General features: G+C 47.8%; 1 protein-coding gene and 1 pseudogene across 1 annotated transcript; both read right to left on the reverse strand.

The window, feature by feature from the left end:
- Positions 1-221: 221 nt before the first annotated feature.
- Positions 222-50,063, reverse strand: CABP7 (calcium binding protein 7). Its single transcript, XM_084819269.1, has 8 exons — positions 50,038-50,063; positions 47,641-47,750; positions 46,975-47,072; positions 46,754-46,868; positions 33,498-33,641; positions 17,480-17,592; positions 12,421-12,574; positions 222-349 (listed from the first exon to the last, which is right to left on the reverse strand). The coding sequence occupies exons 1-8, from the start codon at positions 50,061-50,063 to the stop codon at positions 222-224; spliced, it is 888 nt and encodes a 295-aa protein (XP_084675395.1).
- Positions 37,806-37,914, reverse strand: LOC146336223 (U2 spliceosomal RNA; annotated as a pseudogene).
- Positions 50,064-71,809: the final 21,746 nt, after the last annotated feature.

Here is a 71,809-nt window from a genome sequence, read left to right on the forward strand (position 1 = left end):
CCAGTAAGTGGGGGGTGGGGGAGCCCCCCAGAGACAGGAGGAAAGGAAGGTGAGTTTATGGGTGTGTGCAGGAGTTTTGCTGTGGAGGAATTACAATTTCCCCCCACCCCTGGCCCTCGTGGCTATAGGTATTTATAGATATGGAAAATTTGTTTTCTCCATTTGTTTTTCATGGAAGTCCATCTGTCCGTTCATCCATCCATCCATCCATCCGCATGGGGCTACTTCATCCCACTTCGCAGCACCTGGTTGGCAGCAATCAGCATGACGCTGATGATGAAAGCAATGGCGAAGGCGCAGATGAGACTTTTCCGGACACACGTCTGTCTGATTTGTTGGTTTGAACAGGCTGTGGTGGGAGGTGAGAGGTGCAAAGGTAAGAAAGTGGGAAGGGCGAGTTGAGGAGTATGGAGTGAAGTGGAGATTGAAGACAAAAAGGGAAAGAGAGAGAGAGAGAAGAAGTCAGTGGCATAGGTTTGTAATCATGCCAGGGAAGAGATGCAGCTCTGTCTCCCAGTCCATGGATCCTCTAACCCTTGACAGCCAGAATCTCCTTAAGAAACAGCTCCAACTCACCTGACCCAAAACACATCCCATACATATGTACTGAGCAAAGAAACATGCAAGCTAACAGGTATTGCTATTATTTTGTAAGCATGGATGCTGAATTCTCAAACATTCAGACAATGGGAGCCAATAACACTGCCCTCAATACTCTACTTTGGCTCCTCCCCATGATTAAGAAAACCTGAATATAGGTTATACTTTTCTTTTTTAAAAAAGCATAATACATCATGCAAAATCCAATATGAATCACTGATGTAGGCTGCAGAATCTAGCATTCCTTGGAGCAGAATTTGGAGCACCTTAAGAACATCAGAAGCTGCCTTATACCAGCTCAATAGTGGCTACCTTGACTAGCAATGGCTCTCCAGGGTTTTAGGCAGGGATCTTTCCCTGCCCTACCTGGAGATTGAACCTGGGACCTCCCTCATGCAAAGCACCTGTTCTACCACTGAGGTATGGACCCACCTTTGCACAGGGTACCTCAACTCTGCCTGTGCCACACTGTGCCTGCTTTGACAGGAGCTGCTGTGTGTGGTTCCTGCTTATAGCAATGGAAGCCAACTTGGAATCCCAAGAACACCTGTGCTGAAAAGCTCCCACAGCAGGCCTGGAGTGGTGTCATCCTTGCCTCCAGCTCCTGCCCTCCCTGCGGCACTCAGGGATCTATTGCCAGGGATGGATGCAACTTCTGGGACTTGCTCCCTTCAGTGTGTTGACTGCCAAATGCCTGGCTCAGGGACTTGGCATGCAAAGCGATGCTTCCTCAACCTGGCCCCATGCAGCCGCCACAAGCATTGACATTCAAAGCAGCCTGTAGCCTAAATAGAGCTGCCACTTCCATAATTAAACAGAAGAGAGAGGTGGTGGTGGGGAGGTGTATAGGAACAAACACGCCTTGTGGCCTCGCCAGGACCAGCTTGACATGGAACATGTGGGCCATTTGTCCCAGTCCTTTCTGGAAAATGAACAGCCAACTGCCCGCTTTGCCTCCATCCTTCCCTTGGCTCCTGGGTGCCTGCATTGCAGGTTCCCGGGGACTGCAGGGTGGTGCAGCCCTTTGATGCCTCTGTGGAATGTTTACAGGTCTATTAGATTGTTTGCATACTGTTATGTACACCGCCCTGGGATTGCCTTTGGCGATGAAAGGATGGCGTAGCATATTTTAGGATAAATCAAAATACAGTTGCGATAGACACCCCAAAAAGACCTCTTTCCCCTGCACCTGCATTTAGAGCTAATCCAAAGGGACTGGCGAGAGCAGCGATGGGCAACCTGCAGCTTTAAGGCTGGATGTGGGCCCCAGCCTAATTTCAAAAGCACTCTTCAAGCCGTCAGCTCAGACCTCTGGCAAGAGCAAGGTGTCTCACCACCAGTAGCTCATTGTGTGGGGAGGGAGAGAGACAGGTGTGCCAGAGAGAGGGGACATGGCAGAGAGAGAGATAGAGAGAGGGAAGGGGTGGCAGATAGTGTGAGAGAGAGAGACAGGCATGACACATAGAGAGCGGAAAATGGCAGAGAGAGAGAGAAAGAGGGAGGGAGGGAGGTATGGCAGACAGTGTGTGTGAGAGAGACAGGTGTGCCAGAGAGAGGGGGATATGACAGAGTGAGAGAGAGAGAGAAAGAGAAGGGGTGGCAAATAGTGTGAGAGAGAGACAGGCATGACACATAGAGCGCGGAACATGGCAGAGAGAGAGAAAGAGGGAGGGAGGGAGGTATGGCAGACACTGTGTGTGTGTGTGAGAGAGACAGGTGTGCCAGAGAGAGCGGGATATGACAGAGAGAGAGAGAGAGAGAAGGGGTGGCAGACAGTGTGAGAGAGAGACAGGCATGACACATAGAAAGCGGAACATGGCAGAGAGAGAAAGAGGGAGGGAGGGAGGGCAGACAGTGTGTGTGAGAGAGACAGGTGTGCCAGAGAGAGGGGGATATGACAGAGAGAGAGAGAGAGAGAGAGAGAGAGAGGGAAGGGGTGGCAGATAGTGTGAGAGAGAGACAGGCATGACACATAGAGAGCGGAACATGGCAGAGAGAGAGAAAGAGGGAGGGAGGGAGGTATGGCAGACAGTGTGTGTGAGAGAGACAGGTGTGCCAGAGAGAGGGAGATATGACAGAGTGAGAGAGAGGGAAAGAGAAGGGGTGGCAAATAGTGTGAGAGAGAGACAGGCATGACACATAGAGTGCGGAACATGGCAGAGAGAGAGAAAGAGTGAGGGAGGGAGGTATGGCAGACAGTGTGTGTGAGAGAGACAGGTGTGCCAGAGAGAGCGGGATATGACAGAGAGAGAGAGAGAGAAAGAAAGAGAAGGGGTGGCAAATAGTGTGTGAGAGAGACAGGCATGACACATAGAGCGTGGAACATGGCAGAGAGAGAGAGAGAGAGAGAAAGAGGGAGGGAGGGATGGCAGACAGTGTGTGTGTGAGAGAGACAGGTGTGCCAGAGAGAGGGGGATATGACACACAGAGAGAGAGAGAGAGAGAAGGGGTGGCAGATAGTGTGTGAGAGAGACAGGCATGACACATAGAGAGCGGAACATGGCAGAGAGAGAGAGAGGGAGGGAGGGAGGGAGGGAGGGCAGACAGTGTGTGTGTGAGAGAGAGGTGTGCCAGAGAGAGGGGGATATGACAGAGTGAGAGAGAGAGAGAGAGAAGGGGTGGCAGATAGTGTGAGAGAGAGAGAGACAGGCATGACACATAGAGAGCGGAACATGGCAGAGAGAGAGAGAAAGAGGGAGGGAGGGAGGGATGGCAGACAGTGTGTGTGTGAGAGAGACAGGTGTGCCAGAGAGAGGGGGATATGACACAGAGAGAGAGAGAGAGAGAGAGAGAGAAGGGGTGGCAGATAGTGTGAGAGAGAGACAGGCATGACACATAGAGAGCAGAACATGCCAGAGAGAGAGAGAGAAGGAGGGAGGGAGGGAGGGAGGGAGGGAGGGAGGGCAGACAGTGTGTGTGTGAGAGAGAGGTGTGCCAGAGAGAGGGGGATATGACAGAGTGAGAGAGAGAGAGAGAGAGAGAAGGGTGGCAGATAGTGTGAGAGAGAGAGACAGGTATGACACATAGAGAGCGGAACATGGCAGAGAGAGAGAGAAAGAGGTAGGGAGGGAGGGAGGGAGGTATGGCAGACAGTGTGTGTGTGAGAGAGACAGGTGTGCCAGAGAGAGGGGGATATGACAGAGAGAGAGAGAGAGGGGGAAGGGGTGGCAGATAGTGTGAGAGAGAGACAGGCATGACACATAGAGAGTGGAACATGGCAGAGGGAGAGAGAGAGAGAGAGAAAGAGGGAGGGAGGGAGGGAGGGAGGGAGGGAGGGAGGGAGGGAGGGCAGACAGTGTGTGTGAGAGAGACAGGTGTGCCAGAGAGAGGGGGATATGACAGAGAGAGAGAGAGAAAGAGAAGGGGTGGCAAATAGTGTGAGAGAGAGACAGGCATGACACATAGAGCACGGAACATGGCAGAGAGAGAGAGAGAGAGGGAGGGAGGGAGGGAGGGAGGGAGGGAGGGATGGCAGATAGTGTGAGAGAGAGACAGGCATGACACATAGAGAGCGGAACATGGCAGAGAGTGAGAGTGTGTGTGAGAGAGAGACTCCTATGGCAGAGACAGAGGCATGGCAAAGAGGGAGAAAGAGACGGTATCATGACCAGGAGTCCAGCAGTGACATGGACTCTGAAGCCGAGGAACGAGTTGTGCCAATAGCCTCCAGGTTTGAGCACCGCTGTAGAACTGCCAGAGACCCCTGAGCCTGAGCCTCCAGAGACCAGACCAGCACCCTCATCTACATGAGCCCACATTCCAGGGAGCCAATGCACCAATGCCAGCAGCGTGCCAGGCACAAACTCTTGGAGAGACAGAGGAGTGCTAGGCTACAAGCCAGGGCCTGTCCCTTTAAGGCTTCCATGCTGAAGGAAAGGGTGCTGCCTGGGACTGTAGCATAAAAGGCTTCAGCGTGGCCTCATTGTCGGAGCAAGTTGCTCACGACGAGCTTTCCTGGGTGTTGCGACACTTGCCTGGACTCCTGCCTGGTACTGAACCCCATGGGCTTCTGCTCAGGCCAGAACAGAACACACAGGCATGACAGAGAGTGTGGGGTGGGGGGTATGGCAGAGAGAGAGGGTGAGAGTGTGTGCGAGAGAAAAGCATGGTAGAAAGTGTGTGTGAGAGAGACAGGCATGACACAGAGTGAGGGAGAGGGAGCATGGCAGAAAGTGAGTGAGAGAGAGACAGGCATGGCAGAAAGTGAGAGAGGGGGGCATGGCAGAGAGTGAAGAGAGAGAGACAGGCAGGCAGGTATGGCAGAGAGAGAGAGAGAGTGAGAGAGAGAGAGTGAGAGAGGGGGGCATGGCAGAGAGTGTGTGAGAGAGACAGGCATGGCAATGAGTGAGAGAGAGGGAGAGAAAGGGATGGCAGAGAGGGGGGACATGGCAGAGAGAGAAGGCATGGAAGAGAGAGAGAGTAAAGGTCATGGCAAAAAGAGAGAGAGAGTGTGTGTGTGTGCGTGTGTGTGCGCGTGAGAGAGAGAGATGGGTGGCAGGGAAAGGGGGGGAGGATCGGTGGCCCTGTCCACTTTTGGCTCTGGCTTTGGCACTGCCCACTGCTAGTATATGGTCCCCAACAGATTCCCCTCAAAAGAATGTAGTCCTAGATAGAAAAAAAGTTTCCCGGCCCCTGGACCAGGGGATGGATAATCGTACCACTAAATTGGTGAACAGGAAGGGACGGTCTGGGGGAGAGTGCCGCTCAGGATCGTATAGCCCAACAGCAGAGTCTGGCAGTGGAAGATGGTCTCAGAGTGCGGAACCCCCGATGAGCCCTTGAGGAAGATTGCCTGGCTTGAGGGCACTGATTCCAATGGCAGTTAAGCCCATGCGTCCCTCTCTTCTGTTGAAATCAGTGGCAACCCAAAGCACTGGATTAGGCCCATGGTCTTTCTCACATCATGAGGCACCGAAGAGGCTCCTGGGATCAGGACCGATCCAGGGCATCTGGCTTTTCTGGATGGGGGCTGAGTTCCATGTTTCCCCATGATGGCCTGACATGCTCAGTCCTTGTCCCAGGCCTGTGTCAGGAGCGCCCTAGCTGCCTCTTGCAGTCCCCTCCAATAGCCAACTCAGGACACAGACAACGAGGATTCTTTCCGAGGCTTTATTCCTTATAGGGATGGCGGAGAATTCCGCCATGGATTTCAGTGAGGCTGAATGCACTGGCATTCGGCCCCCCGAAACCCGTGGCGGAACGGCCTCCCACCCCCCGCCACCCCGCGGAATCCCCCCGGGATGAAGCTTACCTGGGGTGGAGGCGGCTCCGGCAGCGGCTCCGGCTGCGGCTGCGGCCGCTGGTCTCTTGGCCGGCTGTTGCGACCGCAAATGGCGGCCGTCATCGCAGCTGCCATTTGCGTCCTTCCATGCTGCCCTACATAAGTATTTATGTAACCTATCGCAGCAAAAAAAAGGGAACGCAAATGGCGGTGGCTATGGCGGCCGCCATTTGCGTTCCCTTTTTTTTGGGCCGTGATAGCCTACGTAAATATTTACGTAGGCTATTACGGCAAAAAAGAGGGGCACAAATGGCGTAGTGGCCACCATTTGCACCCATCTCTTTTGCCGTAATAGGCTACGTAAATATTTATGTAGGCCATCACGGCCCAAAAAAAAGGGAACGCAAATGGCGGCCGCCATAGCCACTGCCATTTGCGTTCCCTTTTTTTTGCTGTGATAGGTTATGTAAATACTTACGTAGGGCAGCACGTAATAGGTGCCGTAATAGGCTACGTAAATATTTACGTAGGCTATCATGGCCAAAAAAAAAGGGAACACAAATGGCGGCCGCCGTAGCCGCTGCCATTTGCGTTCGCTGTTTTTTAATTTCTTTTTGCCATGATAGGGCTACGGAAATATTTACATAGCCTATCACGGCAAAATACAGGGACGCAAATGTCGGCGGCTATGGCCGCCGCCACTTGTGTCCCTGCAGGCTGCCCAGCGGCCAGATGTCCGGCTGCAGGTGGCCCCGGCCGGCGGCTCCGCAGAATCGCCGCCGAGTGGAGCCGGCCAGAGAGAATTTCGGGGGGAGGGAAGTCACTTCGAAAAGGTAAGTGACTTTCGTACATCCCTAATTCCTTTATTACTTTATGACTCTTTCAGATACTAATCACTTGCGACTAAGCAAGGAACAGCACTGGGGAAAGATAGCAGAGTAGCCTAAGCTCCAGGTAAGGCAGTTGGTCCCTGTTTGAAGGGGAACTACGGGAAGACTATGAACTTATGGGCTGTGGAGAAATCCTCCCCCTTTCCCTTGGGTCCTCGGGACGTGACCGTTGTTTGAGCACCAAAGAGCGGTACTCTTCCTTTCGGCGCCCTCCATCTGTCGTTGCTCCCTGCATCTGCACCGAGCGTCCAGCAAGCCCCCCTCCAGCGCTCTCTCCCTGCCAGGGTCACTATCTATCCCAGGAACGCTGGCTGGAGGAATCTCTGCCAGCTGCTGTGCTTGTGAGAGATGAGCGAGCTCCTCTCCCATGGATGGCTGTTCCTCCTCAGAATCAGAACTGCTCTGGGGCTCTATGGGCTGTTTCCACCCTGACAGCCTGGGTGTGCAGCTGTACGTAGGGGCAGAATGCCGCACCACAGTCATCAGGAGCTGCCCAAGGTATTCTGCAGCCTAAAGAAGAGCCTACGGAGCATCCCCTTCCTGCTGTGGCACAACTAGGCAATCTGAGACCCTGGACTTGACAGTCAAATGGGGGCCCCTTTTACACAGCCGTTTCTATTACTTCAGTTGTGATACACACAACTAACAATTCTTCTTCTCCCCTGCCCCCACTGCCATTCCATGCTTTACAATTGCTTCTACAATTCCTGATATCCATAGCAATCAGATTAATCTATCAAAAATCCTGTTAAATCAACTAAAAAGAAAAGACAGCTCCAATTAATTGGGCAGCACAGTGCTAAAAAAGAAGCTCAATATTATTTAATATAAGTGCTTATGAAAACTGCAGATGATAGGTACCATCTCAGAAAAATGGAAAGCAAAAAGAGAACATGTTCTCAAAGATGCCAAGTGGAATGCGTGTCAGCGACAAAAGCTCTGAGTCGTATAATTCAGCGGCAATCTTATCAAATGCAAATTCTGGGAACAAGCTAAGGATGCAATCCTATGCATGTTTAGACAAAAATAAAACCTACATCTCCCAGCATCCCCCAGACAGCTTAGCTGTTTGCATAAACATGCATAAACATGAAGAAACGGGCAACTAAGGGAGCAATCCTATGGCCGCTAGTCAGCAGCTAGATGGCCATAGGATATGTGGTTTTCTGGGAACTGACCTCGGAGCCTGCGCTCTGAGGTCAGTTCCCGGAGAACTGACCTTCCCCCAGATCTGTGCTGTCAAGGCAGCGCAAGTGGCCCCATGCTCCCTGCTCGGAATAGGAGTGAGGAGCGGCCAAAGCAGGGCATTCCGGGGGGGCGTTCTGGGATGGGGAAGGTGGAAATGTGTCCGCCTTCCTGCGGTTAGACAGCCGAAATCGGCTGTCTAGCCGCAAATGCAGGGCAGGAGAAGCACAGAGGGAACGATCCTCTCCTGCTTCTCCTGCCCTGCATTGGACAGGTGGTTGCCTCTGAGTTCGGAGGCGGCCCCCTACCCCCATAGGATTGGGCCCTAAAATGATCAAGGGGCTGGAGCAAGTCCCCCATGAGGGAGGATTACAACAACTGGGATTGTTTGGCTTGGAAAGAACGCGAATAAGGACATGATAGAGGTATTCAAAATCATGCATGTGTGGAGAATGTGGACAGGGAGACATCTTTCTCCCTCTCTCATAATACTAGAACCCAATGGGGTCCTCCCATGAAGCTGATTGGTGGGAGATTCAGGATGGATAAAAGGAAGGGCTTCTTCACACAGCACAGAGCTAAGCTATGGAATTTGCTACCACGCGACGTAGTGATGGCCACCAACTTGGATGGCTTTAAAAGGAATTGGACAAATTGGAGGAGAAGGCTATCAATGGCTACTAGTCCTGAGGGCTGCATGCTACCTCCAGGATCAGAGGCAGTCTGCCTGTGTATACCAGTTGGTGAGGAACATGGGTGGGAGGGTGCTGTTGCACTCATGTCCTGCATGTGGGTGTCCCACAGACAGCTGGTTGGCCACTGTGTCAACAGAATGTTGCATGAGACGGACCCTTGGTCTGATCCAGCAGGGCTCTTCTGATGTTCTTATAGGATTGTGCCCTAAGCCATCCAGATGATGTATGAAGGGCAGCCAGCACTTTAGTAAGCTGGCTGAGTTTGCAGCATTTGCATTTTGTAAGATTGCCCCTGATGAAGGAGCTTTTGTCTCTGAAACGCGCTGGGCTCAAATAATTCGGCTCGTGGGCTGCACATGGCTGACCACTGGTGACCTGCCCCCCAATTAGGGATGTAGTGGGAGTCTGAGAGGGAGTGGAGTCTGGTGGACTCCCCCACGCTTGGCCGTCCGGCCCCCGTTCGCCAAGCTGCTACGCTTACTTGACCCTGCTCGCTGAGCTGTTGCTTACTGGACCCCAGCAGCCACCCGACCCCTCACCGAGCTGCCATTTTGTGATAAAATGGAGGCTCGGGTTTTCCCGTAAATGTAATGTTACATAAATGGCAGCTGTAAAGGGGCCATTTATGCAGCATTACATTTACGGAAAAACCTGAGCTACCATTTTTTCGCAAAATGGTGGTTCGCTGAGGGGCTGGGCACCCGCAGGCCACGTAGTGGCTCGTCCAAGGAGCCGAACAGAGCCAGCTGGCTGGCAGCAGCTCAGTGAGCGCCTGGCAGCATGGATGGAGGTGAGTCCGTCCATCCCTAGCCCCATTCCCCGCTGTGCTGCTACGGCTGCTGCTGCTGCCCCGTCAGAACTGGTCCTGCTGGGAAACTGGGCATGTGAAGAGAGTCATCCCTGGGTGCTGTTTCAAGCAGGATCAGGTTCTCTCCACTCTGCCAAAGCTGCTTGGTGGGCTGGGGGGAGCCCAATTCTGCAGGGAAACAAAACAGGCACGCATGGGTCACTCTCCTTGTAAGGCCTGTTTCCCAGAAGAAGCAATTCTGTTGTGAAAGAGTGCGTGCAAGGAGAGGCACCCTGCACGCCTTCTTTCCCAGGCCCGATGCCCCTCTCCCTCCGCCCAGCACTCTCGATCAGGGTGGTGATGGGAAGCATTCTGTGTGTGTCTGAGTGAGTGCGTACGCAAGTGGGGCCCGGGACGTACAAGTTGCTTGCCCGTCCATCAAGGGGAGAGAAGGCCCATGTCACTGGGAGAGCGTAGATGGTAATGTCCCATATTAGTCCTACATAGAGTAGACCCATTGAAATGACTGGGACTCAAGTTCGTTGCATTCATTAGTTGCATCTTAAGTCCCATTCTTTCCAACGGGTCTGCTCTACGTAGAACTAACACTGGATACTACCCATAGTTCGCATGCAGAAAGTCACAGCTTCAGTCCCCGGCACCTCCAGGTCAGGCTGGAAAAGAAACCCTGGAGAGCCTGTGCAAGTCGGTATACAACAGGGCTGGAGAATCTCCTTGAGCCTGAGGGCCAAATTCAAGTTTGGAGACGCTCTTGGAGAGGGGTGGGAATTCCAGGGGTGGGTAGGGCCAAAGGCAAAAGGGAGGGCCCCCCAAAGACCAGCTGATTGTAGCTTAAAGCTCTCGCTTCCAGTAACTTAAGGCTCAGGAACGGCATTTCAGTCTTACAGAACGGCGTGGTCCCAGGGCATGGTCTGAAGGCACAAGAGGCAGCCACTTTGCTGAAGCTAAGCAGGTCCGGGTCTGGTCAGTGCTTGGAGGGGAGACCACCTGGGAACCCACATAACCTACCTGGGGTTCCACAATGGAAGAAAGGTGGGATGTAAATGTAATAAATAAATACAAATTAGAATGGGGGGAAATGGCAAAAAAGCCGGGAAACCACCAATCGGTGGTTGGGGGAAATGTGGTAGTGTCAGGGGAAGGAGACATGGCGGTCCGGATTTGGCCTGAAGGTCTGAGGTTCCCCATCTCTGGTGTAGACAGTGCTCAGCCTCATGGACTCCTAAGGCATCTTCTTACAATTGCTGAGATAATTTACTCCACCCCACCAGTCTGACAGTGGTAAATGGGAAAAGGATGAAGAACCCCAGTGAAGTCTTGAGTTCCCATCAGAGGGTCACTGGTGTTTAATTTGCCCTCTGGGCAGTCTTGTCTTCACAAGCAGTATGTGCACAGTCCCAGAATCAGTTCCTCTTGTGTGGCAGGGCCAGGAAAGATACCAGCGAGAGACCCTTGTTAGCGACTTCCCCTCAGAGTATACCTGTTATATATACTGCTTTATATTGCTATTCTGTATATACTGCTTTATACTGCTATACCGTATATACTACATTATACTGCCATACCGTATATACTGCATTATACTGCTATACTGTATATACTGCTTTATACTGCTAACTGCTTTATACTGCTATAGTGCTGCTACACTGCTATTCTGTATATACTGCTTTATACTGCTCTAGCATATATACTGCTTTATACTGCTATACCGTATATACTACATTATACTGCCATACCGTATATACTGCATTATACTGCTATACTGTATATACTGCTTTATACTGCTAACTGCTTTATACTGCTATACTGCTGCTACACTGCTATTCTGTATATACTGCTTTATACTGCTATAGCGTATATACTGCTTTATACTGCTATAGCGTATATACTGCTTTATACTGCTATTCTGTATATACTGCTATAGCGTATATACTGCTTTATACTGCTAACTGCTTTATACTGCTATACTGCTGCTATACTGTATATACTGCTATACTGTATATACTGCTTTATACTGCTATAGCGTATATACTGCTTTATACTGCTATACTGCTGCTATACTGCTATACTGTATATACTGCTATAGCATATATACTGCTTTATACTGCTATAGTGCTGCTATACTGCTACTGTATACCGTATATACTGCATTATACTGCTGTACCGTATATACTGCGTTATACTGCTGTACCGTATGTACTGCGTTATACTGCTATACCGTATATACTGTGTTATACTGCTAACTACTTTATACTGCTATACTGCTGCTATACTGCTTTATAGCTACTGTACTGCTTTCCCCTCGGAGTATAGCTGCTATACTGCTTTATAGGATAGCTGCTGCTTTCTCCTCAGAGTATAGCTGCAGCTCAGAGTATAGCTGCTAACTCTTCCCTTCAGAGTTAGCTGCTTCCCCTCATAGTCCCAGAATCAGTTCCTCTTGTGTGGCAGGGCTAGGAAAGATACCAGCGAGAGACCCTGGTTAGCTGGTTAGCTGCTTCCCCTCAGAGTATCCAGTTCTAGACCGCATGGATAGGTGGATGGGGACAGCCAGAAAGCACTGAGTCACAAGCAAGGGGTTTCTCAGAATAACTTCTAGCGGTGCAATGGTTAGAGTGTTGGACTGGGACTCTGGTTCTAGTCCCCACTTGGTCATGAAGCTCATTCAGTGGCTTTTGGCCAGTCACTGATTCTCGGCCCAACCTGCCTCACAGGGTTCTTGCAAGGATAAAATGTGTGGAGGGAGAAGACCATGTAAGCCACCTTGGGTTCCTTGCAAGAAGGAAAAGGGTGGGATATACATGTAATAATCAATCAATCCTTGGGATTTATATAGGAGGAAACAGGAGGAGATTGGCTGCTTCCTGTCACCTGATTCCTTGAAGGGTCTGCAGTTCCCTTTTCTGGCCAGCTGATGGCATGGTGAGTAGGGAGCTGACCAACACCCGATTCCCATGGCTCCCAGCTTGAAGTCCCATGGCACCCGCCCAATGATCCGAGTCCTGACAAAGGTTCACTTACTTTCCACGTCAACTGGACACTCCTCGGCATTCCCCATGTGGCTCTCCTCCTCGGTCATGATGATATTTTCAATGTCCTTCATAGAGAGGTGTTCGCAGAAGGTGTCATACAGCAGCCGCTTCAGCTCGTCCACCGTCAGCTTTTGCATGTCGCACTGCGGAGGAGGGAGAGTCATTGCAGGATGGCCACAGCTTCCGGTGCCCTTATATAGGGCTTTGGTTGAGCCAGGTGCATACACGAAGGCACAGACATGCACACAGGAAACCCTTGACAAAGAACCAGTTGGCAGAGCTAGGACCCAATTTCAGACCTAGGGGTTGTACAGACACTGGCTTCCCCCTGGGAACGTCATATGCTCTTTTCTGCTTGTCTCTCCTGAGTTTCAGATTTTTCCCTCCTCTCCCCAAGAAACATACCACCCACTAATTTGATTGAGTTTGTTTCATCCCTGCAAGTTGTTATTTTCCTGGAGCAAAGAGCAATTGCCCAAAGGGGATCAATGCTCAAGCCCAGACATCCCTCCTGGTGCCACCTATCTGGTCCCATCATCCCCAGTAGCCACCCTAGTGCTGCACCAAGTTTCCCTAGCTGGGGATACATAGCACAGTGCTTTGGCTGCTGGTTACACCTCCCCCCTTTCTTTTCTTTCCCTTCTGCCAGGGAGATAGAAAGATAGGTGGAACGCTGTGTTATTTTCCTCCCCTGTGGAACCCTGAGACAGCTTGGTGGGACTTTCTCCCTTACTTACTTGAGCTATTCCTTCCTCCTTGTGCTTTCACCAGGCCACAATGCTTCCACAAGGAGGAAGGAATAACGTAGGCGAGTTCACTCTTTATGCTATGGGGAAAGAAGCCAGCGATGTTTATAAACCCTCTACCTTGACTGAAGAGGGCCACAAGGACAACTGTGACAGTGTTCTGGCCATGTGTGATGCCTATTTCATCCCCAAGAGGAACGTGGTTTATGAAAGGGCTTCTGTAAAAGCCTGGAGAAAGTGCAGAGTCGTTTGTTAGGGCCTTGTATGGACGGGCCGAATGCTGTGAGTTTCCTGAGGAGGAACGCCTCGGAGATAGATTGGTGTGTGGAATTCTAGGCAGCTTTTTTGAGCTCATTTGGTGATTTGAGAAACTGTTCTGGTCACCTCCACAAAATGGCTGCCAGCCACAAAGGACAAGTTATGTGTCCAAAAGGCTGAAAACAAGGCAGAGGCAGGGTCTGAGCTCCAACACACTAAATAACTCCTTTGAACCCACAGTTTTCAGTGCCAACAGTAACCTATTTCACAGAAGGCAAGCTCTTTTTCTCTCCTCGCCCTTCTGCCAGCCAACTCATTCCTCCCTATCGTTTTCTCTCTCTCGCTCTCGCTCTCACAGGAGCCCCTTTCTCTTTTCGCTAACCCCTTCTACACTAGCCACTTGTGAATTGCCACCCCCCCAACCCCCTCCCCCGGACATGAATAATCAAAAAAAGGGGGCAAAAGAGGACACCTTTTGCATAAAATGTGCATATGTTAATTTATAGGAATGATGACTATAATTTAAATAGAAATACAGCACATCTCACCATAGTAGGAAACGATTGTGGCCCGGTGACTTGTGTGCCTTGCTCAGGCTGCTGTTCAGGCGCTAACTGTGGCTGGGCAGCTTCATGGCCCTTTAGCTCTTCCTTCGGATGGTTCTTTATCTTTAAACCGAAATTGGACAGGACAGCCCTTCAAAGAGAGGACTCCTTCAGAGAGGGGACTGCCCTCCAACAGTGTGAAGCACCTTGGAGAGCTCCTTCAGAGTTCTTACTGGTTCTGACTGAAACCTGGAGCAGGTTCACCGCTTCCACTGACCTCTGTAAACAAGGACGCAGCACCACCCCTTCCTGCTGGTTTCCCCGCTTTCCTTACTTCCTGCCAGCTGGCATACCACCGCCCTTCCTAGCATCCCCAGCTCATCACACAGTAGTGTTCCTTTTTCTTTCCCTCTTCCTTTTCTTGGTGGCTGGGCATGTAGCAGCTTAATTCCCAAAGGATCTAACTGTGTCCCGTGTGCGGTCCAGAAGCATTCATAGGAAATGAATGGTGGAGGCCTTCATTTTGCTTTGAAGCAATCCCAGCTGCCAGTAAGAAAATGTGTGTGTGTGTGGTGTCTGTTTAAACAGTGGAGGCTGGTGATGCCAATGCCATCTGGGTTTCAGTTAGCACCAATCAGAACTCTAAAGGAGCTTCCCAAGGCACTGAACCGTAGCCCCCAAACCTTGGATAGCTCCTTTAGAGTTCTGACTGGTTCTGACCGAAACCCAGAGCAGATTCACTGCCCCACTGACATCGGAGCCACCAGCCTCCACTGATACACACACACACACACACACACACACACACCCCTTAGAATTATGCACTCCTGAGCCCAGGAATTGGAATTTGTCTTGAGTACTACAGTGATCAGAGCTCACAGTCCTTCCACACAAAAGCCCACTCCTGGCTACCTGCGCTCCCCTAGCTTTCTTCATTTCAACAGTATCTTTTTTTTAATTTTAATTTTTAAAAAAATATATAATGAACAAACAAAAAAGGAAAAGATGGGGCAGGGGACAAAGCAAACAGTCAAAAGCAACAAAAAAAGAACAACAATGCAACAGAGTAAAAAAAAAATCCATTCACAGTAACCGTTCACTAGTTCTTTTTTAAATTAATGGTGGTGTGAATGGTTCATTTCGCCAGTATAATATTTGGGGATGGGAAGGAGCCATTTTGTTGTTGCTGCTGTTGTTAAACAATTGTGAATCAGAAACCCTTGCCAATCAGCCAGAGATATACCAGGAGATCCACGATCTATCGTCCGCCCACCCTGTACGTCTCTGCCACAAAACACCCGGAACAGCACAAGTGGCCATTTTGAAAAGGACCAGGTTGATCCTCCTGTGTCCTTGTCCTTTTCAACAGCAGAAAAGAAAGCCCAGAGAAAGCAGCCCAGCCATTTGGAAAGCACCCTGGGGCAACAACAAAGAAAAAGGCTCACTCTTTCAGATGGAATACACAAGATGGGGAAAGGATCACAACAGTGAGAGAAGGGGGGGTGTTGCCTAGCTAGCAAAGCACAGAGCAAGAAATGTTTGGAACGTGGGTGTTTTGCTACCATGTCTTGTACACAGATAGAGCAAGGCAACAGCGGACGGCCATTTTGTCTGAAGCTCCAGGTTTTGCGAAAACATTGACCCTTCCTGTTTGTGGGACAACAGCAGTGGTGTAGTGGAGTCAGGGCTCACAGAGGGAGAGGGAGAGGTGGGGCAGTGGGGCCACTCCGTCGGCTCGGCTGGGTGAGAAGCAGCCGCTGGGCTGCTCCTCTCCCTCATTTGTCAGCATCTGTTCCGTCAAGCTGCAGCAGAGGAAGCGATGAGGCAGCAGGGCTCGCTCCCCTCAGCTCTGCTGAGGAACCATCTCCATTGTGCTCCTCCATTGGCGTAGCAGAGGCCGGGCTCACAGGGACGCAGCACCGGCACGTCTTGCCTAGCAGGGACGCTGACGTCACCTGCCATCCCCCTCGGGATTCCCCATTGCCTCTGAGCTTAGCTGCAACCCTCACAATAACAGGTGGGGAAACGGATTCTCCCAGCAACAATATATTGTTGTGAGCGGTTGCCAGTGCAAAGTATCTTGGCAGTTGGTCTGGTCTTGAATGGGCAGTTAAGACCTATTCGCTTTACAAAAGACCTGCAGAAGACATATACAAGTCTGCATTTTTGGACTCTCCTTGGGGGTGTAGCTACGGGGAGTGTCACGATGAGCGCCTGCACTTCGGAAGTGACCACTACACCACTGGGCAACGGTTCATTTCCAAACCGATTCAGGAGCTGATGTCAGAGCTATTTCAGAGGACACCAACAAAGGATTCGAGAACTCCCCCGAATGCCACACGGCAGAGATGTATAGAGCCGAGGGAGTAACCTACATTGCCTTGGATGCTTTACCACACAAACGAGTGACAAACAAAACCAGTTTGTGTTCACCACGGAGGTTGAGGTCATAACCTGGACAATCTCCTCAGGTGTGGTGGAGCAGCCAAAGCGGGACGATTGAAAACGGTGGGAAAAATACACGGGGTGTTTGGAGACTAGGGTGGCCACGTATGCATTGCCCAAAAGGAGGAAATACACCACCGAAGAAGAAAACGCGGAGTTGCATCAAACGTGCATATGCTAATTCATAGATCTAGATGCAAATTTAGAAATACTTGCTATAATTTAAATAGAAGAGAGGTGAGGACCCTCTGGCCCACAGGCCAAATGGTTCGGTGGTTTCCTGTTTTTTTGCACAGTTTTTCTTCTGTTCTAAAAGGTTGAAATGCCTCTCCTAAGGCTTAGTTACTGGGCAGTAAGAGCTTTAAGGTAAAATATGCTGGCATTTATGGTGTTTTGACCCCACCCCTTTTGACTTTGGCCCTGCCCCCTTTTGACTTTGGTCCCGCCCACCCCTGGAATGTGGCTCCCGGGAGCTTGTCTGAAATGGAATGTGGGCCTCAGTCTGAAAGAGGTTCCCCACCCCTGAAATAGAATTGCAATCCACCTGATCACAGTGGAGAAGGCAGAGACCAGGTGATCTGTGAGCCTGTTTGCCATCAGTTTGCCATCCAGGTGCTGCTAACTGTTGCTTGGCAACTTCAAGGCCCCTGGTCCGCTCTTCCTTCTTAGGGTTCTTTCTCTTGAAACCCAAATTGTGCTGGACGTCCTATCAAATAGAGGACTGTCCTGTGGCCACCCTAGTGGGGATGCTGGCCTGCTAACGATGTCCTACGGACATTGTTTTAAGGCCGAATGCTGCACCAAACAGCGTACAAACACCTCACAGAAGAATTCCCGTTCCCTTACTCCACAAGGTGGAATATGGAGTCGGAAAGGATGAAGGAACATGGCGTAATGAAGGAAATCACTGAGCCTACCTCCTGGAGTCCACCAACGGTCCCAGTCATCAAGAAAAACGGGAAAATACGCATCTTCAGTACAAATATCTGCAGTGAAATCAAGAAGAGGGCCAGGCCATCAGGTCTGAGGGAGAGGGGAACGGATTTCTCCTTACCTTCCAGAAGACGGTGTCGAAGTCAGTGCCGTGGAACTTCTCTGGAATGCCAGAAGTGGAAAGTTTGGGGCCAAGTAACGTTACAAACTCCTCGAAGTCTACTTGTCCATCACCTGGAAATGAGAGACACCACCACAGGTGAAAGCGAAGCAGGTGTGGGCTATAGGAAGGGTAAGGCATCCTACACAAGTAATCTAACAAACCTGGGGTGAAATCTTGTGTGTGTTTAGACAAAAGAAGTTCTACCATTCCGAGCATCCCCCTGCATGGGGGGGGGGCTTTAACCTTTAGTCCCCACTGACAGGCCCTGCACCTGCCAATTGCATGGGAGAAAACAGCGCTTGCAGACATGCCATCACCTTGCCCCATTCACTGAATGTTACGGTTGTCTTCCACTCATAACTCTCCCATGTTTTCCCACCACTTTTTCTGTCACTTTTCTTTGGGGAAAATCCATTAAGTAAAAAAAGATGGAATAGCTGGACGACGCCTTCTGACTGTTAGCTCCAGGACTCCTCTGTCTGGAATCGCCCTAAAGCTCTCATTGGAGTGAATGGGATCTCCCAACCCCTCAATGCAAATAGCAGGCCTGGGTGGGGGGCAATCCAGATTGAAACCTCAGTGGGGGGCAGTGTGTTAAAGCCACCTACCCCCTGCACCAGGGTCCTGATTTGGAATGGGCATCTTATTCCTGCTAATTGTGGGAATGGTGTTGGGTCTAGATTAGCCCTAAATGTCTCTGAATTCGTTTTGCTACTCTATTTAGTTGTCTATTCAACCATTTTGTGAACATTTCTTGGGCCAGTTTGGATGGACGTATAAGGTGAGCAGGATCAGGTCACCCAGCAGGTGTGTCTGACCTGCCTCTGGGCCCTTGGGCTGTCCATGTGTGGATGTCACATTTGCATAGGACATACGATCAATACACATAGGTGCAAACTGCACAGATTCCCCCTTGAATTAAATGTAGCTTAACAACCATGTGATTTGGTCCAACATACAAAATAAAAAATCCCACGGGTTGGACCCAGACTTAGTCATGCTTAGAGCAGACCCATTGAAAGGCATGGGATGTGTTAATCATGACTAACATAAGTCCCATTGATTTCAATGGGTCTGCTCTAAGCATGATTAAAGCTGGATCCAACACAATGGGTTGGATCCAATCCTCATGTGAGTGGAAGTCCGCTTATGGAATGTGATTTCCAACTGCATGATGGGCTTTCCCCATCCTTTCCCCTGAAGCCCCCCCCCCATCTGTTCTGGAGGGTGTGCAGGCAGATTTGGGGTGTGTAAAGGTTTGAGGCCTACAGAGGCAAGGAAAAGAAGAGGGTCAGGCCTAGGGTTGGGGGGGGGGCAGAAGGTAGTTTCATTTCCCCGGTTAAGTTTCAATTTCATTTCCCCAGTTAAGTTTCACTTCTTCAGATTTGAAGCAGTACTTTCGGTTTGCGAGGAGGAGGGTATTAAAAGAGAGAGTCAGAAAGACCAGAGCAGTAAGAGCAGAGTTGGGGAGACTAAAGCCTGAAGAGGGAGCAGGAATTTTATGTATGTATGTATGTATGTATGTATGTATTTAAAATATTTCTTGGCCGCCTTTCAGGGCAGAAGCCCTCCCAAGGCAGTTTACAGCAATAAACTACATAAAAACAGTTAAAATATTAAAAGTGATAAAAACATAAAAACCAATAATAAAAGCCAACAATAAAACCAGCAACAATGTTAACAGCAGTACCAGCAGCAATAGCAGTCATATCAAGAGAAGGCCAAGGTAAAATAATATGTTTTCAAGGCCTTCTTAAAAGTCTGCAATGATGGAGCGTGGCGGACCTCCGATGGCAGCTTGTTCCAAAGGTGTGGGGCCACTGCAGAGAAGGCCCTCTCATGTGTGAACACCTGACTGCTCTCACAGGTGGGCAAATGAAAAGGGCCTCTCTTTCTGATCTTAAAGAACGGGCAGGCTGATATGGGTGAAAGCGGTCCTTCAAATACCTTGGTCCCAAACTGTTTAAGGCTTTAAAGGTCAAAACCAGCACTTTGAATTGGGCTTGGAAATGCACCGGTAACCAGTGCAGCTGGTGCAGTCTAGGCGTTATGTGACCGAATCGGCTTGCCCCCACCAATACTTGGGCGGCTGCATTCTGCACAAGGTAGAGTTTCTGAGTTAGAGTTTCAAGGCAGTGATCCCCTTCATGGATCACTGCCTTGTTGTGGCGAAGGGGCTTGCGTAACTCAATGAAGCCATAAGCTATGCCGTGCAGGGCCACGCAAGACGGACAGGTCATGGCAGAGAGTTCTGACAAAATGTGGTCCACTGGAGAAGGAAATGGCAACCCACTCCAGTATTCTTGCCAAGAAAACCCCATGGAACGTATCACAAGGCTAAAAGATATGACGCCGGAAGATGAGCCCCTCAGGTCGGAAGGTGTCCAATATGCTACTGGGGAAGAGCAGAGGGTATTTCCAAGTAGCGCCAGAAAGAGTGAAGCGGCTGGGCCAAAGCCGAAAGGACACTCAGCTGTGGATGTGTCTGGTGGTGAAAAGAAAATCCGATGCTGTAAAGAACAATATTGTTTAGGAACCTGGAATGTCAGATCAATGAATCAAGGTAAGCTGGAGGTGGTCAAACATGAGATGGCAAGATTGAACATCGACATCTTGGGAATCAGCGAACTCAAATGGACAGGCATGGGCGAATTTAATTCAGGTGACTATCATATCTACTATTGTGGGCAAGAATCCCTTAGAAGAAATGGAGTACCACTCATAGTCAACAAAAGGGTGGGAAAAGCAGTACTGGGGTACAATCTTAAAAATGATAGAATGATCTCAGTACGAATCCAAGGCAAACCATTCAACATCACAGTAATTCAAGTCTATGCCCCAACCACTGAGGCCGAAGAAGCTGAGGTTGATGGGTTCTATGAAGACCTACAACACCTTCTAGAACTAACACCAAAAAAAGATGTCCTCTTCATCATAGGGGATTGGAATGCTAAAGTAGGAAGTCAAGAAATCACCGGGATAACAGGCAGGCATGGCCTTGGTGTACAAAATGAAGCAGGACAAAAGCTAATAGAGTTTTGCCAAGAGAACATGCTGATCATAGCAAACACTCTTTTCCAACAGCACAAGAGGCGACTCTACACATGGACATCACCAGATGGTCAATATCGAAATCAGATTGATTATGTCCTTTGCAGCCAAAGATGGAGAAGCTCCATACAGTCCGTAAAAACAAGACCTGGAGCTGACTGTGGCTCAGATCATGAGCTGCTTCTTGCAAAATTTCGGCTTAAATTGAAGAACGTCGGGAAAACCACTAAACCGTTCAGGTATGACCTAAATCATATCCCTGATGAATATACAGTGGAGGTGAGGAATAGATTTCAGGGATTAGACCTGATAGACAGAGTGCCTGAGGAACTATGGACGTGCTATGGTCCATGGGGTCACGAAGAGTCGGACACGACTGAACGACTGAACAACAACAACAACAACAATTCAAAGGCAGCCCCATGTATAGCGCATTACAGTAGTCCAGCCTGGATGTTACTAGTGTGTGTGGATAACTGAGGCAAGGTCCGTCCTCTCCAGATAGGGCCACAGCTGGTGTACCAGCCTAAGCTGGTAAAAAGCACTTCTGGACGCCACAGCCATCTGGGCTTCCCCAGTTAGCTCAGAGTCCAGGAGGACTCCCAGACTGTGCACTTGGTCTTTCAGGGGAAGAAGCAGTCTGGAGAAGTCTAAGGACAGCTAGGGTAAAGGAACTTGTGTTTTGCAACTTTTATTTTCTCTTAATGCCTTTTGTATCACTCAGCTCCATTGTGTAAATACCTTTAGTTGTGATTTGCTTGCTTTAACATACCAGTAAACTGTTGTGGTTAAACCCTGTGCCTAGAGCTTCCATCACCCCATGCCCACAGCCTAAACCCCACATTACTGGGAAGGGGAAGGTAAAACAAGGAAGGTAGGACTCGTAAGGAGGAAAGAGATCCTTAAGGAGTTACTCAGGGGTTCCAGGTCCTGACAGGGGTATGCAGTCAGTGGGGAAGTAGTAAATTCTGAAGTGCAGACGTTCATCACGACAGTCCCCATAGCCATGCCCCCAAGAGTCGAAAAATTCAAGCTGCTGTTTTGATTCATCTCAACACACCAGTTCTAGCCGTTTTCATCTTCACCAGAAGGAGCAGGTCTTTTGTAAAACTATCAGGTCTGAACTGCCCATTCGAGACCAAGCCAACCCAAAAGGCTTTGCATTACAACAGGGAACAAGACAGTACTGCTGAGAAAATACCATCCCCTCCAGCTACGATGAGAATTGCAGCTCAGCTCAGAGGAAACAGGGAATTCTGAGGAGGGGGTGGCAGAGGACGTCCCTACGAGCCCTGGCTCCAATACAGCACTGATGGCAAGTGGGAAGGAGAAATCTGTTTGGCTAGTCATTCCCTTCCACTGGCAGCATGACACCATTGGACACGGCCCACTGAATTTGTGAGTAGGTACAGTGGAGGCTGGTGGTTCCGATCTCAGTGGGGCAGTGAAGCTGCTCCAGGTTTTAGTCAGAACTCTAAAGGAGCTATCCAAGGTGCTTGGATAGCTCCTTGAGAGTTCTGACTAGTTCTGACTAAAACCTGGGGCGGATTCACTACCCCACTGACATTGGAGACACCAGCCTCCACTGGAACAGGCCACTAAGGCAAGAGACTCCTGTGAAAGCAAAGAACACGAGAGCATCAACTGAGAGACAAATGCACAGTCTTGCGCTATGGCTGCCCCGACAAACGGCAAGCACATGCAAGTCGACCCGCTTCCCTCACCCCTCCTCAGAGGAGCGGGCGAAAAGGTTAAAGAGCCCATTAGGGGAAGCAGCTCACAGATTAAAAAACTGGCAAGGAAGTCAATAAGCTGGGCAACTGAGACAGGGCTGTGGGCCTCCCCCAGGGAAGTGTCTCTCTATCCCGGTGATCTGGTGAGTAGGTCAGATGAGCCGGGACGGCCTCCAGGCTAGCGATTAGGGAATGCCAGAGTTAATTATCGTGGTTGCATGGACAGCTTTGTTCACCTGTCACTGCGAGGCAGGCCTGGCCAGACGCAGCAGCAGAAAATCAAGGCATGCAAAACACACCGCCACTGTCATAGTTCGAGGCCGAATCCTGCTCCTACGTGCTTCTGCTGGGGTCCACCAGCACACCCCCCCCCAGTTCTAGGGGAAAATGTACAATTTCAAGGCTCCTTCTTACTGTAAACTCTAAGCAAAATTGGGAGTTTCACCTTCATTCAGCTTTCTTTTACAGCAGTCTTCCACAACCTGGTGCCCTCCAGATGCGCTGGACTTCAATTCCCATTGGCTGTGATTTCTGGGGATGATGGGAGTTGCAGTCCAACACTTCTGGAGGCCACCAGGTTGGGAAAAGCTGCCTTAATGTAAGTTGAAGGAATAAAAGAAAATATGCTCCCTTGTCTCCAAATCTTCAGAGAATGTATCTGAAGGTCGCGCTATACCAGGGGTGAGAACTCCATTCAGCCAAGGGCCAAATTCAATTTCAGAGAAGCTCTCAGGGGCTGAATTCTAGTGGTGGGCATGGCCAAAGGTGAAAGGGGTGGGGCCAAACCCCCCAATATACCAGCCTATTGTAGCTTAAAGCTCTCACCTCCAGGAGCTGAGCCTTAGGAGAGGCATTTCAACGTTTTAGAGTGGGGGAAAAGGTGTACTAAAGTGGGGGAAACCACCAAATGATTGGTGGTTGGGAGAAAGGGGTGTGGCCAAGGGAGGGGCATGGCCATATGGGGAACTGATTGGGATTCCTGCAGGGTTGGCTCAAACAAAACTGGAGAACATCCAAAATGACCAATGGAATAATGAGACAAAGTCTGCAGATTTTGAAAAATATGTAGTTTGATCCCAAGAAGGAGCCGTACATATTTCGGCCCTGCATAATGTACAACTCCCACAGGGCATCACCTTTGTGGGCACCATGTATAGATGGTTGAAATCGAATTTCTGATCGACCTAAAAATATATATCCCCTGAAACAATTGTAGTACAAGTGGTGTGATTTATGCCGTCTGATGCCCCTGTAACAAACTCTATGTGTGCAAAACGTCCAGAGCCCTTAAATTATGGATAGATGAACATCTGTGCAATATTAGAAACAAGAAATGGGGCACTCCTTTGATAGGTAATTTTTTAGGGCTGAAAAAAAAGATAATAGGTTTTGGGCTCTGCCAAAACTTTCTACAACTGAGGATAAGATCCTTAAAACAAACAAAAGAAGAACTTGAACGGATTCTAAGTAGGGATGGCACAGGCACCCGATTCAGTCCGGGAATTTGGCGGAACCCCCCCTGCCTGCATCCCCGAGCCCTGCTCCCTGAGCCCCTGCCCCTGCTCGTCCTCTGCCCGTGCTCGGTGAATTGCCTACACTCACCATGCCAGCATCATCGAGCTTTGCGGTCACCATTTTTTGAGAAATAAAATGGCGATAGCAAAAATGTGCATATTTGTAAAAATGTTCATTTCGCGCATACACAAATCTGCGCATTCGCAAAAATACGCACTTTTGCACATGTGAATATGCACATTCACAAAATGCGCATTTTCACATATACAAAAAAGTGTATTTTTGCACTTGCCATTCTATTTCTCAAAAAAATTGCGACCCTGGAGCTTGACGAGGCCACTGGGGTGAGTGCAGGCTGCTCACTGAACGTGGGATGGGCTCGAGTACAATCCGGAGACTGGTGAACAGAGGCAGGGGCTGGGCGGACGTCCGGAGAACCCAGATGGGGATGAGTTTGCACATCCCTAATTCTAAGGTAGGGATGTCCATCACTGGGAAATCCAGCCCTTTTTCGCTCGCTGGACTTCTGCAACATGCCTCTCTTCGCTTGCTTTTGCAAGCCTAGCCATGCAGTTTCCCCGGGTTCAGGGGACTTTTAACACATTTTTTTGTCTTGGTTGCAATTTGCATGAATAGAGATTTGCACAAATAGAGATCTGTACAAATCACCCCTGCAAATTGCGCAAATTTGTTAATTTGCACAAATTTCAGCTGTAAATGGTGCAAATCGTGGCTGTAATTTGCACAAATTGCAAAAATGTGCACAATTCACAGCTGAAACTTGTGCAGAATTTTTTTAGGCAAAACAAATCTGCGGAAATTCTGCCAGCTGGCCGAACTTGTTGTGCACTGAGTCGGGCCAGCTGGCAGAAGATGGAACAGATGGGGGGGGGGAGCTGGTGAAAGCTCATCAAACTCCACCGCCCCACACTGGATTCCTCTGACATCCCTATTCTAAGGTTGAAAACACTGGCCCCTGTGGGTCTTCATGAAGAGCTGGAGTTTCAGCCTATTTTGTAAAGTTCAGTACTTTTGAGATCCTCCCTAAGAATATGCTGCACGTCTACAAGTGGGAGACCTTGAGCCTAATCAGAAACTACATGGATACAGCTAACATACTTCGGTCTATATATAAAGTACTGCATATCTGAGATGTCACTAGTTGGAGGATTCATCTTGGAGGTACTGGGCAATACGCCTTCTGCCTGACAATTCCCTTCCACAAGCAGTGGCTCCTGCTGATACCGTTGCGCAAGCGGAACCCATTGCTTACACAATGGGGATTTAGCGCTTCCTAGAGGAAGCCCCAAATGAGTGGAAATGCTCACTTCAGGATCAGGACAGGTAGGCAGAGCTCCCATATGCGAGCTCTGCGGACCTGCCCTGTTCCAGGAATGAGTGTTTCTGCTCATTTTAGGTCACCCCCAGAAGCGCTATATCCCCTTTCTGTAAATGGTGGGTGCCGCTCGTGCAAGGGAATCGGCATGGCGCAAAAGAATCGGTGGGCGCGTAAGCTCCCCGTTGGATACTGCCCTATCGTTTCCAGAGATCTCTGCAGGTGCTTCCAGAAATACTGAGTAAGTTGTCACAGGCATTTCTGCAGTCTGCCACTTACTATTATTACCATTTTTTTTTAAATGAATGTTTTATTTTCTAAGATGTATATTTATGTGTTCTTGTCCTTTTCTTCCTTCTTTGCTCTAGGCCCTGAGGAAGGCCTATATATATTCTTCGTGGCCGAAATGCATAGGGCTACTCCTTGGAATAAATCTTCATTTTTTCCCCAGCATCCTGAGAGTTTGTCTCGTTATTCCATGGGATTTATGGAGGAGCAGATTTAGCACTCGTGTTGGTGAGCAGGCACTGGGGAGAGTGAAGTCCCTGCTGTAAAGGACTCTGTTTCTTCAGAGAGACCTGGATCTTCGAGTGCTACATCTGGGGGTCCCAGTTTTTTTGAGAGGGGGGTCTTGGCTGAAGGGACTTCTAGCTCACAGCTTTGCTGTGGTAGGGCTGTGGTGAGAGGGCAGCTTTGATATGAGAGGGTTTCAGGGTACGGTGGTTCTTTGCATTCTGTACAATTACTGTATTAATTGGTTCTGTCTAGTTTTTCCCTCTTGGTTCTAGGGTGATTTGTCTGTTTTAATCATATTTCCAAACAGGTTACTATACTGGCTGCTGCTGCTGGATATAAGTGTGTATTTTTGGTTAAAATATGGGTTGTATTTCATTATCCCCTTGTTTGTTCAATATATTTATGAATTCTGTACTTATTCACTGGCCCAATGTTTAAATTTTGAATGGAAAGTTTGTTTATAAGTTTAGCAAAGTATTTTTATTGTTAGAATTCTTTTTTCATATCATTTTTATATTTTATTTGGTACTCTTTTATTCTGTAGGATGATGCTGATAGCTGCTTTGGGCTTCCTTTTGTATGGACAAGCGGGATATAAATAAAGAGTGGATGCTGATGATTTCGCTGCACATGTAGGCCACATTTCAGAGAGCTTTACAGTAGGTTAGATGGCGGGTTTGGGGTTTCTATTCCTAAAACCCTGCTGTGAGTCTGTGCTGTGCCATTTTAGACTGGAGGGGGAAGGGATGCCATGTTTTAATGTTCCCCCATGTGAAAAACCACAACTTCCAGCCAGTAAAAACAAAAAAAGAACAAGCACATCAGACAGAAAAAGCCCAGCCTGATCCCTGTAGAACGTGTGGGCTGGTTTGTTTAAGTCTATGGAGGTTTTAAAAAAATGTGCTTTCCCTTTCTGGAGTCTGATAACACAGCCCCATTCAACCACCTCTGAACTCTGTTGCCAGCATAAACTTGTCCTAAGCCAATGTCCAATGCCACATCCCATGGCAACAAATTCCAGAAGAGAATAATGTGTTATGTGTAAAGTACTTTCTGTATTAAGTCCTTCTGTCAATCAGTTTAGCTGGGACAGGATTTAGGACAGACAAAAGGAAGTATGGAATTCATTGCCATGAGATATAGTGGTCATGGCCATTGACTTAAATAGCTGTAAAAGAGGATTAAGACTAGTGCATTACTATATGGCAAAGAACACTATCACACAATTAATAATGTCATTTCCAAAAATTATTGTCAAAGTTCCTATCTGCAAGTTCTGTCCCAGATAATCTCTTAAAGCTCAAAGACTTTCTGAATATTTGTTATCTGCATCTGATCTATAATCCTAGGATGTTTGAGTTCAAATATTTAATAGATCGAGTTTGGTATATGACTATCTAATAGCTCAGGGGTGGGGAACCCCTTTCAGCCCAAGGGCTGGATTCAGTTTCAGAGGAGCTCTTGTGGTCTGAATTCCAGGGGTGGGAGGAGCAAAAGGCGAAGGGGCAGGGCCCAAGGCAAAAGGGGTGGAGTTAAAATAAAAAATATACCAGCCATATTGTAGCTTGAAGCCACAATAAATGGCGTTGTGTGTCCTACAAGATATAAATGTGCAAGAGGGATATAGCATTACCATGATGGCATCGTAATGATTTGACAGAAGGCATAGATCTGGCCAGTGTCTGACAGTATTTAATAAAGTGTAATAAACTGTAATTAGTATTTTTGGCAGCTGAGAGCTGATGAGATTTATGCCCTGGGAACGTCTGTACTGCTGTGGTATATCAATCCCTTAAATAAATAAGTGAATAAAAATCAAAATCAAATGAAATTAAAAAAAACCCTAAGCAATCATTCAATAAATATTTTATGCCTGCTGACAATCAAGACATGCCAACAAATCGAAGCCTGCAGCCCTGTACATTAGGGAGTAAGTTCTATTGAACTCAATTTGACTCACTTCCAAGTAGGGATGTATGAGAATTTCATTTTGGTTTGCAAAACACTCAGAAATGCCCTGTTTGCAACCCCAAACGGGAATGGGAGCGCATGTTCTCCGAAAATGTTCACAAATTCCCAAATGTGTGTTCGCATTCGCAAAGTGTGCACTTGAAAAATGCAAAACGTTTCTCGTTCGAACGAATGGAAAAACAGATCGCGAACAAGAACTGGAGTGAGCCGAACTGAGCTTTGGAGTAAAGTTCGGAGGATTTCAGCAAGCACTAGCATCTCCTGGTTCTCCAGTCCTGACTTCCTTGTATCCTACAGCACATGAACAGGAAAATTAGGAATTTCAGGACATTTCAAAATATCTGCAAATATTTATCTTCACCTCTTACCACCCTCCCCCATTAAGGTACATAGGAAGTTGTGTCGTGGTAAATTTTGGAGTACAGGAGCTTATCATGACAGACCCTAGAGCCCCCTCCCCACCCCAAGGAGAGTCCATCACAACCTCTGCAAGGATATATCTATATATCTAATCGCTGCTTTTCTATTATTTATATTCAAAGGAGCTAACATGCTTGTTAAAAACTCCATCATAAGCACCAACATCCCAAACAAACAAGCCGCTAATAAAATCTCACATTAAGTTTATGGGCCATGACTATAATCCTGTGCATAGTAACCTGGGAGTAAGCTTCATTGAACTCAGTGGCGCTTACTTCTGACTGTAGGGGTCAACTCAGTAAAACACATTGGGCTTTAACCAAATATCTTCAGACAGCTGAAATGCAACGTTTTTTCTGCAAACAATCGTGCAAAGAGTTTCCATTTAAACTGCTAGTTTGAAGTAGGAACCTCATCAAAGAAAAGGTAAGAAGCATCCAGCCTTTGCTTATTTTCCTCATTCTCTGACTTCCTCTATGCTCATCTGTCACAGACAACAGGAAAACCTGAAAGCCTCATTATCACTATATTTGCTTGCCAGAGCAAGGAAAGTCCATCAATTACCCTGGTGCTCTGCCAGATAGGGATGTCGGAGAAATCTACAAGAGATTTAAGTGAGTTGGATTTCTATGAATCCGACCTCCTGATTCCTCAGTGGACCAGCTTTCCGAGTCACATGGATTCCACAGACTTGACTGGTTGTTCACTTTGGGGGGGAGGGATTTGCACGAATTCACACTTGTGCTAATGCTCATTAACATTAATGCGCAATTGCACTAATGCACATTAGAGCTAATGCATCCTTGCACAAGTGGAATGAAATTCTCATGCAACCCTTAAAAATAAATCTGATTATGTAAATGTAAATGTACGGACGATGGAATGAAAGATGCCTGGCAATCTACAAAAGACAGATGGAATGGATTTAACAAAATCTGTACATCCCTACCGCCAGATGATGTAACTGTTTCTGCTCTGAGAAAAGTCCTGGATCTGTGCTCCCCTCCACTATGCCGCTGTCTGTAGACAGAGGGAGAGCCACCCCTTTAAGCCTTGTGAGCACAGAAACTGTCACCATTCTCAACAATCTGGTGCATGAATCGGGGATTTTGGCTGTGGGACAGGGAAAAGGCACAGTCCAGATGCTCACTGGCTATGCAGGACCTCCACTCACTGTAGATTTTTTCAGGTGCTTTTGTTAAAGAGGGAGATGGGAGATAGCAATTGTGAGATTGAAATATGGGGATAAAGTTCAGGAGGGTGAAATGTACAAGCACCCCCTGACTCCCCCATGACCAAATCGTGTTGCCCATAGCCTTCTAACGAGCTTGCTTGCTTGCTTGCTTGCTTATTTATTTATTTATTTCCCGCCTTTTTTCCTCTTGCAAGGAACCCAAGGGGGCTTTCATTATCCTCCTCCTCTCCATTTTATCCTCACAACAACAACCCCGTGAGGTAGGCTGGGCTGAGAGTCTGTGACGGGCCCAAAGTCACCTTCCAAGAGCTTCCATGGCCAAGCAGGGACTAGGACCCGAATCCCCCAGCTCCCAGGCCAACACTCTCACCACTACACCACGCTGCTCTCTTAGGTAGATTAGGTAGAAGGGCAGTCACAATAAGTAACAGGACTGCTCCCCTGTTTGGTTCCCCTGTCATCCTGAGGGCAGAGGGGCAGGCAGTGTTGGCTCCAGGATTTGAGGGTCCTTCGGCAAGACATCCTCAAAGGGTCCCCTCCCTAGCGAGTCTTCCTTCTCACTGACGTTGTCCGCAGCTGCTCTGGCTCCTCCCCCTCTTCCTCCTCCTTGCTGCCACTGGCTTGCTTGGCAGGCAGAGAGCCAGAGAGCGAGTGGGCCGCGGCATCTCCTGCTCCTTTTTCTCGCCACCTCCATTGCCTGGGCCAGAGCGAGAGGCAGGTGAACGAGCAGGCTGCAAGGGCTAAGAGGAGAAGCAATTCCGGGGGTGTCTCGCTAGTGGGCCCCAGCTGGGGTGTGGGCCCTCAGCAGCTGCCTGACCAGGCCGACCCCGGGGGCAGGCAAACAGCCAGCTAGCAAAAGAGAGAGCCTGCTCAGGACGTCATATGTGGCAGATCGGGACAGACAGGCTGCGTGAAAGAGTAAAGCAAGGCAGAGCTGGAGACCAGGCTGCCTGCCTCAGCCAGGCTCGTAGCCCCAAAGAGACAGGCTGGAGAGATGGTGTGTGGGGGGGTTGAATAGAGTTGGGGTGGGGATCACGCTCCTCCCCTCCCCGTAGCCTTCGAAAAAAGTAGCCGAGTGGACCTGTGGCAAAAGGGAGCAAGGCACGGGGGCGTTAATTCAAGGACAGCATCGGCGCCACTGGGCACAGTAAATGGGCCCTTCCGGAGCACCTGGCAGTGGAGGCTGGTCGCTCCGTTGTCAGTGGGGTAGTGAATCCGCTCCGGGTTTCAGTCCAAATCAGTCAGAATTCCAAAGGGGCTCTCCAAGGTGCTTCGCAGAGAATCCGCTCTGGGTTTTAGTCCGAACCAGTCAGAACTCCAAAGGAGCTAGCTAGCTCCTTCAGAGTTCTGACTGGTTCGGACTGAAACCCAGAGCAGATTCACCACCCCACTGACATTGGAGTCATCACCCTCCACTGGCATCTGGGCCAAGGACCAGGCTCCAACTGGCCTGCCCTGTGGTTCTGGCTGAGCAAGGACAGCTTCTCCACCACTACCAAGTCTATCTGCACTGAGGAAAGGAGAGTGAGCAGCCCCCCCCCCCCTCTGGCAAATTCACAAGCTGTATGTTATGGAGCCATCAAGAGGTTTTTTTTACAGCTCTGGGATGAGACTCTTTCTCAGAGACAAATATTCCCTTTAGCCAGGAACATCAAATCTGTAATAGCTCTGGCAATGGTCACAGTAGAAGCACATCAGCTGGGGGCCTGGGTGCGGGAGGGGCAAGCAGGCAGGAAACCCAGATGGGAGAGAAAGGGGTAGAAGGGGAAAGGACGGGAAGTGAGAAAAGGAGAAGCAAGATTCCTCCCCCCCCCCGCCCCAAAATATAGAACCTGCCTTCTCTACCCTGAGGGTATTAGCAGCAGGGAAGGGGATTTCAATCTAAGAAATTGCATGGGGGAAAGGTATAACCCCCTTCCCCAACATCAAACCAATTTGTGTGCCACTTTCCATAGAAGAAAAGAGGTCCATGTGAGGTTCTTGTGAACCACCCAGAGAGCTTCAGCTATTGGGAGGTATAGAAATATAATAAACAAACAAACAAACAAACAAACATACAGAACAGTTCTAACCTAGCTTTCCCCTTGATATGCTATCTTTCTATGTGCAGGGATTTATTGTATTTTGTTGGTATAGAAGAGCAATCAATCCTGTGAGTCTACACCTGCAGTCTGAAGTGGTGTAGTCCCGACACAGGTTGACAGCCTCAGGGACGATTAGGCCTTGGCTCTCTTTGTCCCAAGCTGCTGTGCCTTCATCTAATGCAACACCTTGATGCTATGAAGGCTCGTCAGGAACCCAACAGGACAACTTGCTATTCACACCCTGAGATGTAGAGGAATAAAAGATCACAAAGACTAGGGATGCTGGAGAAATTCGAGATGGACTAAAATGAGCTTGGATTTCTAAGAATCCGACCTGAGGAATCTGCTGTGGAGCAACCCCCACAGGCCACATGGAGTCTGTGGAATTTTGGATGATTTTTTTACTTTCCCGAAATGTACGCATATAAATACGTAGGAAAATATGTAAGTTTCTGCTGAGGAAAAGTTGAATGGAATGGGGAACAATACACTAAATGTTACATACTAAGGTAAATTATGTAAATACTTATGTAAATACTTATGTAATTATTTGCATATTTTTCCCCATGATGACAAAAAATATTTGCATCCGTCTGTGGGCAGACGATGGAACAAAAGGCACCTGACAATCCACAAAACACAGACGGAGCAGATTTTACACGGTCCGTACATCCCTAACAAAGACTCAACCTGCTCCTCTCCATGTCCAAAAGGAACCAGAAGACCATCTCATCCATTTTCAAGCCCCCCAGATGAACCTACACACTCAAGACCTTCATGTGCAAAAATAACTTGCCTCTGGTCACAGTAAGGTGACTTCTTGCACATGTAACAGTTCAGGTGGGTCGTGAAAGTGAGCCAGGCCACAGAGATACGCAAAATGCACAAAAATCCAGCCCAGCCAGGGACACTCGCAAGCTAACCTGCTTCACAGTCAGGGACATGGTTTATTTTAAGCTTTCCCAGCAACTGCACAAGTAAACTGGTGCCCCACACCCCCCAGCCAGCACAATCCATGAGCATCCTCCTCACCAGAATGTTTTCTACAGAAAGAAACAAAGAAAAGATCAGGAAAGAAGGAAGTGAACATAAGAATGGGTAGAGAAAGAAAGAGAAACATGAAGAAATGTGGACTCATAGAATCACAGAATAGTAGGGTTGGAAGGGGCCTACAAGGCCATCGAGTCCAACCCCCTGCTCAGTGAAGGAATCCAAGTCAGAGCATCCCCGACAGATGGCAGCCCAGCCTCGTCTCGAATGCCTCCAGTGTGGGAGAGCCCACCGCCTCCCTAGGGAATGGGTTCCATTGTCGTATTGCTCTAAGAGTCTTCCAAGGAATAGAGCTGTAAGGGAAGGCTCCAATATGCTATTAGTATAATATGATGACATTTAAAAGGAAGCAGTATTCATGTGATGCATCGGACGACGTGACCTCTAGCCCACAAAAGCTTAGGCCAGGGATGGGGAACCTCTTTGAAATGCAGTTTCAGAGGAATTTTAGTCGTGGGTGGAGCCAAAAGCAAAGGGGTGGGGCCAAAGGCAAAAGGGGTGGGGCCAAAATATCCACATATTGTAGCCTAAAGCTCTTCCTGCTAGTAACTAAGTCTTAGGAGAGGCATTATCAACCTTTTAGAATGGGGAAACCACACAAAATTCAAGAAACTACCAAATGATGGGCTGTCAGGGGGAAAGGGGGTGGGGCCAGGGTAGGAAGGCATGGCCACCTGGGGAACCCCAGAGGGCTGGATTCGGTCCTCAGGTGTGAGGTTGCCCATCCCTGGCTAGGCTATAAGAAATACATTCATCTTTAAGGTGTCACAAGACTCCTTTTTGCTACAACAGACTTAACACAGCTATCACTGTGGAAAGTTTTCATAGTTACTTTCTGTTTCTTGATATCTTCTTTTATCCTCGTCCTTTTTCTTTTTTAGGAAATGGCCTAGCTGTTTCTCATGAAACCTCAAATGCCAACAAGTGCACAAAAACGTTTAGCGCTGCACATTTTCCCCTGTCACACAAAATGTATCCAGTTATGGGTTAGAATAAACTCCGATCAGTGATGGAAGAGGGAACTGGGGATTCCCTTGAAAAGAGAGGCACAACCGAAAGAAAAAGGGGAGTCTAAACCCTCCCCTCCCCTCCCCCAAAACCTTACCATCCATGTCCAGTCTCTGGATGATGACTTCTAACTCCACCTCGTTGGGCATGTAACCAAGGGACCTCATTGCTGTGCCGAGCTCCTGTTTGGAGATGAAACCGTTGCCATCTCGGTCAAAGACTTTGAATGCCTCGCGGATCTCTGCAAAGAGAGAGAGAGAAGAGGGAGTTATGTAGCCAAGAGCCATGCCCTGGTAGGGGGCCACCACGAAGTTCTTCCCTGTCGTTCTTCCTTCTTGCTGTTGCCACCTGTTCACCTGTCCTCTCTGAGCAAGGAAAAGGAGCAGTAACTTCTAGTATCCATCTTGTTCTCTCCCTCTGGGAGGTGTTGTGGATTGCGGTCCGAGGGAGAGGCAAATGATGGGGCAGTAGCAACTGTGGTGAGGAGGTGGGTCAGTGCACTCAGGGAGGGAAGCCTCTGAGAGCATCTTGCCCAAGGCTCCTCCAAAACCTGGAAGCAGAACTGTGATAAGAGCATGAGATTTTTTTTCTAAGTCAGAGCTTTGAACATTCTGCAGCATTGCACAGATACTATATATATGTACTTGCCTGGACCCTAAGATCATCTTCAGGGGTTCCTTCTCCAAGATCCCCTGCCAAAGGAAGTGAGGTGGGTGGCTACCAGGAAAACAACCTTTTCTGCTGTGGCAGCCCGGCTGTGGAATGAGCTCCCTAGACAGGTTCACCTGGCACTTACATTGTACTCCTTTCCGCACCAGGTGAAGACCTTTTTCTTTCCCCAGCATTTTAGCACTCTAGTCTTTCAGCTCTGCTGTTTTAAATCTGTATTTTAAATCTCTGCATTGCTGCTTTATTCTGGTTGTACTTTTATATTGTGGTTTCAAGCTTTCATATTTTATATTGTTTTATGCTGTAATTTGAGGTTTTAATGGTTGTGAACCGCCCAGAGAGCTTCGGCTGTTGGGTGGTATAGAAATGAAATACATAAATACAAACAAACAAACAAACAGATAAATAGTACTATTCCATACCTGACCCACAGTTCTACTTTGTTTTGTACTGGCACAAAACAAGGGAGAGAACGTTCCACCCCTCTGAGAGCCATTACACCCCTCAATTACTGTCCCCAGGACCCCAAGAAATGCCAGAGTGTACAGGCCAGGCTTCACAGTTCAAGCACCACCCGCCTTTGTCCTCTCACTCCAGAAAGACTTGCATGGCACAGATCCTGTCCACCTACCTTAGCAGACAAGGTCTTTGGATTCCCCGTTTCTGGTTTGTGTACAACAGGGATGAGCAGAAGGTAAATTGGGATAGAATTCTGGGTTATTTGAAGTCTATCACCCAGGGTTTGACTCCCAATGGTGTGATAACAAAAAGGTTTCCCCACCCCCTTGTATTTTATATTAGGTTACTGTGAGATGGAAGAAAGCTTGTGGGGGAAACCAGGCCTGGATTTTTATTGTGTGGGAAAGGATTGTCAGCTCAGCTCTGGGCCTGAAAACAAATCTGTGTGCTGGGCAAGTTCTCAAAGCCGCACTTGTTCCTTAATTCCAAGAGTATATTTCCCCCTCTTCCCAATCCTCTATTTTGTACCTGGCTTCAGTTTGTGGACTTTGGTGTTCTAGCAAAAAACAAAGTAAATCCCACAAGTCTGATGTCTGCCCACCCCTGGTGTAAAAGGGGTAATAAACATCTGTACTCCTGGTATAAACAACTTGCTAAGAAATAAAGTGTGAAAGGTCATTCTGATGTTTGTAGCCATTTCCCCATGTTCCAGGGGTGAGTGGGAACAGAGACGTGGTGTTTTCCTCACGTCAGCCTGGAATTTGTTGATTCATTGCATGAGTTTCAAGGAGTAATCGAATATCCATCCATGTATGTAAGTGGCTACATTTTCATTACTTATGTAAATGTAACTGGCTATATTTATTAATGATTTATTTATTAATTAAACGTGTATACAGCCCAATGGGCAGAAGCCACTGGAGTGGCTTACAAGCATACCCCCCCCCCCGTACCAATAAAACAGCAACCAAAACCATAAAAACATCAGTGAAAACATTGAGAAAATGTTAAAAAATATTAAAGAGATAACAATAATCAGTGCAACAAAGGTTAATTGCCTGCTAGAAAAGGAAGGTCTTAACCTGGTATTCCCCTTCATGGATCACTGCCTTGTTGTGGCGAAGGGGCTTGCGTAACTCAGTGAAGCCATAAGCTATGCCGTGCAGGGCCACCCAAGACGGTCAGGTCATGGCAGAGAGTTCTGACAAAATGTGGTCCACTGGAGAAGGAAATGGCAACCCACTCCAGTATTCTTGCCAAGAAAACCCCATGGAACGTATCACAAGGCTAAATATGAACTTGAGCACGCTCCGGGAGAGAGCGCAGGACAGGAAGGCCTGGCATGCTATGGTCCATGGGGTCACGAAGAGTCGGACACGACTGAACGACTGAACAACAACAACAACCTGGTATTGAAAAGGCATACAGTGAAGAGACCCCTAATGCTAACTATCAGAAAACATTGTGTAGCAATTCCAGCATTTTTTCCTTAATGGATTTTTCATGGTAGGAAAACAGATGGAAGAAATGGTAGGAAAACACGGGAGAGCTACAACTGGAAGACGTCATTGTCTTGACCCCCCATAAAACCTCAATTGGAAGCACTCTCAGAAGTAATTGTCCTGTTGGCTTTCAAGGATTCTTAGAGCAACATGTGGCCTGGTGTCAAGGTTCAGCCCGGCTCAGACTTGGAACCTGGGGTCTCCTCGGAGTAGGATGGGGGAGCAGGACCTGCCTAGCCATTCCCCGGATTGACAGTGACCCCAAGGAGCTGTATGAGCTGGACCTCCCTGGCCCAGAACCAGGGGTCTCCACCCAAGTTGCCTGGGTTGCTGGCCAGCTCTCACAGCCCTGCTTAACGCCTCCAAAGCCACAAGAACAGAATCATAGAGTTGGAAGTGACCTCAGAGATCATCTAGTCCAACCCCCTGCACAATGCAGGCTCCACACTGCAGGGTGCAGCTACAGCATCCCTGGTGGATGGGCATCCAGCCTCTGCTCACATACCTCCAGTGAAGGAGAAGCCACATTCAATAATTTCCATTGCTGAACAGCTAGGAGATTTCTCCTAATGTTTAGCCAAAAACTGCTTCCCTGCAATTTTCACATGTTGGATCTAGTCTGGCCCTCTGGAGCAACAGAGAACAACTCTGCCTTTCAGATATTTGAAGACTGCTGTCATGTCTCCCCTTAACCTTCTTTACCCAGCTCTTTCGACCATTGTTGTTGTTGTTGTTGTTATTATTATGCATTACATTTGTATACTGCCCCACAGCTGAAGCTATCTGGGTGGTTTACAAAGGTTAAAACATTAAAAATACAATATGCAAAATTTAAAAATATAAGAAACAAACAAACCGACAGCAATCAGCCAAACCATAAAACAAATCTAGGATCCATTAAAACTCATCACATGCTGCTAAATGCCTGGGAAAAGAAAAAAGTCTTGATCTGGCGCTGAAAGGATAACACTGTTGGTGCCAAGCGGGCCTCAGTGGCAAAAACTGAGGGGCTACCACCAAGAAGGCCCTCTCCCTTGTTGCTGTCTTCCAAGCCTCCCTTGGAGTAGGTGCCTGGAGGGGACCTTAGAGGTTGAGCATAGTATTCCTCATAGACCTTGATTTCCAGGTCCCTCCCTCGCTAGCCTGGTAACTTTTCTCTGGACATGCTCTCATTTGTCAATGTCCTTCTTAAAATAAAGCACCTAAAACTGGATGCAGTATTCAAAATCTGGCCTAACAGAAGAGAGAGGAACTATTACTTCCCGTTACTTAGACATAATGCTTCTGTTAAGGCAGGAAAAGATTACATTTACTTTTTTAGCAGCCATCACATCGCTGGCTCATATTCAGCTTGCTATCCACTAAGACACCTAGGTTATTTTTACACATGCTGCTGTCAAGCCAAGTCTCCCCCATTCTTTTGCCTTTGCCTTTTTGTACCAAAATGCAAGACTTCACATTTATCTCTGCTGAATGTCATCTTCTCCGTTTTGGCTCAGTGTTCCAGCATGTCTAGATCCTTTTGAAGTTTGATCCTGTCTTCTGTGGTGTTGGCTATCCCTCCTAGCTTTGTGTCATCTGCAGATTTGATAAGCAGTCCCTTTACAGTCTACACTCTCATCCAGGTCATTCATTTTATTTTATTTTTATTTATTTACTTACTGCTTGATATCCTAAATTCTCTAAATGGTTTACATAAAAATACATATAATACACTATAAAAACCATTGTAAAAACAATATAAAATAATAAATATGTTAAAATTGTTACAACAAAAACAGTAGACAGTTTCAAAATTCCATTTAGTATATAGTCCATAAACAAAGGACATATCAGGTATTAAACTGATAAGAACAGATTAATCTTTTTTATTAGAGAAAGTTTGAATTTACAAGCTAAAAGACAGGCAGTGAAGCTGTGTATATCATTGCCTGGAAATCGGTTGCATGCAGTTTGGTATACCACAATAACAACTTGGATATCAAACGGCATGCAAGTGATTTCCAGTGTAAGGGCCAAATGGGCAAGAAGCGATGAATAGAAATGAATTTTAGGGCCTTTGGTGAAGTGCCTGGCTTCCTGCCTATGAGCCTCCATATGAGGAGGGGAGAAGCATGTGTCAACACCTGCCCAGATCAGGGCCTGCTTGAGAGCCAGGGAGTGGTGGGGCTTCCAGCTCCTATATGAGCTCTCAGTCTGAGCTGTGGAAGCAAAAGCTGTCTCTGAGCTTTGCTGAGTTGAAGAACTGGATTTTTCCATAGAAAAATGTCTGCTTGGGTTTGCGGAGTTAATAAAGTGACGGAGGGCGCAATCCTACCGAGATAGGCGGCTGCCTCCGAACTCAGAGGCGACTGCCTCTCCAAAGCAGGGCGGGAGGAGCGCGGAGGGGATCGTCCCCTCTGTGCTTCAGCCGCCCTGCATTTGCAGCTAGACAGCCGATTCTAGCTGTCTAGCCGCAGGAGGCAGAGCGGGGGAAGTGGCTGCTGGATGACACGTTGGATGTGTTGTACCGGCATTTCCGCCTTCCCTGCCCCTGGACGCCCCCCCCCAATGCCCTGTTTTGGCCTCTCTTCTGGGCGCCAAGCACAGGGCCATTCTGAGCTGCCTGCAAGGCAGTGTGTGTGGGGGGGGAGTCGATTCCTGGAAACTGACGTATCCTGTGCCTGTCAAGCCGCTGACGAGCAGCCATAGGATTGCTCCCTTAGGGTGCAATCCAAAGCATCTTTAGACAGAAACCAGTCCTACAACTCCCAGCATGCCCCAGGGAGCATGGCTGGCTGGGGCATGATGGGAGTTGTGGGACTTTTTTTCTGTCTAGGTGTCCCTTGGATAGCACCCTTAGCTTTGGTAAGCCACCGAAGCCTTTCCGCTCTAGGGATGTACGAAAGTCACTTACCTTTCGCGGATTATGTTGATGGTGTGGGGGGGAGGCGTTCTGTCCCTCCCCCCAGAATCCTCGACGGGGGGGAGGCGATCCGTTCCTCCCCCCCGGAATCCTCGATGGCCAGCTGTGCTCCGCGGCAGCTCTGCGGAGCAGTTGGCCAGGCCCAGCCCAGCCTAGAGCCGTCCGCAGCCGGATTTCTGGCCACGGAGGGCTCTGGGAAAAAAAACACAAAAAACCATGTATGCAAATGGCGGCAGCTACGGCCGCTGCCATTTGCGTTCCTTATTTTTGGCCATCTGAATCTACGTAAATATTTACGTAGACTATGACGGCGAAAATAAAGGGGAACGCAAATAGCATAGCAGGCGCTATTTGCATCCCTTTTTGATTCACCGTTTTAGCCTATGTAAATCTTTTTACGAGGCGCTCCGCTCGTTTGGCACTCAAACCACGGTCGCGTCCCGAGGACCCAAGGGAAAGAGGGAGGATCTCTCCCTAGCCCATAAGTTCAGGGTCTTCCCGTGGTTCCCTTTCAAACAGGGACCGACTGCCTTACCCGGAGCTTAGGCTACTCTGCTATCTACCCCCAGTGCAGTTCCTTGCTTAGTCGCTAGTGATTAGTATCTGTAAGAGTCATAAAGTAATAAAGGAATAAAGTCTTGGAAAGAATCCTCGTCGTCTGTGTCCTGAGTTGGCTATTGGAGGGGACTGCAAGAGGCAGCTAGGGCGCTCCTGACAGTGGTAACAAGCAAGTGGAAGCAATGAGGAGGAGGAGGAGGAGGAAGAGATTCCATAGCAGATGGCCGCAATGGCGGTGTGAAGGTAGACATCACTGAGGGATGATGTTTTCATGGGCGGTGCCTTGCCCGTGGTCCCTCATAAACTTGGAGCCGGCGCTGATGACTACAGTTGTAATTATTTGCAAACCCCACTTGTTCCAACGCTACATTAGAACCTAACCTGTAAATGGATAGGGCTTTATCCAGACCTCTTTTCATTTTCCATTGGCCTGAACCCCCATGGCCGAAGCAGGTCACATCTTGCAACGTTTGGGGCTGCCTCGCTGGCTCAATAAGAGGGCGTGTGGGCAATTTTACCTGTTCTATGCCTCTCACAAGAACTGCCCGGCTGGATCAGGCTGAGATCCAGTATTCTGTTTCTAGCAGCAGCAGCTGCCATCCAGATGTCTCCAGAGGCTGATGAGCTGGGCATGAAAGTAATGTCCAACCCCTATTGTCCTCTGCAGCATCTTGTAAACCTCCGCTAAAATTTATGGGCAGTAAAACGTGTTGCTCTCAATTTCAGTCCAGGAAATTGGCAGTGAGATCTACCTACATGTCAGGAAGCAATTCTGCCCCTCGCCGTTTGACGGCACTTTAATTATACCAAGCCCTCCAGGCAGGATGGCAAAGGATTATTTATGGTTTGATTTACACCCTGGCCTGTTCTGTAGGCCTTCTCCAGCCTGGTGTCTTCCAGAAGGGTTGGACTTGAACTCCCATCACCCTCAGCCAGCATGGCCAATGCTCTGGAATGCTGGGAGTTGTAGTTCAAACCATCTGGAGCTCACCAAGTTGGGGAAAGCTGCCTGTTGTATTTTCTTCTCAGTAAGGAGGATCCAGAAACAAGGCTTGGATGTAAACAGAACTTCACATCCTCCTTCCTCCCCTTTCTATCTCTTCCCTCCTCCTTCCTCCTTCCTCCCTCCTCCTGGGACCCTCTAGGGACAAACTTCTTAATGACTCAAAAGAAAGAAGTGCATGCAACTGTTACAACACAACACTGCTCCAGAGTGGGCATCAAAGGTAGGCATGGTCAGGCACCTGCCTAGGGCCCACACCTCAGCAGGGGCCCACTGACAACAGCCCCCTGGACTTGCTCCTCTTCACCTGCCTTGTTCACCAGCCCCTCGCTGTGGCCCAGACAACACTGGTGGTGAGAAGTAGGAGCAGCAGATGCCGTGGCCTCCTTGCCCCCTGGCTCTCTGCCTGCCAACTAAGCAAGCAAGCGGTAGCCATGATGAGAAAGAGGAGGAGGAAGAGAAGGGCAGCTAGTGACCGTGGTGGGGAAAGGCAGACGCACTGAAGGAGGGGCCCATGGAGGGTGGCTTGCCCATGGGGCCTCAAAAACCTGGAGTCCGCATTGGGCTGCCCTATGCAAACCCTTTCGTAGACAAACTTAAAAAGAAAACAAAGAGAAGATCCGGAGTATCCTTCTCTTTTATATATATATAATTTTTGTTTTGCCCGGAGTCCCCTAAGTAGTGAAATGAACAAATTCACCTGAACACACATTGGTCCAGTCTACACTATGCTGATACACATTTTATGCCAACACAACTGTTTTGGCTCCTCCTCCCTCCAAAGAACCTTGGGAATTGTCGTCTGACGAAGGCATTGAGAATTCTCTGTAAAGTGGGGCTGAGGAACCTGAGGTCCTCCAGATCTTGTTGGAGGACAACTTTTGTCATCCCTGACCATTGACTGTGCTGACTGGGACTGAGATGGTGAGGCCAAAAGGCAAAAAGGGATGCTCTGACTTGGATTCCTGCACTGAGCAGGGGGTTGGACTCGATGGCCTTGTAGGCCCCTTCCAACCCTACTGTTCTATGATTCTATGAAAAAAAAGGAAAAAGACCTGCATGTTTTTATTCTCTTCCTGCCAGTAACTGAGCCTTAGGGGAGGCATTCCGGCCTTTCAGAATGTGGGGAAAACTGCACAAAAGCCAGGAAACCACCAAATGATGGGTGGTTGGGGGAAAGAGGAAGGGGCTTGTAGAACTGGGGCACCCCATAGGGCATGATTCAGCCCCATGGGTGGGCCAGATTCAGCTTCTGGCCCTGAGGTTCCCCACCCCTGCCTGACGATTAAGAGCGATTCATATATGCTCTTTGCTTATTCCTAGGTGTGGGAGGCGAGAGGGGATTTGGGAGCCTGTTAAGTACTGGATGTGTCCCCAGAGCATTTCATAGAATCATAGAATCATAGAATCATAGGGTTGGAAGAGGCCTACAAGACCATCAAGTCCAACCCCCTGCTCAGTGCAGGAAGCCTGATTCCCAGGTGGTCTCCCATCCAACTACTAACCAGGGCTGACCCTGCTTAGCTGCCAAGATCCGATGTGATTGGGTGCTTCCACCCCTTTGCTCAGTGAGGCTTTTATTGCACGTTCGTGATTGGTCACTCATGGAAGTTTGCGGGTCCTTTACATGACGTCGTCAACCCTCAGGGCGTCTTCTGTGCTTTCTGACCTTTATCCCACTTTTAAAAGAATCAGAGATAACCTGATAAGGAATGTTAATCCAACACATTGGCAGTGTGTAATAATGGAATAGCACTATAACCACAGCGCCAACTAGTGGCTGTAAAATGAAACATATAGAACTTGCCAAGAGCGTGCCAAGCAAGACAGCCCCGGAAAAAGCAGCCCGTGTAAGGAGCCGATCTCAATCCCACAAAGAATACGAAAGCAGAACCCCCGGTAAACTGTGGGATAAAAAGCCTGGTGTGGTGAAGCCCATAATCTCCCCATTAGCATCCCTTGTCACAAAGAGGTTGCCTGTTCAAATTCTTATTTCTTTTTTTCTTGGCAGAGGCAGCATCATAGTTTGGCCCCCATGGGCAACGATGGGTAGTATCCAATGTTAGCCCTACTTATTGAAATGAATGGGAATTAGGTTAGTCATGACTAACCCTAAGTCCCATTCATTTCAATGGGTCTACTCTAAGTAGGGCTAATATTGGATACTACCTGATTCTTCTGCGCCAGTAAAGAAGCAATTATTCTTGCCCGCCTCCTTCAACAGACCCAAGGAGCTTCTTGGGCATAAGGGCGGGAGGAGTTGTAGCCCAACACTCTCCCCTCCGGTGCCCTGGTTTGTTTAGGCTTCTTAGAATTCTGGGCACATGGGCACCAGAACGCTCTGGCATGGCCACTGCACATATCCCCACTATAACTCCTCTCAATTACTCTTCCCATAAACATAAATGTCGATAAGAAAAATTGTGCCTGGCTCCTGGGGAGAGAAAGATTGTTTAATCCAACCTCGATCCACAAGGTCCTCGAGTTAACTTTTACAATCCCAGATCTCTGCAGGCCACTGTGGATGTCAGATATCCTTTTAGAGGACTTAAATGTTCATTGCATTTTCGCAGAATACTGGATACTTGCATTTGGCATCCTATCCTGTACCTATCTGAACGTCTTTGACAGTTGACATGTGACAGCATTTGACAAGCTGAGGGTTTGTATGCAATGGTGTTAAATATTTGATAGTATCTGACAGATGACATGCGGCGGTTTTTGGTATTTCGTCATGTTTGACTGCTGTCAGGTTGTGAGACTTCCTATCTGATGTCTGCCGAAGCAATCAAGAGATCAGGGCTGGGTCAAGGGTAGGCATGCTTGGGCACCAGTTGAGGGCCCACACCCCAGCAGGGGCCCCTGCCAAGAGCCCCCCAGAGTGGCTCCTCCTCTTCCCTGTTGCAAACCGCTTGTTCACCTGCCTCTTGCTCTGGCCCAGACAGTGGTGGTGGTGAGAAGGAGGAGCAGGAGATGCCACGGCCTACTGGCTCCCTGTAGGGATGGATGGACTCACCTCTGTCCGGGTCATGTGCTGCTCAAGGGACTGTCATGGGGCCTGACCCTGCTCACCAAGTGTGGCAAGCTGCCCAACGGTCCACGGGCACCTGACGAGTAGTGTGCAGCCACCACTCCCTCACCGAGCCGCCATTTTGTGTAAAAATGGCCGCTCAGCCTTTTTTCTAAATAACCATGTACACAAATGGAGACTGTAAATGGACCATCTATGCAACACTACAGGCATAAATAGACCATTACCCAAAAGGTTGAGCCACCATTCTTATGCAGAATGGTGGCTCGGTGAGGAAGCGAATGGCTGCACAGTTGCCCAACTCAGCGTGTGCCGAACTGGGCAAGCGTGAGGATGCGTGGAATGGCATGTGGGGTGCTCAGCCCCAACTGGACACCCGCACCATCCCTAGCTCTCTGGCTGTCTGCCTGCCAAGCAAGTCAGTGATAGCAAGGATGAGAAAGAGGAGAAGGAGAAGGAGCAGCTGGGGACAACAGCAGTGAGACAGGAGGCTCGCTGATGGAGGGGGCCTTGCCCAAGGGCCCTCAAAAACCTGGAGCTGGCAGTGATGACTACAGAAATTACTTGCAGACCCCATTTGTTACAGCACTACATTAGAACCTAACCTTAATGGATATGGTTTTATCCAAACCTCCTTTCCTTTTACTTGACAATGGCGGTGAGAAGGTGGACTCACTGAAGAAGGGAGCCTATTGAGGGCCCCACAAAACCTGGAGTCGGCACTGCAAGAGATACCCATAGGTCTAATGCACTCCCATTTCAAATTTGACATTCAGAATCTGAGAAGCAAATCGGCAATTCTTTTGCAGATTTAGCCTATTTTCAAATATTCATTTCATCTTGACTGGAGATGATTGGGTTCCCATACCATTGAAGAGAACCAACTGAACCCTTAAGAGTTCCCGCATTAATGTCATGTATACAGAGTGCTGCTTGTCATGACCAGCCAAAGCAAACCCAATAATGTGAACTAAAAACAAAACCCCAAACACCTCAATATATTATTCAAACTCAATTATACAGATCAGCTTCATTTGCATGATTTTTATAGAGTTGAAGAACTGGGCTTTTCTTGGCGTGGAAATGCGTTAGAATTTTGATACACACCAGGACAGCAGATGCTAATGATAGAACCAGGATTCCAGTAAGACACAGCCTTTCCCAAGCAGCTGCCCCCCAAATGTGGTAGACTACAACTACAACTCCCATCATCCCCAGTCAGCTTGGGTGTTTGCAAACAGATAATGTCTGCGAAAATAGATTACCAATAGATAATGAATGTGAAGCGCTTTGAACACTTGGAAAGCACTGTTCAAGTTGTTGTTGGCATCGTCGTCGTCGTCGTTGTTGTCGTTGTTGCTGTTATTCTGTTTTTAGAAGAAGAAAAATAAATCTCAGAGAGGGGTTTTTACATAAGGCATGATTCAGCCAAACTGACTGTGCAGCTCTATGCATGTCTACTCAGACGTAAGTTGCACTGAGTTCAAGGGGGCTTACTTCCAGGTCATGTGCTCAGTATTGCACCATTTAAGACAGGGGTAGGGAACCAACACTGCGGTGCTGGAGGAACATTCTGAGAGTGCCTCGGACTGCAAGAAGATCAAACCAGTCCATGCTCCAGGAAAGAAAGCCAGACTGCTCACTTGAGGGAAGGATATTAAAGGCAAAACTGAAGTACTCTGGCCACATCATGAGAAGACAGGACACCCTGGAGAAGATGCTGATGCCAGGGAAAGCGGAAGGCAAAAGGAAGAGGGGCCGACCAAGGGCAAGAGGGATGGATGACATTCTGGAGGTGACGGACTCGACCTTGGGGGAGCTGGGGGTGGCGACGGCTGACAGGAAGCTCTGGCGCAGGCTGGTCCATGAAGTCACGAAGAGTCGGAAGTGACTGAGCGAATAAACAACAACAAAGGGAACCATATTGGTTCCGGGGGCCAGACTGCTACTCTGGATGACATTTGGGGCCCTGCCCATGCTGTCATGGTGAGGCCCTGCCCCTGACATCACTGCATCCCCAGCTGAAGTGTGGGCTAGCCAGTGTTTTGGCCCAGGGAGCCAGCTTTACTCATCCTTACTCTTCCCCAGGCGGGGAGGATGAGGGGCGAGGGGATGCACTCAGCCGGCCCTTCCAGCAGCTCTGGAAAGCACCAGCTGTGTTCTAGCTCTCAGGCTAAACTACCTCACAGGGCTGTTGTATGACTGAAACAGGGGAGTGGGGCAAGGGAGAACCATGCACACTGGCCCCGGTTCCTACAGGAACGAAGGGATAACAGTGAAACGAATAACACTAAAGAGGGCTGTTGAGAATTCATTGCTCAGCCGAAGTTTATTTCAATGGTGCATACGCAAGGGAGTCACACCCCTGGGACAGATCTCTTCTGAGCCGACCCGGGGCCTGGATTGCATCCCTATTCTTCCTTCAATTTCATTTTTTTCTTTTGTTGATAAAAGACCTCTCTTTCCCTCTCTCTCGCTCTCACACTCTCTTTTAGTAAAACAGAACAAAGACAAATGGAGAGGAGAAAAAGAACATATAAATCAGTGTAAAAATTGGCCATTTGAACTAAATAGGACCATTAAACATGAAACAGAAAGTGCCACAATGGGGGGAGGGGGACAGTGCCCTCCTCTCAGAAAGAAATTATTTGCTGGTAAGTTATCAGTGCCGGTGCCATGGGGGGGGGGAGTCACCTTCCATGGGCCCTCTTGCTTCTCATCCTCCTTTTTCTCATCCTTGCTACCTCTTGCTTGCTTGAGAGGCAGAGAGCCAGGGAGCAAGCAGGCCACGGCATCTCCTGCTCCTCCTCCTCACCACCACGGTTGCCTGGGCCTGGGCCAGAGCGAGAGGCAGGGGCACAAAGCAAGCTGCACTGGTGAAGAGGAGGAGTAAGTCCAGGGGGCTCTTGACAGTGGGCCCCTGCTGGGGTGTTGGCCCTCAGCAGGTGCCCAACCATGCCCCCCTTTGACGCTGGCCCTTTAAGTGATGACTGTCCTTCAGCAAGTACTAGGCTGAGGTGGGTGGGGCGTGCATTTTCTATCCAGTGCTGCTTCTAGGAATTTTGGGATCCATGGGAAGCTCACCTCCCATGGGCCCCTTTACCTTGGAAGAGGCATGATAGGAAAACTGTGAATTCACACACACTGCCTCTGACCTTCCTGGGAGAAAAGTAGGGATGGTGCGGGTGCCCAACTGGGTGCTGGAGTCCAATGGTCTCCCCCTTGCCTGCACCCTGAGCCGTGCCCACCAAGCCCCTGCCCCCGCCCCCTCTTGATGCCCCTGTGCTCGACAAGCCACCAGCACTCACCCAGGACCCTTCCTTGAGCACCGTGATCGCCATCTTGCAGAAAAGAGGCAACCGCAAATATGTGCGCGTCTAGTTGTACACAAAAAGGTACTGTGAATCGCCCATATACCGAAGAGCACAGGCATAAATGGCCCCTTACAAGATTACAGGCGTAAATGGTGCGGGTCCGGGGGAGTGCGAGTGGGGGCAGGGGCTGGGTGGGTGCCCGGAAAACCCAGGGCGGGTGTCCATCCATCCCTAGCCGAAAAAGAAGAGGGGAGCAGTGGTAATAATGGGCCAATATTCCCCAGTCTTAGGTTCCCACCAAAGGCCCAACCTCAACACTCTGAAGCCACGAGTAGCTATGCAGCCAGCGTGGTTAGTGGCGAGAGTGTTGGACTGGGAGCCGGGAGGTCCGGGTTCTAGCCCCCACTCAGCCATGGAGCTCACTGGGTGACTTTGGGCCCGTTACAGACTCTCAGCCCCACCCACCTCACAGGGTTGTTGTTGTGAGGCTAAAATGGAGAGGAGGAAGATTATGTACGCTGCCTCGTGTTCCTTAAGGAGGAAAAAAGGCGGGATATAAATGTAATACATACATACATGCATATATACATACATACATAAATCAATAAATCAACTACACACATTACATGGTCCTTATTGCAGATGGCTTTGAAAGGGGATAGGCGAATTTCACAGAGGACAGGCCCATCAATGATCATTAGTCACAGTAATTCTATGGACCTTCCATGGATCAGGGCAGTCTGCATCAAATTGCCCGCTGCTTGGGAACAGCAGCATGGAAGGGCAATTACTGTCGTACCTTGCCTGGGGGCTTCCCAGAGACCCCTGGCTGGCTGCTGTGCGAAGCAGGAAGCCAGGCAAGCTGGACCCTCCATCTGATCATGCAGGGTTCTTCCGAAGTTCTCATTGCTGGATTTGGGGTGGGCGACCGAGCTTCAGAACTGCGGGCAGGCCTTGTCATGGCTCCTTACCCAGATGTAACCGTATCTAAAGCAGGGATAGGGAACCTCCAGACTGCAGGCTGGATGGTTCCCCATCCAGCCTACAAGCTTCTTCTGCTGTTATCTTCATCAGTGATAAGAGAGTATTTAAAGACAATTACACTTTAAATACCCTGCATAGAATTGAGCTGTGATTCGCTAGGCATGGTAGCTTCCATGCCTAGATCTGCTAAGCGTGGGAGATTCAGGACAGGTGAAAGGACGGACTTCTTCACACAGCGCAGAGTTAAACTATGGAATTCGCTACCACAGGATGTTGTGATGGCCACCAATTTGGATGGCTTTAAAAGGGGATTGGACAAATTCCTGGAGGAAAAGGTTATCAATGGCTACTAGTCTTGATGGCTATGTGCTACCTCCAGTATGAGAGGCAGTGAGCCTCTGTACACAGGATCCTGCGGAACATGGGTGGGAGGGTGCTGTTGTGCTCATGCCCGGCTTGTGGGTTCCTGGTCGACAGCTGGTTGGCCACTGTGTGAACAGAATGCTGGACTAGGTCGACCCTTGGTCTGATCCAGCATGGCTCTTCTTCTGTTCTGTTCTTATGTTGCATAGAATTGAGCCATGCTTTTGCAGGCTTGAGAGCTGTCCCATAGAACTGAGCTGTGGTTTGGCAGATCTGAGAGCTGTTCCATAGAAATGAGCAGTGCTTTTCCCAACATGAGAACTGTTCCATAGACTTGAGCTGTGCTTTGGCAGGCTTGAGAACTGTTCCATAGAACTGAACGGTGCTCTGGCAGGTTTGAAAGCTGTTCCATATAGTTGAGTTATGCTTTGGCAGTCTTGAGAGGTGTTGCACTGGGGCTTACTCCTGAGTAAACCTGTTCAGAATTTAGTGGCATGCTTGCTGAGAAAATGTCCAGATTGGTAAGAATTACATCTGGTAAGAATTACAAAGCCCACTTTGCTTTTTCTGTCCTTGCCTACCCCCCCCCCCCACACACTTCCTAAATTGGAACTTGGGTCCTGGGCCAAAAATCTGGCCTCTGGTTCACCACCCCTGATCTAAAGGAAGCAAATGTGATAGACCACTCACATGTACGGCATCTATTCATATATGCTTCCTCAAGTATAAGATACATAGTGCTGATGTCACTTGTTAAGGTTGCATATATTTATTTTAGGACTGAGACAAACATTCTAAAATTAATATTTCTGGCTCAATGGGGGTCTTGGGAGTTTGACAGGAGACATCTTTGATCCCTTTGTTCGCCCATTCTTCACTGCCTGTATGTGGCCCTGGTGACAGCCGCAACCACATTCCTTATTTTATTTTATAGATTTATGTACTGCTTACCATATTTTCAACATATCTCTGATTGGTTATCACCACTCACCAGCATCCCCCCACCTCTCCCAGTTGCCTGATGCAATGCCAGGGAAAGGCAAGGAAGCATTTTGCCTTCACTCCAATTTGGCTTTGTGATGTCATCACCTAGCCAGAGCTGACTGGCTATACAGCATTGTCAAGAAGCCAAGTCAAAGTCAGGGCAGTGCTTCCTGGTGGGATTATTTGCTATTCCTGCCTCCTGTTAAAAAGGCAGTTAGCAGAGAAAAACAGAAGGCAGAACAGAATGAACTTTTACCAGTCCCACATCCACACAAGACTATCTTAGTAAAAAAAAGGAGACCACACTCTTCTTTAGTGAAGAAAAGCAAAATGGTTTACTTAGTTTCTTGCATAAAAATGCAGGTACAGCATATAGTTTCAAACAAGTTTGTTCAGTCCATTTCTTTGTGTTCTATAACACCGGCAGGAGTGAGAGAGAACAAACACATGCGCTCTCAGCAATGGAGAAGGTCCGAGAAAAAGGGAGGGGGAAGGAAGGAGAGGAGCAGGAAACCATACTTTAGGCTATAGAGATCCAAAGACTAGCTAGGCCCAAATTCCCATGAACTACCTACAACACTGCCCCTGTCCTGTAACTCGCAGATGAGGTGGCAATACCCCCAACACTTCCTGTGGTGCCCTGTTGTGCAACTGCAGAGGACAATGGTGCTGAGCAATGGCAGGGGGTATGACTCTTGCACCTGTTCAGTCATCCTCATCTGCAGGGCCCCCCTCTGAAGAATTACTGGATGACCCCTCTTTAACAGGGGCAGTGAATCTGGTGTGCTATTTTGGCTCTGCCCTCGATTATGAAGTTATTACACCATTACGCAACTCTTCCTCTGCAGAGCTCAGTGCAACTCACCTATGGGTCCTGATGTGGTGCCCCATTGAGGCAGCTTATAGGGCTGAATCTGCTCAGCTTCAGCAGTATGGCTGCATCATGCAGCCATTCCCAGGTGTGTGATTCTTGAACATCTGTAGAAGTGGCAACCTGTTTCTAAGGCCCAGGCTAGCTAAACCAGGGGTCCCACATCATTTTGGGCCTATGGGCACATTCATAGATGGGAGAAAGTGGTGTGGGCACCACCACAAAATGGCTGTTGTGGGTGTCACACAACAGCACGAAGGTAAAAGTTGGATCAAGTAAGTAAAAATGGATACTCATGAACTTGCATGATTTTTACATGGGATTTCCCCATCCCCAACCCATCATTAGATTAAAGCTGACAATGATGTCTATATAGACTGCACACTAAAAGACACAGATCCAGTGAAACGTGGCAACCCCATGCAGACTTACATGGGAGTAAGTCCCACTGAATGTTTGTTTATTGAATTTCTAGTAGGTGTTCTTTCTGGAAGTGACATCGAAAGGTAAATGTGGAAAAGCAAACTAATATTTTTATTTCTGGGGACTTCGCAAACTGAACTACCCTCAAATGAGCCCGAAATGGGGGCCGGGGTGGGGTGGGGGTTCCTTTCATATACAACTGCATTTAAGAACAGTTAAATCTCAGTTTTGGTTGTTGCTGAACCCATCTGGAGCTTTTATCTAAAATAAGGAATTGATCCTATGTCATGAACTGTGTAACTCGACCATGCTGAATATTGAATTATTATTTTTTTTAAAAAAATTCATTTTTAAATTAATAATTGCATAAATGCAGCAAGGACAAACCTTTGTAACATGATTCCGGTTTCAAAATAAAATAAAAGGACTGCATTTCACAAAAGAGTTGGCTCATTCTAACAGCCAATTGCTTTGAGAAGCTGTATCTGTTAGTTTGTCTGTTCATGGGGACTGAGATTTCTGCTTAATCAAAATCTGCAGCGCGAGCCTGAAGTAGGGATGTCATAAACATCCCACTTGCTTTTGAGCAGGCATTGAAGCGTTCACCTCCGCCATCAGCATCTCCACCTTCCCTGCCCATCAAGTAGGCATGGAGGAGGAAAATGCATCTGGATTGCATTTTAATGCAAACTTACCTAATTTGCAATTCCTCAAACAATGTACAAACTGAAATGCAATTAAATGTTGATATTGGCAGTTTTCTGAATTTTGCAGCACAGGTGGCCAATCAAAACGTGCATACAAAAATGTGCATGTTTGTGAAAATAACATACACAAACACACTACATTAGGGAAAGTTGCTTGTAAATGCATGTATTAGTAAAATTGCATACAAAAATGTGTACATTAGGAGAAACTGACATGAAAATGCATAAAATGTTCACACAAACTTTCAAAAAATCACAAACTGATGTGGAAATGGGATGATATGAACTTCAAGTTGGCAAAAATGAAATACTGAGCAAAACTGAAACTGACTGCCATGGGACTGGGGAGCTTGCTTGAAGTGCTCACAAAAGCTCAGCCTGTTACGAGTCAAACAAAGTGCTGTACCTCCCTCTAGTTTGAAGCTGGTTATGAATCCTGGTGAAAAACAACCTCTGGTGTGTCAGATCTGAGTTAACGTTGCTGTCAACACAATTGTGGTTAAGGCAAGCAGGAGGAATTCAATCTGCAGCGGGAAAGAGCTTGGGTTGGGAACAGGTCTGAGATGCAGTGTTAAGAGGGTCTGCTTTTTTATATCTGCACTGGATCTAAAAGAACTTTCAGGCTGACTTGGAGGTTATTTAAGAAATGGAACCGTTCCATTTGGAAAGGTCCAAAATGTAAAGATTACTATAGGTTTCTAATTTTTAAAATTTCAAAAACACAGCATTTGCCATTCCTATCACACAAGTTTCTTACATCTGCACACCCCTTTTACAAAATAAAAAATCAGAAATCCAGGAGTGTTTTTTCTTTTCCTTTTTTGAAATTGTGGGTTGATTTTAGAGCTGCAATGTTTAGGCTGCAACCCTGCCATCCCTTGGGGTAAATCCCGTTGAACCCAAGGGGGTTTACATGGGTAGGATTGCACTGACCCAGTTTCCTGAGAGTAAGTCATATTTAACTCCATGCAGCTTACTTCTGAGTAGACATGCATAGAGATGTGCTTGTAATCAAATAACAGTTAAATCTTATACATCCTTACTCAACAGTAACCCCCCTGAGTTCAATGGGACTTATACCCAGGTATGCATGTATAGGGCTGTGCATAATTACAATAATTGATGGAAATTGATTAAAACTCTTTCTATTTTTTTTAAAAGATGCCCCCAATTAATCAAACAGCAGATTGTTAATTATTTTTATTCTAAGTACTTACAAATCTTATGTTGTTGTTGTTATCATCAATGCAAGTACTTACAAACCTTTGAAGAGGCATTCCTCCCTATCTCTCACTCAGGGGGAATGCCTCTTCTGATCCACCTGGTGTGACACATACATGCACCCATGGGAGTATCCCACTTCAGGACTGTTGTTTTATTCATGCACAAATTTAAGCAGATTTAATCAACAGATTAATCTACTAAAACACATGCAATTAAACTAAGAATTCTTTAATCGCATGATTGCCCTAATTGACTTGAACGTTGAAAGGGAGCATTTTGGCTATATTTATAGGACAATGGGAAAAGTCTCTTTCATTCTGCTCTGTTCCCCATCCTGACTCTGACAAGCCCATGCTAACTATGACAAAGGATTAGCATCTGTTGTTCTGTATATGCTGGCATTGCTCTTGTCAGTGATGCAGGGAAATAATTAGCCAAAAAGAGCAATCCATTTCCAGGCCATAATTTCTGAAGTCAACAACATTGTAGGGAGGAACTGGCTTTCTGTGTGTGCAGGAAGCGAGATATGGGACCTGGCTGCAGCCAAGGTGAGAAAAGGGTTTTCATAACTGCTCGATTCGATTGATGCATCTCATTTGAATCCCTGGTTTGAATATTAAAGAGAGAAACTACCTCAAAAGTCTTGGAAAGAGGGGAGTTACAAGCAATTAAGCATCATGGGTGATAAAGTACAAATATTGCCAAGGAAGCTTGATTGGTGGTTTGTTAAATTAGAGTTGTGAAATTAATAGACAAGGCAATTCCGATGGCACATAATACAGCTCGGCATTTAGGGAACTGTCACAGCAAGCGTTTCATGAATGCTCACTGTAAAATTAATTTTCACTTGCCTGGGATGGGCGAGCACACATGGGCCTAGCTGGATGGAGAGACTTGCAGGCTGGGGGGTGGGGGAGAGAAAAGTCCCCAGGTAGAGGGCACACGATAGATCTGATATGGCCCACAACAAGTGACAGTGGCCAGAAATGGAGCTTGCAGGACCCTGGACAGGTCACTGGGAACTGATCCCTTCTTCCGACTCTGCTCGGAACGATCCCTTACATTTATTTATTTTATTTATTAAATTTATTAATCGCCCATCTGACTGGTCACCCAGCCACTCTGGGCGATGTACAAGCCACCATAAAACAATTTAAAACAATAAAATTTTACCATAAAATATTTTTTTTAAAATACCCTAACCCACCCCAAATGCTTGCCTGAACAACCACGTTTTTAATGCACGACAGAAGCTCATTAAAGAGGGGGCATGACGGAGTTCCCTAGGGAGGGAGTTCCACAGAGTGGGGGCCACCACAGAGAAGGCCCTCTCCCTCGTCCCCACCAGTCTAGCTGTCCTGGCTGATGGGACAGAGAGAAGGCCATCTGAGGCTGATCTTGTTAAGCGGCCTGTCTGGTGTTGCTGGAGGCGCTCCTTAAGATAGGCTGGGCCTGAACCATATAGATACATATCTCCTGACCCCGATGACCTCTGCCCAGCTCCAGACTTCCTGTCCGAGGAGCGGAAAGCCTTACAGGGCAAGACTTGGGCCTGAAGGTAAGCATTCTCTCACCTCTCCATCCGCTCCCACCTGGGATGCCGCCTGCGTCAGTGAGCAGGAATTGGGGGCCATGGGGTCTCTGGGAGAGAAGGCCTGGCTTCCTCTGGGGTTCTGCAGAGTCCAGCTCAGGGGCCTGTTTCTGGGGAATCCTGGCTCAGCAGGTGCTTCTGGTTCAAGCTTGCTATCAGGGCTTGAGCCCAGCACCTCCCTTGCTGGTGCTGGCTCACCCACCCTGGCTGCATCCTCCCTGTGGGTGTGGAAGCCTGGCTGCTTGGACTTGAGGCCCTCTTGGCCATTAGCCATGCTGGCTGGGGATGATGGAAGTTGCAATCCAAGACGTCCGGAGGGTGCCAAGTCGGGGGACGCCTGTGATATATATTCTAACACACCGTGGAGGCTGCCATGTTCACGGTAGTTGGAGGGGGGTGGATTTTCCCACCAACCATCAGTGAAGCCTGGTGGCTCCGATTTCGGCGGGGCTGTGAATCCATTCTGGGTTTCAGTCAGAACCAGCCAGAACTCTAAAGGAGCGATCCAAAGTGCTGGACCCTCTCCCCCAAAGGGTTCAGCACCTCAGATAGCTCCTTTAGAGTTCTGGCTGGTTCTGACTGAGACCCATAATGGATTCGCAGCCCCACTGAAATCGGAGCCACCAGCTGCCGCCACCCCTGGTGAACCCAAGCCAGCAAGCTCTGGGCATGCACAGATCCCATGCAGGTTCTCTCAGGCTGTGCAACCAGCCACCCCCAGATCCGGACAAAGGCAGAGCGTGCGGCAAGCGTCTCACAGCCTGGCAGTACTCCTGCACTCTCATCGATCAGCACATCAGTTCCACTGCTGTCCCGTCCCTTCGCCTCCCTCTCGCTTACTCAGTCTCACCGTCCGCTGGCTGCCGCCTGCCTCCCTCTCATTGGCCAAGGGCAACTTCAGCTGATTCTGGGATTCCGGGACTGAAGGTGCCCCGGGTGAGTCAGGTGCCTTTTTGTACAGAGCCTTTGGCCAGCAGAGGGTGGCGGCTCCCGTACCAGCAGGGCAGTGAATCCTCTCTGGGTTTCAGCCAGAACTCTAAAGGAGCCATCCAAGGTGCTGTGTGATAGGGTCCAGCACCCTGGAGAGCTTTTTAAAATTATTTTTTAGCATTCTGGCTGGTTCTGACTAAAACCCAGAATGGATTCGTAGCAGCACTAAAATTGGAGCCACCAGCCTCCACTGATTGTGAGGGACTTTGGAGTGCATCTAGTCCAACCCCTACTTACAGCATCCCTGGCCAACAGCCATCCAGCCTGTCCTTAAAACCTCCCAGCCAAGGACACCCCACTACCTCCTCAGACAGTCTGATCCACTGTCAGTTCCTAATATTTAACTGAAAATTTCTTCCTTGCAGCTTCCACCAATCTCCACCCAAATACTATTCCATTTATATCATGCCTTTTCTCCTCTTGCAAAGGACCCAAGGTGCCTTACCTGGTCCTCCTCCTCTCCATTTTATCCTCACAACAACCCTCTGAGGTAGGTTGGGCTGAGAGCCAGTGACTGGCCCAAAGTCACCCAGTGAGCTTCATGGCTGAGTGGGGACTAGAACCCGGATCTCCTGAGTCCCAGTCCTACACTGTAACCACTACGCCAGACTGGCTCTCCTATTGTTGTTGTTGATTTAAATGATGATAATGATGATGATTGCCCAGGAAGCAGAAAAGTAGCCTAGCAGGGAGAGTTAGAGTGATCGTAGAAACCTCTCTCCCTGATGCTCATGAGCAGGGCCTCAAGTCCGAGCAGCCAGGCTTCCACACCCACAGGGAGGATGCAGCCAGGGTGGGTGAGCCAGCACCAGCAAGGGAGGTGCTGGGCTCAAGCCCTGATAGCAAGCTTGAACCAGGAGAATATGGAGGCCAAGACCCCTGAGCCAGGAGCCCCAGAAATAGGGCCCCTGAGCTGGACTCTGAGGAACCCCAGAGGAAGCCAGGCCTTCCCTCCCAGAGACCCCATGGCCCCCAATTCCTGCTCACTGACGCAGGCGGCATCCCAGGTGGGAGCGGATGGAGAGGCAACAGAATGCTTACCTTCAGGCCCAAGGCTTGCCCTGTAAGGCTTTCCGCTCCTCAGACAGGAAGTCTGGAGCTGGGCAGAGGTCATCGGGGTCAGGAGATATGTAAGGGATCGTTCCGAGCAGAGTCTGAGGAAGGGATCAGTTCCCAGTGACCTGTCCAGGGTCCTGCAAGCTCCATTTCTGGCCACTGTTGCTTGTTGTGGGCCGTATCAGATCTATCGTGTGCCCTCTACCTGGGGACTCCCCCCCCCCATCCTGCAAGTCTCTCCATCCAGCTAGGCCCATGCGTGCTCACCCATCCCAGACAAGTGAAAATTAATTTTACAGTGAGCATTCATGAAACGCTTGCTGTGACAGTTCCCTAAACGCTGAGCTGTATTCCAACACAGCTGGAGGGTGCTTGGTTGGAGAAGGCTAACAAAGATGGTCCTGAAACTTGGGGCAAAATGTGGCTGCTGGCAGGTTGTCTGGAGCTCATTTCTCAGAGCGCATAGCTCTTGAGTTTTAGTGAAGCTGCACCGGCTGCCCGTTTGAATAATTTTCTGGTTATTATAGATCCTTCAGTGGTTTGGGACTAGGGTATTTGTAGGACCAACTTCTCCCACATGAGCATGCCTGCCAATGTGCTCTTTGCCAGAGGCTTTGTGTCGTGTGTTCTGCTGCCATCAGGAGTTGGGCTGGCTGCAATACAAGACAGGGCCTTTTTGGTCATGGCACCCAGATTGTAGAACTCCCTAACTTGGGAAGGCTGGTTGGCCCCTTCTGTATTGGCTTCTTGGCATCAGGTAAAGACTCTTCTGTTTCACACTGCTTTGGGGTTATCTTGTACTCCCCCTCTCTCCTCAGTTGGTTCTAAGTTTTAACTCTTTGCTCATTTTATTGTTTTGATTACATTTTATTTTGATTACATTTTATTGTTTTGATTACATTATGTTTTTAAGTCACCTTCCGAGGGAGGGAAAAAGGTGGGGTTTTAAAAAGACAAGAAAGGAAGGAAGGAAGGAAGGAAGGAAGGAAGGGAGGAAGGAAGGAAGGAAGGAAATGCACCCATTTCCTCCCACAAGAGTATTTTCCTTGGACAGGCACTTGAAAGCTGTACTGTTTCAGGCCATAGTTTCTGCAGAGGCCCTTTGCTTTAACTAGGGATGTTGGAGGAATCCAGTTGGGGGTTAGAGATCAGCTACTTTTCACCAACTTGGCCCCCTGGACTCCAGCTCACCGATCCCTCAGTTGGCCCGACTTGGGGCACGCCAAGTTGGACAAGCTTGCAGTTTCCTGCTTTTGTTGATGTTGTGCAAATTGCATTTTGTGCAAAATCGCAGGTATGAATATTTATGAAAATTGGGATTCACACAAAATCATGCCTGTAAATATTGCAATTTGTGCAACATTGCAGGCGTGAATGGTCATTTTGTGCAAATTGTGCTATTTATGGCCATGATTTTGCACAAATTGCAAAATCCGTAAGTATCCATACCTGCGATTTTGCGCAAATTGCAACTCGTGAATTTAAAAAGAGGTGAGAAAGTTCCCAAGTCTGGGGAGCTGATTCACTGCTTCGCTTGCAAATGCTCGCCGAGTCAAGGGCACTACAGGGATCAGTCAAGCCAAAAGCGAACAGGATTTACCGATGACCGTCATCCTTAGCTGTAATGTGGGAGTGGCTGTGGCCTGTGAGTTTCCTCATGGCCCGAGTCCTCAGAGCCCAAGGATTGCAATGTAAGCTCCTCTAGGCACAGGGGATCTGGTCCCTGGGGTCTTTCTGGGGAAGCGGGTCCTGGGGAGTTGGAAGCCTTTCCATAGATGAATCCTGTCCCTGAACCATGAATTCTGGAGCCTCTTCTTCTGTGGGCAGGGGCTGGAATCCTGAGGATGAGGTGTCAGGGTCCTGATCCATAACAAAAGCGGACCTTGGTTTGTGCAAGAACAGGAACCTTCTCTCATCTCTTGGAAGCCAGCACGTTGCTCAGCTGGGACTGCTCTCACATGGCGGCTGTGAGCCAGGAAACATTGACTCAGCTGTATGCAATCCCTAGGTAGCCTTGGCCAGCTCCTTCCTCTCAGCCTCAGCACATCCCAGCGCATCCTTGGGGGATGTTGCTACTTGTTCTCATGACAGAAGCTGCCCATTTTCACCCAGTTCTTGCTCCCTGCCTTTTAACCTGTCCCTGCTAAGCCTCAGAAGGAAAGGCACTCTTTGATGCCACGGCCAGGCTTCGGAAGAATCTTGCCGCCAAGGGCCTCATCCAAGACATTCTGGAAGTATAGTGTAGCATTGGCTGGACTGGCAGACCCCAGCGCCCAAAGGAGGGAACCTGGCGTGCATGCGTGCACTCGCACCATTTCCTGCCACAGTCTTTGAAGCAAAAAGATGAATAGGAGTCTCAGGAACACCTCCCGGATGCTGATTCCATGTGTCTTTCGGGGTGGGGTTAATGTGGGGTGTCCACACACTATCCCGATCCCAAAAGGCCTCCTGCTGGCAGCAATGTTCACTTCTCACCCAATATTTTATAGACATACACACATTCAGACAGATACACAGAGACACACACACACACACACACTCAGATAGACTCAGGCAGACGGACACACAGACACGCACACAGAGACACACAGAGACACACACACACAGACATTCAGATAGACTCAGGCAGGCAGAGACACAGACAAACACAGACACACACACACAGACATGCACGCAGACACAGACGCAGATGGACTCAGGCAGATGGACACACACACACACAGAGACACAGACAAACACAGACACACACACACACACACAGACATGCACGCAGACACAGACGCACAGACAGACAGACAGACAGACACACACACACACACACTGATAACACTTCTGAAATGGGTTGCCTTTTGAGGTCTGTCAGACCCCAACATTGCAAGCTTTTAGGAAGGCTCTGAAAACCCACTAGTTTTCTCTGGCCTCCCCCTGATTATGTGTGCATGTTGTTATTGTTGTATTTTGTATAGTTGTTTTTATGAAATTGTAAAAGTCTTTTTTATTGTTGTAAGCTGCTTGGGAGGGATCCTGCCCTGAAAGGTGGCCTAGAAATACATTCATTCATTCATCCATCCATCCATCATCATCAACACACACGGTGGAGGCTGTGGTTCCAGTATCAGTGGGCTGGTGAATCTGCTCCGGGTTTCAGTCAGAACCAGTCAGAACTCTAAAGGAGCACTCAAGGTGGCTCACAAAAACATTACAACTTAAAACACTAAAATCATTTAAAATAATAAACAGTGTAGAATACAATTAAAGCCATCAAAAAAAATTATAGGGGTGTAAAAGCACCCTAATATCAGTATAACTACTCCATCGAAGTCGTTCAGGGATGTAAGCAGCCTGCCTCATCAGTAGGATTGGTGGCCACCAATCAGTAGGATTGGTAGCCACAGCTCAACCTAGTGTGGAAGACTGTGATCAATCTGGTGTCCAGGACAGGTGCTTTGGATGGGAAACTGCACAGCCCAGCTCTTCCTTTGGATGGTTCTTTCTCTTTCAACCAGACTTCGATCACACTGTTGCCCCATGGGAATTATGAGATGACATTCAACATGCCCCCACAGTTACGCTTTGCAGGGGACAGCTTGCAACAACAAACAAGTTGTCTTTCAGGCGATCTTGTCTACTCATACTGAGAAGTCCCTGATGTGCTTCTAAGAAACCCTAGTGTTCCCCAGAAGAACAGAGTGTGAAAACCACTGTAGCGCTGCTGCCAAATTTCATCATTAGTTGGCTCATTGGTCAAGACCCATCTTTTTGTAATGCTCAGCTTTGTAGCTGGATCGGCTATTGAGTTTGGAATTGATGACAAGCTTCCCAGCGTGTGCAGTCTGTGTCTATACAATGCCATTTCTGCACATGCGCAGAGGTTGGGTCCTCAAGTGAGGGATCCCCCTGGAAAGATCTGGTGCTGCTTCCTTCCTTGGTGATGCCACAGCTCTATCTGTGCAAGGAGGAGGACTTGGCAGCACCATTCATTCCTCTCTCTGTGCCCTCCATGATCGGTGACAGATGGCAAGTAAACATTATGTAGAAAGGCCACATGAAAACAACCAACCAGGAAGGAGGTACATAATGTGGTAACGCATTATGTCATGCCACGCTATGCATTTCCAAACGACAACTCCCAAGATGCACTTTGACACTGTGCATGTGCAAAAACTCATGTGTATGTAGGGAGATGTGAATCAGCAAAACCTGAGTCCGCCAGAGTTCTCCCAATCCCATCTCAAAGCTTGTTCCAACTTGAGTCCATATCAGATCGTGCGCTTTGTTTTTTTCTTTTTGCATGAAAATCCATGCTTATCTTTGTGCGTATTTTTCCAAATGTATACATCAATTGAGCGCATCTTTGAAATGTATGCATTGTTCTCCCATGGATTAAAGTGTATTTGTATGCATTTTTCAAAGGTATGCATTTTTTCATGAGCATTTTCCAAATGTACATGCTGTAGAACTAGGGATGCTAGAGAAATTTGAGACGGACTTAGATGAGTTCCGATTTCTAAGAATCTAACCTGTGGAATCTGCTGCAGACCAGACTTTTCAGGCTGCGTGGAGTCCGTGGACTTTTGGATCTTTTTTTTTTTTTTAACTTTCCCAAAATTTATGCAAATTTATTCATAGGAAAATATGCAAGTTTTTGCTGAGACTGGAAAATATATATGGGGAAAAGTTGAATGGAATGGGGGACAATACACTAAATGTTACGTATCAATGTAAATTACGTAAATTGTTGCAAACATTCTTAAGGAATTATGTGTCTATTTTTCTGCATAACGGGGGGGGGGGGATGGAATCCATCTGTGAATGGATGCCAGAATGAACAACACCACACAGTCCACAAAACATAGAAGGGACGGATTTCACAAAACTCAGACATCCATACATCAAACACATTTTGGGGGCAATGTGTCTGCAAAACACATTGCAAGCTCAAAAATGTATGGAGTTCAACTGCAATTTGTGTCTGAGTCTATGTTCACACTGAAAGAAGTGAACTGGGTAAATCCTGATAAAAAATGAACTGAAACAAATGTCTCATACATCCCTATATAGAAAGATGTATAAGAAATATAAAAGAGATTTCGTATTAAAGGAGAACTCTCATCCAAGCTAACATAGGTGAATTAGTTATTTTCTAAATTCACCCAGGGCAAGTTTGCCCATTGTTAGGTCTAACCCAATAATTCATCCACTGTGTTCTTCTTACAATCCCTCAACAGTCTAAGGGCAGGATTAAAATGCCTGATATCCTAATACAGAGCAAAGGAATAATCACCACCTGCTGACACAAGTCCATCAAGCATCCTGATAGGAATTAAGTGGGCCATGTCCCCAAAGCTGGCTACAGAGCAGGGTTGCAAGGCCTCCAGCATCTGACGCATAACAATGCATGCAGAATACATTTGGCAGGCAAGCCAGGCACTGAGTGATGGTGGGAAATGTAATCGTTGCCCCCGGGGTTCTGGTGGCTCACTGTCATACCTCAAGATGATGCAAGATATTAAGTTCAAATGCGAAATGTACATTTTTCAATGTTCAGGTACACCAAGCCAACTTGCAGCTCAGGATTTCAGTGCTCCCTTCGATATTAGTCAAGTGAAAAAAGGGCACTTAAAAAAAAATGTTATGGCAATGTGAAGTGAGGAGAAGACCTTTTCTGTAGGTTTCCATTTACTTTGGTTAATTACTGGCGGTGTAATACAGGTAATGCTTCTTTTAACCATATATTCTGGCAATGGCTGATAGTTGCCTCTTTGAGGGAAGACATTATTATATGGATAAACCTTGTACTGGAACTAGGGATGTCAGAGAAATCCATCCTGGGGGTGGAGTTTGAGGAGATTTGCTAGGTTTGGCCCCGTGGGCTTTGTTCTGGTTCCCGCTGAGGTGCCTGACTCAATCTGCAACAAGTCGGGCCAGTTTGTGGATTTTCTGGAAATTTTGTGCATTCTTTGGAAGGTTCTGCAATTTGTGCACATTTCTGAGCAATTTGCATGAATTATAGCCAAATGTGCATGCAGCCGAATCTGCACACATTACGCAAACTGAATTTGTGTCATTTGCACAAATGTGGCTGCAATTTGTGCAAATTCAGCTGTAATTTGTGCAAATTGCTCACAAATTTGTGCAAATTGTAGAACCTTCAACCAAAAAGAAAAACGCAAAGAAGTTGCTAGAGTTTGGGCAACAGCCCGCAACTGAGTTCGCAGATACAAAGCAAGTGGTACATGCTGCGGAACTCTGTCAAGCCAAAAAAAGAACTGGATTTCCCAGTGACAGACATCCCTAATTGGAACACTCTTTAATATTTACTGATGTACATGTCCTCTTAAATGATCTACCTGCTTCCTGGAAATTAACTCATGGTCAGCACAATTGGATTCTCTGCACCCTTTTGACAGCTAAAAGACTGACATTACAACATTGGGAGCATAAATACACACTTCCCATAATGCAATGGATTGAAGACATAACAACAATGTTTAAACATGTGGTATATAGATGCCATTTGTGATATGGACACTTACATGGCTATTTGGTCTGCCTGTGTTGAAGTATATGTATAACTCTCAGAAAGCTGTATTTTCAAAGCTATATCTATATCTATATCTATATCTATATCTATCATCTCTCTCTCTCATCTATCTAATCATCTCATATGCATGTATTGAATTTGATATATTCAGATCAATGTAGCTACACTTGTTTTCCCTTTTCCTCTTTATAGTTTTGTTTTATTTTGTTTTCTTGAAATTTTACTATATATATATATATATATATATATATATATATATATTAAAAGGCTTCCATGTACTTAGTGGGCATTAATGGCTAGGGAGATCTTTGCTCTGGTGGCTGCCAGCTAGAGAGATTTGCAACACGCTCCACCAGCTTGGATGCAGGGTAGAGAGAAACAGGTGGGAGTTGAAATGTAGCCGGAGGATCATAAGATGATAGCATTCTAGAACTGGAGGGGGTCTTGTAGCTCATCTTGTCCAATCCATTTCTCACTGCAAGCAAATCCAGAGATAGGTTTCTGCTAATGTTCAGCCAAAATCTACGCTACTGTAACTTAAGATGTAGCCCTGTCCTCTGGTGCAGCCAAGAACAAGTCTTTGCCCCTTTCTATGTGACAGTATTTGAAGAGTTCTATCCTACCTGCCCCCCCTCCCACTCCTCGGTCTTCTTCAGGCTAAACATACCTAGTCCTTCAACCTTTCCTCATAGGACATGTTTTCCGTACCACTGATCACCTTCATCACCCTCCTCTGAACCTGTTAAGTTCTCATTTATGTAATCTAAATGACACAGAGTACACACTTGTAGGCCCAAACAACCAGAGGCTGTTTATTGAGGAACAGGCTAACACTGAACTAAATAGGAAAATAAAAGTAATCACAAGCACACGCTAAAGGAGTGGAGTCTAAACTCCAACCCATAATAACTGGAGACAATATTTAACTCTATAGTTTCCAAATACTACAGAACCTATTCTAGTTTGTCTATGTCCTTCTTAAAGGGTGATGCCCAGACCTCCAGGAGAGGTCTGACTAGTGCAGAAGGAAGTGAACCTATTACTTCCCCTGAGTCAGAAAAGACAGTTCAGTGAATGCAGCCTAAAATCACATCCGCCTTTTTTGTAGCTGTATCACACGGTTGACTCATCTTGTGTGAACCTGTTCATACTTACTACTGCCATGTCAGGTATCCCCCATTCTATACCTGTACCTTTGATTTTGTTCCCCAAATGGAGAACTTTGCCTTTGCTGAATTTCATTTTGTTTATTTCAAACTAGTTTTCATTCTGTCAAGGTAATTTTATTTATTTATTTATTTATTTAATTTCTATACCGCCCAATAGCCGAAGCTCTCTGGGCGGTTCACAAAAATTAAAACCAAACAACACACAATAAAACAATTTAAAATATATAGAACATTAAAACCACAATATAACAATACAACCACAATAAAACCTAGCAGCAGTGCAGGAGTTTAAAATACAGATTTAAAACAACAAAGATAAAAATTTAGAAAGCTAAAATGCTAAAATGCCTGAGAAAATAAAAAGTTCTTCACCTGGCGCCGAAAGAAATACAATGTAGGTGCCAGGCGAACCTCACTAGGGAGCTCATTCCAGAGCCGGGGTGCCACAACAGAAAAAGCCCTCCTCCTAGTAGCCACCCGCCTCACTTCCTTTGGCAGGGGCTCACGGAGAAGGGCCGCTGAGGATGATCTTAAGGTCCGGGCAGGCACATATGGGAGGAGGTGATCCTTCAGGTAACCTGGCCCCAAGCCATTAAGGGCTTTGAATGTTAACACCAGCACTTTGAATCGGGCCTGGAAATGGACTGGCAGCCAGTGCAGCTGGAAAAGTACTAGCGTAATATGAGCTCGCAGGCCAGTCCCTGTTAACAATCTTGCTGCCCTATTTTGGACCAGCTGAAGTTTCCGGACCGTTTTCAAAGGCAGCCCCATGTATAACGCATTGCAGTAATCCAGACGAGGGGTTATCAGAGCATGGATCACTGTAGCTAGGCTATCTCTGTCCAGATAAGGGCGTAGTTGGTATACCAGCCTAAGCTGATAAAAAGTGCTCCGTGCCACTGAGTTCACCTGTGCCTCAAGTGACAGTTCTGGATCCAAGAGCACCCCCAAACTACGAACCTGATCTTTAGGGGGAGTGCAACCCCCTCCAGAACAGGTTGAATATCACCTAGCCGGGCAGACGAACCACCCACTAACATTTAACTAATTTTAAAGTTTATTTCTGTCTTCTGAGGTATTAGCTATTCCTCCCAGTCTTGTGACATCCTCAGATTTGTCAAGGATTCCCTCCATCCCTCCATCTAAGTCATTAATAATGCTGAAGAGTGCTGGGCACAGGACAGAGCCCAATTGAAATGCCCCTCCACTTTCATGAGGAACCATGGATGAGCACTCTTTGAAGACAGTTGTCCAACCAGCTCTGACGTAGCCCACATTTAACCGGTTCACTAACTAAAACATCGGGGGGGGGGGATCATTCTCACAATCCACTAAGCTAGTAACCCAATGAGAGAGAGGTGAAATTTAGCTGGTAAGATTTACTCTTGACACATCTATCCTGGTTTCTTCTAATCCCTGAAATATTATGAAGAGGCTTAAATGGACACCTTTATAATCTGTTCTAGTATCATCTTGGTATCAAAATCAGACGGATTACTCTGCAGTTTCCCAAATATTCCTTTCCCCCTTTTTTGAAGATTGGGACAACCTTTGCCTCCCTCCAGGCCTGCGGTACCACCCCTGTTATCTGGGATTTCTCAAAGATGATACACAGATGTTCTGAGGGTATATCAACAAGTTCTTTTAGTGCCCTGGGATGCAGTTCATCAGGCCCTGAAATCATTTAAGGAAGCTGGGTATTTACTGACCAAACTTAAGATCATAAGAAGAGCCCTGCTGGATCAAACCAAGGATCCATCTAGTCCAGTATTCTCTTTACACAGTGGTCAGCCAGCTGCCTGTGGGAAGGCGACAAATAGAACACGAGTGCAACAGCACCCTCCTGCCCATGGTCCAAAGCAACTGGTGTACATAGGCTCACTGCCTCTGGTACTGGAGGCAGCACAGAGCCATCAGGACGAGTAGCCATTGATGGCCTTCTCCTCCAGGAATTTGTCCAACCCCTTTTTAAAGCCATCCAAATTGGTGGCCATCACTACATCCTGTGGTAGCGAATTCCATAGTTGAACTCTGCGCTGTGTGAAGAAGTCTGTCCTTTCACCTGTCCTGATTCTCCTACCAATCACCTTCATAGGATATACCCTGGGTGCATAGGTGCTCAGTTTTCTACTGATCATTACCACTTGGCATTGACTCTTGTACTCTTTGTGCTTACAGAATATAAGGGGTTTTTATGATCCTTTGACTTGTCTAATTTTGTATCTCTGCCTGAGGGGACTCCCCCCTTTTTCTTCTTCTTTTGCCTCTTTGGAGGAGTCCTTAGATTCTAGGTCTGGGCAGGGCCAAAGACTGACAGTAGTACAACAAGTTAGGAAGATGCTTTGTACTTGGTGAAGCCACAGGTCCATCTAATCCAGCATTGCCTACTCTAACTGGGAGCAGACCTGCAGGATCCCAGGCAGAGAAGAGTCTTTCCGAACTCTGTCACTCAAGATCTTTTTAACTGGAGATGCCAGGGATCCGTGGAGCCTGGTGGCTCTGGTTTCAGTGGGGCTGTGAAGCCATGCTGGGTTTTAGTCAGAACCAACCAGAACTCTAAGGGAGCTATCCAAGCCTATTTGGGGGATAGGTTTCAGCATCTTGGATGGCTCCTTTAGAGTTCTGAATGAAACCCAGAGCGGATTTACAGCCCCACTGACATAGGAACCACCAGCATCCACTGCAAGTTAGGAAGTTCTACAATCTGAGTGCTGAAACCAAAAAGACCCTGTCTTATTTGTTATATTTTTTTTATTTTAAAAGAAAAACAAAACACAACAACCACAGCAACACAACAACAATCCACATACACTAAAATATCTCTTAAAAGACCCTGTCTTATTTGGGGGATAGGGTTCAGAATCGGAACCCATCAGAACTCTACAGGACCTATCCAAGGTGCTTAACCTATTTTGGGGATAGGGTTCAGCACCTTGGATAGCTCCTTTAGAGTTCTGGCTGGTTCTGACTAAAACCCAGAATGGGTGTATAATCCCACCGAAATCTGAGCCACCAGCCTCCATTGCTAGGAATTGAACCTGGGAACCTTCTGCATGCACTCTACCACTGAGCTCCAGCACCTGCTCAGCCTGGCACATGTTGCCTGCAAGCTGTTGCTCAGGGCATGCCTGTCCTCCCCTTTCTTCACTTGCAGAATTCAGAACCCTGCAACCTTGTTCATCAACTGTTCACAAGGAGGTTGTGTTCAAAGGTTTCAAGGAGGGATGTAAAGCATGAGAGGCAGCCTCGGGGTGTGTTCTGGAAGGAAGTTCCAGGTCTAAGAGGCAGTAAGGGAGAAAGGGCTACATTGTTGGAAAGAGCAGGTGACATTTTGGTGGCCGAGGAGGTGGAACTGGAGGGCGAAAGAGGGTCATGGTTAGGAATATATTGTGATGGAAGAGTGGAGAAAGAGAATGGCAGGGGAAAGCTATGGGGGGCTTTGAAAGTAAGGATGAGGAGTCTGTGCTGGATTCAGCAGCAGGCAGGAAGCCAGCTTATGGTTTTAAGGGAGGGCATTAAGTGGTCAGGGGAACATAAATACATAAGAAGAGCCCTGCTGGATCAGACCGAGGGTCCGTCTAGTCCAGCATTCTGTTCACACATTGGCCAACCAGCTGCCTGTGGGAAACCCACAAGCAGGAGATGAGTGCAACAACACACTCCCGCCCATGTTCCCCAGCAACTGGTGTTCACAGGCATACTGCCTCTGATACTGGAGGTAGCATATAGCCATCAGGACAAGTAGCCATTGATAGCCTTATCCTCCATGGGTTTGTCCAGTCCAGTCCCCTTTTTGAAGCCATCCAAATTGGTGGCCATCACTACATCTTGTGGAAGTGAATTCCATAGTTTAACTCTGCGCTGTGTGAAGATGTCCTTCCTTTTATCTGTCCTGAATCTCCCACCAATCACCTTCATGGGATAACCCCATTGTGTTCTGGTATTATGAGAGAGGCAGAAAAATGTCTCCCTATCCATATTCTCCACACCATGCATAATTTTGTAGACCTCTATCTTGTCTCCCCTTACCCTCCTTTCCCCTCCAAGTTTAACAACCCCAGCTGTTGTAAACTTTCCTCATAGGGGAGTTTCTCCAGCCCCTTGATTACTTTACTTGCCTTTTTCTGCCCTTAGTTGCCCTTTTCCAACAAGACAGGTAGATTATTTGGGCAGCCGGGTTCTGGAAGAGGTGGGGACCAGAGTGAGACAATGGAAGATCAGAGGGGAGATGTTCGCAATAGTCAAGGCAAGAGAGGTTGTGAACCAGAGTTTTTGCCAAGGATCCAGAGAGGAAGGGCTGAATTTCTGCAGTGTTGTAAAGGGAGAAGCAACATGTCCTTTGATGGTGACTTTGATGGTGCTATAAAAGCAATTGATTATGATGATGGAGGAAGAGGAGGAGGGAGGAAGCATGGGTGAGACAAAATGTAACTCCAGACAAAAAGCCACTCATCAGTGTCAATGCCTGGCTTATGGTGACCCGGGAGGAAGAAAACACATGTCGCTTCAGGCATCAATATCCAGCCCAAAGTCATCTCAAAGTGGCCTTGCTTGTTCCATGCTGCCAAAACATTGCTAAGATGAAAGTGAAAGAGAGGAAGTATCATAGCCAGCCAGCCAGGAAAGGAAGATATGAGCAAGAAGTCCCTCAGTCCATGAGGCCAGCTCTTCTGGATTGTGCCAAAGGTCTGCTGAGACTTCCTGCAGGGTCAGTTCCCTTGTGAAGAGAGAGGATCTCAGACTTCAGGCATTTTGTAATATCTGCTTATTTGCAAATTACAGGTTGAGGACAGGTTCCTGGATGAACTAGTAATCTACCTTTCCTCAACCTCATGCTCTCCAGATGTGCTGGGATGTAATTTGCATCATGAATCAAGAGATCAGGGTAGGCCTGCTTGGGCAACTGCTGAGGGCCCACACCCCAGTAGGGGCCCACACCCCAGTAGGGGCCCACTGACAAAACACCCCTGGAGTTGCTCCTCCTCTTCACCATTGCAACCTGCTTGTTCACCTGCCTCTCGCTCTGGCCCAGGCATCTGGGGTGGCGAGAAGGAGCAGCAGTAGATGTTGCGGCCTCCTTGCTCCCTGGATCTCTGCCTGTCAAGCAAGCAAGTGGTAGCCATAATGAGAAAGAGGAGGAGGAGGAGGAGGAGAAGCTGGTGACAATGGCGGAGAGAAGGCAGACTCACTGACGGAGGGGGCCCATGGAGGGTGGCTTGCCCAAGGACTCTCCAAAAGCTGGCATTGGCTCCAGGAGGAAGTCTAAATCACCAAGGATGAGTAGCCTAGATTTGTAGGGACAGTGTCAGGAAAGCTGAAGCTCAGAATGAACTGAGTATGGTGAGATCCTGAGAGCAATAAAAGGGGGTTTTCAGGTATGTTCGAAGCAAGAGGAAAAGGAAGAAAGTTGCAGGACTGCTGCTCAGTAACAATGGTGATGTCTTCACAGTGACAAAGAGAAGGCAGAAGTGCTCAACTCTTATTTTTCCTCCACCTTTTTCCCAAAAGGAGAACTCGTGAGCGCAACAATCTGTGTTGCGCTCATGCCCTGCTTGTGGGTTCCCAGTTGACAGCTGGTTGGTCACTGTGTGAAGAGAATGCTGGACTCGATGGACCCTTGGCCTGATCCAGCATGGCTCTTCTTATGTTCTTAGGTTCTTATGCATCCGTAGGGATGTATGAGAACTTCGTTTCGGGTTACAAATCACCTGGAAATTCGCAATCTTGAATGAGAATGGGAGCTGTCCACAAATTCCTGAATTTGCCTTCACATTTGCAAAATGTGTATTTGAAAAATGCCTAACTTTCTCAAAATGTGCACATTTCAAATTACCCTTGCTTTAGCCCATGTAGAAAATCTGTGCAATTTTGGACATTTGTGCAAATGTGGGAATTGCCATTCCCCATTGGCATAGCCACTGGCCATCCAAAGGCCACCAGGATGGGGAAGAATGGACTAGATGGATCCACCTTGGTTTGATCAAGCAGCTCTGTTCTTCAGTTCTGCAACTTCCCATCACGGCCCTTCAGAAAGAATTGCAGTGAGGGAGGTGTAATGGAAAGACGGAAGATCGTTGTATTACGAGGAGTTTAGTGGTGTACAACAATGGCTCCTTTTGTCCTTAGCCAGATGCACTCTTATCTTACTTTCAGACACCTCCTTATTGCCAAATAGCTCTTGGAAGAGCTTCAAGGTTGGCCAACTCCTAAGGCAGTGATCTCCAAAGTGGGGTGCACAAGATGATCCATTGGGGTGTGCGAGCTGCCTGATAATTGAGCAGCCTCCCCTTGCCCTGATGCACTGCCACAGTGTGCAGTGATGGCAGGGGCGGCAACGACAACAGGATAGGAGGAGAGCTGTGAGGGAAGCTCTGTGGCATTTCTCTCTCGGCACCGGTCCTATCCTGCGTCTGCTGTGGCCACCGAGAGCAAGTACGCCAGTCTCTGCCAGGCACAGCAGAGTATGTCTCAGCACTGGAGTAGCTGCCATCCTGCCAGAGGAGAGCAGGAAGGAAATTAACCCTTCCCACTTCTCCTTTGGCAGAATGAAGCCGAGAAGAAAGCGCGTGCTATGACAGCGACATCAGCTATGACCGCCATTAAAACCAAATATCGAAATAAACTGAACTTAGAACTAGACCTTGGAATTGCTGAATTACTAAGTGTTAAACCAAGATTTTCAAAAATAATGACGCATATTCAATCATATTGCTTTCACTAAAAAATATTATTATTAATAATTTTTTTAGTGAAAGCAAAAAGGGGTTTTGTACCATTAATAAATAAAATAAAAAAATTTCAGAACATGGTTTCTTTCGTCTTTATCTAATCCTTTTAAAAATCTCTATTAATTTCTATTTTTGTATATGTTTTATAATGTACATAATATATTAGTACATGTATATAATTACAAATAGATAAACATACATATATTGGGGGTGCGTGCTCAAAATTTTTTTACTGATAGGGGTGCGTGATCAAAAACGTTTGGAGACCACTGTCCTAAAGGAGTGTTGTGTTTGCTTAGAATAGTCAGGTAGCTTTAAGGTATAAATAACCTTGGAAATTCTTCTAGGGAAACATCAGTGTAGGCCGAGACCAGGGAAGGCACCACATAGTGGCTGTTACAGGGGTCCATTCATTCCTGTTCTGAGTGGCTTCCCAGTGACTGAAGGCGCGTAAACATTGTGTATTCTCTCTGTAATCTAGCTAGGGATGGCGGAGAATTCCGCCACGGATTTCAGTGAGGCCGAATGCACTGGCATTCGGCCCCCCAAAACACGTGGCGGAATGGCCTCCCCCCCTGCCACCCCCACGGAATCCCCCCCGGGACGAAAGCTTACCTGGGGTGGATGTTCCGGCGGTGGCTCCGGTGGCAGCAGTGGCAGCTGGTTGCTCGGCTGGCTGCTGCAGACTCAAATGGCGGCCACCACGCCATTTGCATAGCTGCCTTTGCCATGATAGGCTATGTAAATACTTACATATTTACATAGCCTATGTATGCATAGGCTATGTATGCATAGCCTATGTATGCATGCCTATGTAAATATAGGCTATGCATAGGCAAGCAAAAAAACCCTGCGTACGCAAATGGCGGTGGCTACGGCAGCCGCCATTTGCGTTCTCTTTCTTTCACTGTTTTAGCCTACGTAAATATTTACGTAAGCTAAAACAGAGAAAAAAAGGGAATGCAAATAGCGTAGTGGGTGCTATTTGCGTTCCTTTTTTTTTCTCGCCATAATGGCTTATGTAAATATTTACGTAGGCTAAAACGGCGGGGGGGGAAAAGGAAAGCAAATGGCGCCCACTACGCTATTTGCGTTCCCCTTTTTTTTGTCGTAATAGCTTACGTAAATATTTACGTAGGCTAAAACAGAGGAAAAAAAGGGAACGCAAATGGCGGCCGCCGTAGCCGCCGCCATTTACGTATGCGTTTTTTTTTTTTTTACGGAAGGCTCCCCAGCAGCTGGATGTCCAGCTGCGGGTGGCCCTGGCCGGCGGCTCTGTGGAATCTCTGCGGAGCAGAGCCGGCCGGATCAGGATTTCGGGGGGAGGTGCGGAG

The sequence above is a fragment of the Heloderma suspectum genome, chromosome 13 (assembly GCF_057233095.1).
Source record: "Heloderma suspectum isolate Gila_16-S chromosome 13, 16-S_ref, whole genome shotgun sequence".
Classification (NCBI taxonomy): Eukaryota; Metazoa; Chordata; class Lepidosauria; order Squamata; family Helodermatidae; genus Heloderma; species Heloderma suspectum.

Bases quoted from the DNA above. Each gene is read 5' to 3' on its own strand.
- CABP7 (XM_084819269.1), bottom strand. From the start codon at position 50,063: ATGGGGCACCACATCAGGACCCATAG. The intron at 46,869-46,974 runs GTAAGGGGCCAT...CTTTTCTGCAAG, and splicing joins CCATTTACGCCTGTAATCTT to ATGGCGATCACGGTGCTCAA. The intron at 17,593-33,497 runs GTAAGGTTTTGG...TCTCATTTCCAG, and splicing joins CCAGAGACTGGACATGGATG to GTGATGGACAAGTAGACTTC.